Source organism: Hydra viridissima, unplaced genomic scaffold, assembly GCF_058129835.1.
Source record: "Hydra viridissima isolate aposymbiotic clone 2 unplaced genomic scaffold, HvirCarnegie_v1 scaffold_2, whole genome shotgun sequence".
In the NCBI taxonomy this organism is placed as follows: Eukaryota; Metazoa; Cnidaria; class Hydrozoa; order Anthoathecata; family Hydridae; genus Hydra; species Hydra viridissima.
The window spans coordinates 12,717,649-12,789,737 of record NW_028324301.1 but is presented as its reverse complement, the minus strand read 5'-3'; the positions used below and the strand labels follow the sequence as shown (position 1 = coordinate 12,789,737).

General features: G+C 28.9%; 4 protein-coding genes, 1 long non-coding RNA gene and 2 pseudogenes across 20 annotated transcripts in view; 5 read left to right on the top strand and 2 right to left on the bottom strand.

Annotated features, from left to right (window-relative positions):
* The window catches only part of LOC149891997 (uncharacterized), a 22,349-nt gene extending 12,638 nt beyond the window's left edge, over nucleotides 1-9,711 (top strand). The window contains exon 3 of the long non-coding RNA XR_016449539.1: nucleotides 9,641-9,711. This is a non-coding gene — a long non-coding RNA (uncharacterized LOC149891997). The remainder of the gene's footprint in view (nucleotides 1-9,640) is intronic.
* The window catches only part of LOC145197426 (adhesion G protein-coupled receptor D1-like), a 44,377-nt gene extending 9,259 nt beyond the window's left edge, over nucleotides 1-35,118 (bottom strand). For 5 of the 15 annotated variants that reach the window (XR_016449529.1, XR_016449530.1, XR_016449528.1 and 2 more), the window contains exons 1-10: nucleotides 34,980-35,118; nucleotides 29,043-29,093; nucleotides 28,672-28,905; nucleotides 17,239-17,421; nucleotides 10,762-10,835; nucleotides 10,486-10,627; nucleotides 4,038-4,114; nucleotides 1,396-1,493; nucleotides 943-1,051; nucleotides 468-514 (exon numbers count right to left, since the gene is read on the bottom strand). Coding sequence is in view for 5 of the 15 variants with exons in the window: in XM_090077481.1 (XP_089933607.1) it covers nucleotides 468-514; nucleotides 943-1,051; nucleotides 1,396-1,493; nucleotides 4,038-4,114; nucleotides 10,486-10,627; nucleotides 10,762-10,835; nucleotides 17,239-17,421; nucleotides 28,672-28,905; nucleotides 29,043-29,085 (1,007 nt within the window). In the remaining 10 variants the exon portion in view is untranslated. Of the gene's footprint in view, nucleotides 1-467; nucleotides 515-942; nucleotides 1,052-1,395; nucleotides 1,494-4,037; nucleotides 4,115-4,414; nucleotides 4,561-10,485; nucleotides 10,628-10,761; nucleotides 10,836-10,951; nucleotides 12,016-17,238; nucleotides 17,422-28,671; nucleotides 28,906-29,042; nucleotides 29,094-34,979 lie in introns of those variants that run through there. The other 10 variants (XR_016449532.1, XR_016449533.1, XR_016449531.1 and 7 more) reach the window with 5 other exon arrangements.
* LOC149891996 (uncharacterized) lies at nucleotides 14,175-15,564 on the top strand (annotated as a pseudogene).
* An 8,177-nt stretch (nucleotides 35,119-43,295) lies between the features above and the next one.
* On the bottom strand, nucleotides 43,296-48,892 carry LOC149891995 (zinc finger SWIM domain-containing protein 3-like; annotated as a pseudogene). Its single transcript, XR_016449677.1, has 12 exons — nucleotides 48,884-48,892; nucleotides 48,295-48,549; nucleotides 47,989-48,097; nucleotides 47,537-47,768; nucleotides 47,225-47,401; nucleotides 47,051-47,108; nucleotides 46,709-46,855; nucleotides 45,936-46,554; nucleotides 43,913-43,973; nucleotides 43,743-43,777; nucleotides 43,465-43,545; nucleotides 43,296-43,386 (listed from the first exon to the last, which is right to left on the bottom strand). The product of XR_016449677.1 is annotated as a zinc finger SWIM domain-containing protein 3-like (transcript).
* A 293-nt stretch (nucleotides 48,893-49,185) lies between these two features.
* LOC149891994 (uncharacterized) lies at nucleotides 49,186-51,387 on the top strand. The gene is made up of 3 exons (XM_090078048.1): nucleotides 49,186-49,240; nucleotides 49,406-49,435; nucleotides 50,645-51,387. The coding sequence occupies exons 1-3, from the start codon at nucleotides 49,186-49,188 to the stop codon at nucleotides 51,385-51,387; spliced, it is 828 nt and encodes a 275-aa protein (XP_089934174.1).
* A 6,908-nt stretch (nucleotides 51,388-58,295) lies between these two features.
* On the top strand, nucleotides 58,296-65,298 carry LOC145183685 (uncharacterized). Its single transcript, XM_090078908.1, has 2 exons — nucleotides 58,296-60,843; nucleotides 62,397-65,298. The coding sequence occupies exons 1-2, from the start codon at nucleotides 58,959-58,961 to the stop codon at nucleotides 63,932-63,934; spliced, it is 3,423 nt and encodes a 1,140-aa protein (XP_089935034.1). The 5' UTR covers nucleotides 58,296-58,958; the 3' UTR covers nucleotides 63,935-65,298.
* A 7-nt stretch (nucleotides 65,299-65,305) lies between these two features.
* LOC149891993 (uncharacterized) lies at nucleotides 65,306-71,884 on the top strand. Its single transcript, XM_090078909.1, is given in 9 exon segments — nucleotides 65,306-65,441; nucleotides 68,292-69,573; nucleotides 69,653-69,754; nucleotides 69,850-70,400; nucleotides 70,502-70,553; nucleotides 70,718-70,805; nucleotides 70,926-71,164; nucleotides 71,310-71,469; nucleotides 71,644-71,884. Coding segments are annotated over 6 exon segments (906 nt in total). The 5' UTR covers nucleotides 65,306-65,441; nucleotides 68,292-69,573; nucleotides 69,653-69,754; nucleotides 69,850-70,170; the 3' UTR covers nucleotides 71,781-71,884.
* The last annotated feature ends 205 nt before the right edge of the window (nucleotides 71,885-72,089 follow it).

The following is a 72,089-nucleotide window of genomic DNA, read 5'->3' as shown; positions in this document are numbered from 1 at the left end:
TTCGAATGTTACAAAAAACTAATTACATTTAAATGTTGTTGGCATTTAAATTTCAGATTTATTGTTTTGTTTTTTTTCTACAAATGTCAAATGTTGGGAATAACTTGAATGAATTTCATGTTCAAAATCATAACTTTAGTAAAATGCAAAGCTTTTAGCTGTGGTCATTATGTTCTTATCTTATTGAATAATTCTCTAAAGAAAATGTTAATAAACATAAAGTATTGAAAATGCATACTTTCCAGATTTTGAAAACCTTTTCAAAACAGTATTTTGTGTCATTTATTTGTGCATGGAAGGTTAATGATTCCCAGAGCAAAAACATCACAGTACTAAATAAGCTTGATATATTCAAGGTACTTACTGATTTTACATTGTTACAAGAAAATCAGTAAATCCCCCCTTACCCTATTACTGAAAGTATTTTATAAATGTAAGTAAACTAAAAATAACAAAAATTTTAAAACCTGCCACTTTGGTTCCAGAATGCACAAACAGAGTCAGTTGCAACAGACTGAAATGTATTTAAAAAAAATATTTTTAAATACAGGTACAACACTAATTTAACAGTTCTCTGGGGGTACAGGTAGATGAACCAGAAGAAGGTCATCAGGCAACCCGCTGATGTCAACTGGCTAAATCAAGAACCTAATTACAATACTAAAGAAAAGATTTCGAAGTAAATTATCTGTTGTATATAACTTCATTATTTACAACAGTTATTTACTATGAAACCTTTCATATAATTTTGTTACATACAACAGATTTTCTACAAATGCAGCTTTTGGAAGTATTTTAATCCAGATTTAAATTTGTAATGCATACTTTTGTCCACTTGTTTGCATTTATGTAACTTTATAATAAAACTTTAATACAGCTGTATAAAGCTGCCTTTTTAACCAAATAAGTTATAAATTTAACTTTTTTAGAATAAACATAGACCTTATTTAAATGTTGTAACTTTATAGTGACTTTATCAACAACAGATTGATTAGCAATTGCTGCAGAAAGGAGCACACTGTTAACAATATATCTTTCTTCTCTTGCCATGCTAAAAAATAATTGGATTGAATGACAAAATAAATATAGTTTTAAGGAGGATAACAATAAGAAATTTTAAACAATCATGTGCAAATAATACATGCAATAATTAGTTTATAAAATAGAGTACTGAATTAATAAATTGTTCGAAAGTATTTAAATAATAACTGCAATAATTAGTTTATAAATAGTTTATTAGTTTATTCCTAATTATATTGTTCAATTTTATTCACAACATTGCTCATGTAATAATTAGTTAACTGTTAAGAGGATTAATACTTCATTCAAAATTATTCAAAATATTTTACTTTTATGTTAATATCAGTTAAGTTTCTAGATATTTTATCAACTTACCCAGTGTCTTTAATTTCTATATCATCACTAAACATTCTATGAATATCTTTATATTTTGCGGCAAATACTGCCATAAATTCTTCACTTTCACCTGTAACCTAAAATTTAAAGTTTTATCAAATAAAATCTTTTACAGAACAAAGTTTTTTATTTTTTGTTTTTTAAGCCTTAACTCTTTCCCTACCACAAGCCACAGACAATGGCTTTAGTATTTTAATTATTTAGACCACAAGCCGTGGTAGCGGCTTTCTGATATGCCTCATTATTTACCATGTTTTGAACATTAGTACTGATTTATGACTCATTTAACTGATTTATTCAAACTTAATTCTCTGCACTATTAATAAAAATAACAACCATATTGTATAAATTAAAGCAAGTAATATATTACAAAGTTTTTGATTTTTAAACCGCTATCAAAATGAAGTCGTTGAAAGTTAGGGTATAGTGCCAATGAAGCTTCTAAAGCAATGCTTAAATGGTTAAATGAAGATCATAATGAGTCAGAAAGTGAGTTTGAAAGCAGTTCTAGCTCAGAAGATTTAGAATTTTCAATTGTGGAAGAAACTGCCTCATCTCCTTTGATTATTAAAGGTGACAAGATTTCTTCCACAGAAGTTGCTTCTATAAGTAAAAGAAAAAGAAAGTTTAAAGCTAGTATATCTTCTGATTATGACAATATTGGTTTATGGGTACTTCTTGGAGATGATTTCAATGATAGTCAATGCAAACCTCAATGAAAACTCAATTATTTTAGACTGTTTTAAAGAACATTTTAGTGACAAAATTCAAGATGAATTAGTAAGATTTATTTTTTTGCCTTTTACAAAATGCAGATAAATTGTCCATGTTTAAGTTTATCTATATTTTCTTCTTGGACCCCAATTAATAAATATGATCTTGTTAGTATCATTGGTGTCATGATTGCAATGGGATTAGATAAAAGACCCTAAGTTAAAGACTATTGGTCACTAACTGGTGTAAATTGCACTACTTGTTATAACAATTTTACAAGAAATAGATCCAAGGCAATATACCATATAATGCTTCATGTTGCTTCATCTTAAGAAAGCCATGGAAAAGAAAAAATTGAACCATTTATGAGAAATCTTATCACAAGTTATCAAAAAGTATTTTATCCATATGAAGATGTTTCTATTGATGAAATGGTCCTTAAATTTAAGTTTAGATGAAAAAATGAACAAAATAACCCTAGCAAACCAAGCAAATACCACATTAAAACATTTGGTTTATGCAACAGCGCTACTGGTTATGCCTTTAACAAGCTTACTTAAGAACTGATACATCCTATAACTCTGATACAAAAGGAATGGGACAAAACGAACCTCATTTGCATTGTAAAGATTAATTTTGATTTACCATTTCAGATAATTTTTTTTATCATTAAAAGTGTTTGAGAATTTTTGTATTTGTGTTTAAAGCACATTTTACAAACTACTTGATTTTTTTTCTTTTTGACTTTTCAAAATTCAGTTCTAAAAAAAAAAACAGTTTTAACTTTTTTCTGTACTCAAAAGAAAAGTTATTTTTTATTGCTTATGATAGGTTCCATTGCCTATATAAGTTGTTATAAATGTCTTTTAAAGTATTTTTTATATATAAAAGAATTTTGTATATATAAAATACTTTAAAAGACATTTATAACAACTTATAAATATATAAAAGAATTTTGTTTTTCATTTTCTTTTTTTTTCTTTCAATAAAATACAATGTTATTGAACTCTTTTCAGTTTTCAGTACGAAAAAATGCTGTGTATTAAACTTTTATATATTTAAAAAGTTCTTTTCTTTAGCTTTTTATATATATAGCTTGTTATGTTTTCAAAGAGATTTATTACTTGAATTTCTATTAGTTTTGAATAACATGTGATCTTAATTTTTTTTTTAAATTTAAAGTAGTCATAGTGAAAAGTTTTTTTAAAAAAATTGCGGTAGTGAAAGAGTTAAGCAACATAACTAAAAAAACACAAATATAGTTTGTAAGGCTGAAATTTATATGTAATCTTCCAATTAATAGTTTGCAAAGAACAAATACTTTGTCTTGGATTTTAGGTTTTTACTAACCTGAGTGCTTGCTAACTATAAAAGTCACAACTACTGTTATTCTATTTGTAAAATATAAATATCATAATTCTAAAACATTACAGTTATTAATGTGGCCTATCATAGAGACAACCATAAAATCAATAGTTCTAACTACAATGATTTCTATTGCAGTAAGCCATAGCAACAAAAGATGGCAGCCTTTTTGAATAGGATTACTAAGATTTTATGGATCGCCAGACAACTTATCTTCAATAAGTGTAGTTATGTAGATCAGTGTTTGGTCTAAACAGATTTTTAAGGATATCTAGAAATATTACAAGATTGAGCTAGTATATGGTTACTCATATTCTGATTTCCTATTTAAAAACCTTACACACACAAAATTTTATTACTGCCTTGTAAACTAGCATAAGATAACAAAGATAATTAGCTAATTAAAAAGCCATATTACTCGAATTGCAAATTCTAAGTACACCTAAGAATATTATTAAAAACTTGGTAAAGAGCCTTATTTTAATATCATAAACATATGTAATCCTAAAGTTTGGAGGTGCAAACTAAGTTAACTTAAATACCTCAATTTCATTTTTTGAACTTGATTGATTGACAACCCCAAACTTGAATGGAAGTTTTTGCTTTGAAGTTATTATATCTATAGATACAATGAATTTACAAAAAACCATTTAATTTTGTTAAAAAAAAAAAACGAAAAGATAATTAAAACATTAAAAATGTTAAAAAGTAAAATCAATTTAATCTAACATTTAAACTTAATAATTTAAACTGTTGATGGTAATAAATTAATTTTAATATATATATATATATATATATATATATATATATATATATATATATATATATATATATATATATATATATATATATATATATATATATATATATATATATATATATATATATATATATAGTATTGTAGAAATTATGTTAATACTTCCAGTAAGAGTGCTCAATACAGCGTAGAATAAGTAGAGCGAATATATTATTACTATAATACAAACTAAATAATTAGCTTGGTTTATATTACATTACTTAAAGTTTCACGCAATAGCGATCATCAGATGTTATAAACCGTAAAAAGACGTAACGACAAAAAATACGAAAAAAATACGAAAAAAGTGCTATGGAGTGTCTGCTATGATGGCATTAAAGTTTTTTATTAAAAATTTATTTTCATGGCGGCACTTTGATGTTAACTCGCTTCTTTTATTGAGCAAGCCTAGTTTCGACGTAATGATGTGGAACTTTTCAGTCAAGCACAAATTTTATGTGAAGCCTGGTGGCAATCACTGTAATTTGTGCTTGACTGAAAAGTTCCACATCATTACGTCGAAACTAGGCTTGCTCAATAAAAGAAGCGAGTTAACATCAAAGTGCCGCCATGAAAATAAATTTTTAATAAAAAACTTTAATGCCATCATAGCAGACACTCCATAGCACTTTTTTCGTATTTTTTTCGTATTTTTTGTCGTTACGTCTTTTTACGGTTTATAACATCTGATGATCGCTATTGCGTGAAACTTTAAGTAATGTAATATAAACCAAGCTAATTATTTAGTTTGTATTATAGTAATAATATATTCGCTCTACTTATTCTACGCTGTATTGAGCACTCTTACTGGAAGTATTAACATAATTTCTACAATACTATATTATCGCTCCTTCAAGTTGAGCACTCTCTAATATATTCGGTTACATTAAATAATTATAAATTATGAAGAAACATTATTTCAACTATTCGATGAAGAACGTACCAGTACCATCCAAAAAGCAATACTTAAAATATTTAACGGAGAAAGTCGAATTACTTATAAAACGTATGAGATGGAAAGCTTTGATGTGCGAAAATGATCCTAACCAGAAGCCTGTTTACCATTATGATCTCAAATCAAGAAAATCCCCACCACAGCACCCTGATCTCGTAAGTTTTGAAAATGATTTGCTAAAGCTAATAAAGAATATCTCATTTACTAATATTCAAAATGATTTTCAAAGACAATTGCATCACGACATTGCAAAAGTAAAATCTTCAAATAACTTGTTCGTCTTTGCAGATAAAACTAGAAACATATATGAGCTAGATAAACCTTCGTATCAGAAGCTTTATACTGAAAACATTACTAAAACATACAAAAAGTCTGATATAACACAGTATAACAGTATTAATATTGAGGCTAAAAAAATTGCGAAAAATTTGGACATAGACGATAGAATAGAATGTCTAGCCATGAACACAGCATTTATTACCCTAAAAGACCACAAGGAAAATTTTGTCAATAATCCTCAGTGCCGTTTAATAAACCCCGCTAAACCAGAACTCGGGAAAATTAGCAAAGTGTTATTAGATGATATTAATAGCAGAGTGAGAAAAGCCACCCTCGTGCACCAATGGCATAACACAAGAGAAGTAATAGAGTGGTTCAAGTCCATACCAGACAAAAAGCTATGTACTTTTATTCAATACGACATTAATGAGTTTTACCCTTCTATTTCAAAACAATTACTTCAAGATTCTTTAACACACGCTAAGAAGTTCACCATAATTCCTGATGAATCAATCAATATCATCTACCATACTAGGAAAACTTTACTTTTCACAGGAAATAATATGTGGAGTAAAAAATCAGGCGACCCTGATTTTGACGTTACAATGGGAAGTTTTGACGGAGCCGAACTGTGCGAGTTAGTAGGCCTATTCATATTATATACTATTGCCAGAGAATACGGGCTCAACACCACAGGACTATATAGAGATGATGGTCTCTGCTGCTTCTATAATATCAGCGGCCCTCAGTCAGAAAAAATAAAGAAAAATTTTGTTAACATTTTTAAAGATAAATTCAACCTTACTATCACTATTAGATCTAATTTAAAAATTGTAAACTTCCTCGATACCACACTCAATCTCCTTGACAGCACTTTTCAACCTTACAGAAAACCAGGAGATAACCCTATATATATTAACGTCAACTCCAATCACCCACCTAATATCATCAAATCAATACCGAAAATGATTTCTAACCGCATCAGCAATATATCTTCAAACAAAGAGGTTTTTAATGGAGCCGCACCGTTTTATAACAACGCTCTCAATTCCTGCGGATTTAAAGAAAAAATTTTTTTCAATCAAAACATGCCAAAACGTGGTGCAAGATCTCGAAAACGAAACGTTATTTGGTTTAACCCTCCGTTCTCACTGAACGTTAGAACAAACGTAGCAAAGACATTTTTGGGTTTAATTGATAAATGCTTTCCGAAAGAACATAAATTCCACAAACTTTTTAACCGGAACACCGTAAAAGTTAGTTACAGCTGCCTCCCAAATGTTAAGAAAATTATTACTGCTCATAACAAAAGAATACTATCTTATACTATTGACAATAATAGCCAATCATGCAATTGCCGAGAAACCGCTACATGCCCACTAAATGGAAAATGCCTTAAGAAAAACCTTATTTATATTTGCAATGTAAAAACCCAGCAGCAAGAAAAGGGGCATTATTACATTGGTCTAACTGAAAAAACTTTTAAAGACAGATGGTATAAGCATAGGAATTCTTTTCGTTATGAAAGTAAAGCAAACTCCACGGAACTTTCTAAATTTGTATGGGAGTGTAAAAGTAAAGGTTTAGAACCCATCCTTACGTGGAACATTCTCGATCAGGCAGAACCATTTAAACCTGGTGGCAATCACTGTAATTTGTGCTTGACTGAAAAGTTCCACATCATTACGTCGAAACTAGGCTTGCTCAATAAAAGAAGCGAGTTAACATCAAAGTGCCGCCATGAAAATAAATTTTTAATAAAAAACTTTAATGCCATCATAGCAGACACTCCATAGCACTTTTTTCGTATTTTTTTCGTATTTTTTGTCGTTACGTCTTTTTACGGTTTATAACATCTGATGATCGCTATTGCGTGAAACTTTAAGTAATGTAATATAAACCAAGCTAATTATTTAGTTTGTATTATAGTAATAATATATATATATATATATATATATATATATATATATATATATATATATATATATATATATATATATATATATATCTTGATGTATAAATCAAGTATTTAAAAAATTAAAAACAATTTTTAAAAAATAACTTGGACTAAAAAAGAAAGTAGACTTAAACAGTAACCAATATACTTTCTGTTATACTTGCATAGTTTATTATGAGATGACAAAAATAATTTTTTTAAATTTATACATACATACAAAATGTAAAATAAGTCATAATATTTGTTGTATTGTTTAAGAATTTGTTTAAAAAAAAAATTTAAACTGAATATGTTTAACTGAATAAAATTTTAAAGCAAAGAAGATTCCAAAATATATCATAATAGACTTCCAGGATAAAATCCATGTTTGAACATCATGATCTCAAAGACAAGCTGCTCAGAAATTTGATTGTGATCAGTGTTTTGTGTTAAAAATATCGGTTTTGCAATTAATCAAAATACAATGAAAACAAATGCTTAGCTAAAAGACTAGTCTTTTATCAAAACACATTCTAATAGTCAATATATATATTTTGACCTGCCTATAACCAATACTCTAAATCCAATAAAAACTTTTCAGATGAAAAAAAATATCAATTTTGTGGAGAAAAAAACCCCCTCTAATTGTTCCAGAAATGCAGACCAATATTAGTCTTTTAGAGCACTTTGAAAGAAGAAGTTTATAAAACCAGTTGACTGAAATACTTAAATCAACTAGAATCTAGAATAAAGTTATGCCTTAAAAAAGTGAACTTTGAAGTTGTTTAGGGTGTGGATTACTCTTAAATTGATTGTTTCTGTAGATATGGTTTGATTAAAAATAAGTTTCTTAAAAGAAGATAAAATTCTGTCTCATTTTTTTTTATTAAAACTTTTTATATTAATAGGTTTAAGTGACTCTTTTTAAAGTCTATTTTTTGTTATCAACCATAAATAAAAATGTTATACTTTATATTATTTTATTTATTTTTGAGTTAATACTTACTTTTTATTCTAACAATTCTATTACATCTATGTTTAAACTATTATACCTACAAGGGTTTTAAAAAAATCAGTGCAATATGATTATTTGTTGATTCTTTTTATTTAAATCAACATAAAATACTCATATTTAATGATTTTTTTTTTCTTCATAAAAACAAAAGTATTTATCTACAGCTAATGTCACTAACAAGTTCACTAGCTCATTACTTTTTTATAAATTCAAATTTATCAAGTGCATAAAAGAAAAAAACTTACCAGTAAAAATTAAAAAACAGACACACAAAGTTTTAAACTGATTTCTGTTCTATTTTCTTCTACTGTCCTATTTTCTCAAACCAAGCATTATTCATAACTATTTAACTATTGTTAATTACAAAAAGTTGCATAATAATACTAATGATAACCAGTTTAGTCACATTTACAATTTTATTTGAGGCTTTGAGAAGATTTGAAAGTTAAAATACATAGAAATGGGTTGAAAAGTAGCAGATAATTGATATAAAGATCAGATCAGAGAAAAGCTCTAAGATCAGCAACAGAGAAATAACAACTATATTATTGATTTCAGAGAATTGCATCAGAAATACTCTAAAAATTTTAAAACAACAAGTGTCACCCAACATTATGAAGTATCCTAAAAGTCATAAAAAACTAAGGAGTGCTATAAAAGTTTTTTATTTTTTCAAGTAAAAGCCAATTCAAGATTTAGTTATAGTTGTAAATAAATAGCAATTAGTAGAATTTCTCTACTGGATTCCTTTTTGATGACTAAAGTAGTTACTTTTAAAAGTGCTACTATTGTGACAAGTCATTTATTTTTAAGGGTTAAATGTGATGATAAGAATGATTGTTAAATTGCTTTTGGGTTTTGCAAATTGCTCTGATCAATACTTTTGTTTTTTTATTGACAACCTGAATAGGTGAACTAGATGGTATTTTGAACACTGATTTCAAGCATGTATTTATTTTTTCTCATCACTGAGATAAGGCTGATTACATGTTTATGGGCTTAATTTTGTTGATTGCTTTAATGCATATACTAATTCTAATGCAACTTATTTTTTTTCATTTCAAATATTTTTCAAAGTGGGACTTTGTTTTATATGTAATACATTAATTCTAATGTAATAGAACTAATATTTTATGTTTTAGATTTTATTTTGTTCCTATTCAGGATAAGACTTAGGCACTTAACACCTGCACTTCATGCTACATGATTGGTTGGATAGAAGGAGAGCAAAAATGCTTTTGATTGTTACAGTTCGATGGAAAGAACCATTGATTGAACATTGAATGATCATCTATCCTAACATGTAATCAGCTCTTAGGGTAGTAGTATATGACAATAAATTTCTAGTCCTTTTTCTTCCACAAAATGGAGTTAACTTTATACAAGATGAAATGGAGCCTTTTGACACATTTAGATACTTCCGACAATTCAGACAACAACCCAAAAACATTAAGCCAATGAGGATATGTGATATAGTAAAAAACTTGAATTTGTAAAAGAATTATATCAAGGTTCTTGCTTCTTTGTTGAAGGATAAATACTTACTACGGAGGTGTCCTAGTTTGTAGGTGATGTAAGTAAAATCTGGATCTATTCACATTCCTTTTACTTTCACTTATATACGTCAAGAAAAACAGTTCAAAATGAAGAATGTCAGAAAAGATTCCATGGATTGAGAATAGATGCATGAAAGTTTATCTGTGAGAACTTCCTGGGAACCACAAGTCTTTTTACTTTTATGTTAAAAAACAGGAGGTAACTCTAAAATGTCAACTCATAAATCACTGCTGCATTTTAATAAACCAAGAATTCAAATAAATGATCAACCAAAATAGTCACACTAAAAGTTATATCAAAGATTATGCACAAGTTGGGTTTTGAATGGACAAAAAGTAGGTAAATGGAAAGTAACTATTTTAAATATATATACAACAGTAGTGGGGTATAAATGGTAGCAGTAAGTGTACTGAAAAAAGTTAAATCTTTAAAACAGTCAGATCAAATCCTACCTGCAATTGAAGAGGTTGCTTCAACATAGCTACCAATTGATAGGTTACTAGCAGCACTTAATCCTTGCATTTCAATGTTTAGAATATTATCCATTATTACTTTATCATTATCTCTTGATTTTCTGTGATCAAACTTAATTAGCTTAAATAAAAACATATAACAATAAAAAATAAAATAAATAAACAGATTTAATTCTAAAGAAATAAATGATAAAGTGAAATACATGTAAACATCAATGTTAAAAAAAAAGAAGAAAAAGCAAGATAAATTAATACCTGTTCCAAAGAAGAAATTATTTTTGGGGGAATTGAAGTTGTCTTTGGTGCTGTAGTTGAAGTGGTAATAAACACTGAAAGTCAATAAATTAAAACAAAAGGAAAAGTTACTTGTTTGGAGTTTAACTGAAATCAATAATTGGATATAAACCCACAAGAAGAAATATTAACTCAACTGCTTGTCATTTACCTCGTACATTCAGCTCTATACTCTTTTTTTTGATTAGTTATTTCAAACATTCTTCTAGCGGTTCAGACACTTTGCAGTAAGCTCTGGTATTTTTAAACTCTTGCATGAATATTGATATATCAGTCAAGTTATAAGTGAATTTAATTTAAGAATCTTATTGAAAATGACCAATTACAATCATATAAAAACTTTTAAAGAGATATTAACATTTATTCAAATCTATTAAATGTGACCATGCAGAATTACTGGTTAAAAAGTGGTTTTGCTAGCATATGGAGCAAGGATAAGTTACCTAAATGAAGCAATAGGTTAGTAACAAGATGTTTTACTGGTTACATAAAAGTGGAAAGAGATCTGAATGGCAATAGCTATAATTTTCTTCAAGCAATCAAAATTTTGACTATTGCATTGAGGATATATAAGACTATTGCATTGAGGATATATAAGTATTAAGGAGACTAAACTGATTTCAAGAGGACATTTCAGAACAAAGAGCAGCATTTCTATGGCTAAACTTTCTTATTTTTGAATTTGGATCTTTAATATTTACCTAAAAACAGTTTATAAGTTCTTATAATGAATAGAAAAATTAATTACAATTTATTGTAAGATCTTATCAACACTAATTGATGCGGAAATTGTAGTATAACAACCAAGTCATAAAAAATAAGTTTTAAACTCATATTTATTTTTCTTTCTCTTATAATATTTGTTTCTTTTTAAAATTTCTCATGGTGTTTTAAAAAAAAAGAAAATTAGTAGAAGTTATTGAATTTCTTGGATAGAATTTAGAGTAATTTGAGTTTGTCAAAAAGTTCTCGTATGTTTTCATAATTTTGGACAACGATCTTTCGGAGTCTATAATAAAAATTGGGGTGTAAATATCAAATAACGCCGAAATATTTTACTACTTGTATACCATATTGATGCTGCGAAACTTGCCATTATTTACCTATTTCAATAACATTAAAATAGTATTCCTGAAGTGTGAATATTTTTAGTTTTTCTGCTCTTGGGTTGGAGAAAAAGAAAAATATTTAATTGTGAAATGCCACCATAGTCACAAGAATATATAGTCTGGAAACAAACAAAAGCGCTTTGTTTATGTTATTGTTCAAGAAATTACTAGTTCTCATTCTTCCGAAAGTGCACAAGTAACGCAAGTAAACAAAAAACTGCATAGCTGAAGTCCTTAAATTTTCAATTTTCCCCTATATTTTGTAATGTTTTTAGATTTTCAATTTTCCCCAAATAATGCAGATGAGTTGTGGCATAAGCTAAAGAGTCTTTTTGAAAAGTTTAAGGGTGACCCTTTGAAATATTACTCAGCATTTTTTGGACTCGTGTTGGATAATCTGCCTAATTATTTTGAAGAACTCACTTTTTCTAATACTCTAATGCAGGACGTAGTAAATGATATTTTAAACCACCTTACCGATAAAAACAAACTCAATGGTGAGAAATGCGAAAAATCGGCCATGACTATAAAGGATGCAGAAATGAAGTTAGCAATATTAAGCTGCTTATATCATTCACTAACTGTTCAATAAGTTACACTATTCAAAAAACTTATTCTTTTTATAGCATTCAATGATATTCTTTAATTCTAGCATGTAAAGTAGAATTTGACACTATGCAATACTCATGATAGAGATGGTTTATGGAGAGTGAATTCTAAAGTTATTGATATACTTGTATAATGTGAGCTATTATTTAGAAAAAAAAACTTCAACATTTATCAGTGTTTTCTGTAAATGATTTTGCAAAAGAAATTCTTACAAATATAACAGTTATATCTAATTTTAACAATCTTTCTATATCAACTAATACTTCTGTTACAAACAAAATCAAAACAAAAGTGCTTGAGCAGATTATCAGTTTGTTTGTAGGAGTTCAAACATTTTCATTTGAAAAAATAATTGTGAAAATCACAAATTTGCAAGTTAAGACTTCAAAAAAAGATCACTGCAAACTGAAATGAAGAAATTTAGCTGCAGCAATAAACTTGTGTAAACTAAAATGTTTTAAAACTGCTATTAATCTAAAAAAAAGTATTTTTTGTTTGTTAAAAAAACTACTTATAATAAATTTCTAAGAGCATTAAATTTGAAAAAGATGTAAATTTGCTAATAAGTCTAAGATAAAGAATAAAAAAGTTACATTTGTTTTATAATAGTAAAATATCTTTTATGTTATCACTATATATTATCTGCAAAACAAGTTAACATCAGGAAGGGCATATGATTGTAATAAATGGCTCCAACTTCCATGTCATATTCTCTTATTTAAATATGACATTAAGCTTCAATAATGTCATATTTAAACTAGAAAATAACATTATGGAAAACTGTCCATAACACATATAGCGCATATAATATTTAAAATTTAGATATATATTATATAATATATATACATATGTATATATACACAAGTATATATGCCAAGCAAAAAAAAAATATTGAATAAGCTTTTTTTTTAAAAATAAGAAAAGGTAAGAAAAGATAATTAGTAATATTTGATAACTACTGATAACTGCTGATAAATACTTGATAAATAAAATACTTTAAGTAAAAGTAAATGATATTTAATAACTTATCAGTATATATCTTTAAAAAATAAAACTTTTATAAATATTATTTTGCATGGCATACCTTTTTCTTTTATATTGTTTAATACTAAATAACTAGTTATACATACATACATACATACATACATACATACATACATACATACATACATACATACATACATACATACATACATACATACATACATACATATTCATGTATGTATGTATGTATGTATGTATGTATGTATGTATGTATGTATGTATGTATGTATGTATGTATGTATGTATATATATATATATATATATTAACACACACACATACATATTGATATTATATAATATACTTCAGGTAGAATAATGTATTTGATAGAAAGTAATGTATTTCAGGTAAATAGGAGTACTATTAGGCGAACCTCTGATATGTATCCAGACAAATAATTAGCCAGGGTCAAATACTTTAAATGTAGCTGAAAAAATCTGTGGACTCTGCTATTTAAATCTTAGTATAGATTATTTATATTTATGATTTTATAATTTAAAAATAAGGTTAAAATAAGATCAGTTTAAACATTTTTTCTATTTATGCTAATTTATAGTTTGATTCAATATTTTTTTTATTGTTTTTACTTATTTCAAAAACTGTTATAAAATTTTTACTATTAATTTTAGAGGAGTTTTTCATGATTGTTGCAAAAGTAAAGCTATAACCAATATAGTAGATATTAGTGAATCACTTGGAGATAAACATGCAGAACAAGTAGCATCTGGATTGTTAAAGCATAAAATGGAGAGTGAAAGAATTGTAAGTGCAGAGCTGTTCAAGATGTCTACAGGTGGAAATCTTTTCTCTGTTACAGTTGGAGTAAATGAAATTAAGTCAAAAAGAAAGAAAGTAAATCATATCTTGTTCCAAAATATTATGGAGCTATCAAATACATTAGAACTCTCTAAAAATAAAACCAAAAAATCATGTTCTACTTTACACAGGAATCTAACAAGTGCTGTAGAATCGATTATTAATGTTAAAATGACTAAATTGCAGGAAACTCTGAATATCTTTAAATGGTGGTCAAAACTTCTTAAAAGTTATTATTGTTTTCGATCCAAAAAATCATTATTCTTCCTTTGAAATATATGAAGATTCTGGTGTCAAGCAATGCTATATTCTTGCCATTGTGGAGATGGTCTAAGAGGATAATGGCAATCTCCAAAAATTATTGGCACTTCTTCAACTTGAAGAAATTAACTTCAGTATGGCATTTAACCTAAAGTGTGCAAATAGTGTTTTTAGAACTTTCAAGTCACTCTGGTAAATATGCCTGTCTGTATTGTGAAGGAGAATGCTCCCTTGAAGCAGGGAAACTAAGAACGTTGGGCTCTATAGACTTATGTTATGATCAATATGTATATGGTGGAAAAAAAAGATTGAAAATGCAGGAATACAAAAATGTAATAAACCTTCATTTCATTTACTTAAAAGAAGATCAAGAAACTTTTCTTGAACACATTGTTCCTCCACCTGAGCTTCACATTGTGATGGGAGTTGTGGATAAACTTTGTACTTTGCTTTAATACATTTGGCCAGCTTTTCAAAGCTGGTTGAAAAGACATTACATATTAATGAGAGGGTATCATGGTGTAGGCTTAGATGGAAACAATGATAATTGATTTATGCCCCTGTTAGATATTTTGGAGAAGGATGTGATCTTAACTGCAGCAATCAATATTTTACCAATAATGAATTGCTTGTGTAAGTTTTCATTAGTGAAATCAGCTGTGTTTGGTGTGGAAATGGGTACAGATATTTCTGTTAAAATTCAAGATTTCAAAAGTTCATTTTCTAGTCTTCAACTATATACAAAAGATGTATTTAGGTATGACTTGACAGTTTCATGGAAAATACATATTTTAGTGTGTCACATTCTCACCTTTGTAGATTGCAATAATATTAGCTTAGGTAGCTATGAAAAGACTTGGATGAACTGTAAAAGAAACATAGGACAAAAAGTTATGGAGAGCTAAAATCTGCTGTGGTAAATTTTAATTTAAACAAGCATTAACTTAAATATCATTTGTGATACAAATGTATTTATATTATGGTTTTTTTGTAAATGAAATAAATAAATATTATTGGGTTATTTTGACTACAATAACGGCTGACTTTATTAAAACTTTGGAAGAAAAAAAGCCAAAAATTATGCGTTTTAATTTTGGAAGTAACATATTTAGCACTTAGTTCAGATTTTTTTTGACAACATATATTGTGTTTACTAATGCATATGATTGATTAAATGTAAAAAAATCAGGAGTGGGGAGAGTTTCAACCTTGGGGAGAACAGTGTTTCTTCACTTTTTCTTTACAGAATTTTTGTGAAGTTAGACATCCAGATAATATATACAATTGGGAAGGATTAACTTGTAAAACCGGTAAAGATAGGCAAAACGACATCTTGACTCGACTTGAAGATTTATTATATATTTGAACTAAAATTTGGCATTTTAAAAAAATAATAAATTGGAATATTGTAAAAAATATCGTTATTATACCGATAAATGTCGGTATTCTCGTTATTTTTATGTATTCCGATAAACCGATAAAAAAAAGCCGATAATATCGTTTCAAACGATAAATTATCGTTTGTTTATCGTTCCAAACGATAACTAAACCGGTATTATCGTTTCATAGACAAACTCATATCGTTATCGTGTCATATCGTTATCGGTTAAAAATAATAACGATACGCAGACCCTTAACTATGATGCCAAAAAATATTAATGTTATAATTCCTCAGGGTTACCCGGTCATTAGCTTATCTTTACTTCAGAATTTCGAACGTGCCGATCTTATTACGCAAACGAACGAGATTAAAATTTTGTAAGGCGCAAGCTTCACGAGCAGAGCTTAAACGGACACAAAAGAAAATTAAAAAAAAAAACCAACAGTTTCAAGAACCAAATGCTTGTACACAAATACAAAAAGTATGGGAACTAAGTGCATTATCAAAAAAATTTTTCGCTTGTAGCTGTACATATTATCCAGACTATATTTTTTTCATCAAAAATAATTTTGATGAAAAAAATATTTTTAGCAATTTCTTATACTGTGTCTAGACAACATTATAATGTTCAATTAAAATGTTTTTTGTTTTTTAAAGAATATTTTGACTTGTAGGCATATGGCAACTCATTTAATGCGGGAAATTTACGTATGCACGAAATTGGCAACAAGAGGCTGGAAAAACTATTACTGAATACTAGATTAATAACCGTTTTTTTTTTTAAGTATCAATTTGATTTAATAGTTTGATTAAACAAGACATGCAATTCCTGTGGAGTTTGTTATAAAAAAAAAAAAGGAAACGAGGAAGGTCCGTTTTTATATATAGATGCTTTCTGGTGTAGATAATATACCAAGACATGCCTCACCATACAAATCAAAGGAAATAACAAATTAAGTTAAAAAAATACTTTTTCAGACGTACTCACTCAGTTTCATTTTTTTTTTTTTTTTTTTAATCACTAACTGACTTTTTCGTTTAGTATTTTCATTTTTTGAAATGCAATAATCTGTGTTCCGTCACATTCACTGATTTAGGCTAACTGTTTCTGTTGATGCGCGTTGTAAATTTTGCTAAGAATCATTATCGTGCTATTCTAAATGTCAATTTACTTCTCGAAAATAAAAGAATTATAAAATTAAAAACCTTAAAAATCAAACCTCCGGGAAAAATTTCCTCGCATCCACCAATTACTTCTGCGTAAAATAATGAATCCAAGTCGCTAAGAATTAATTTGTTTCCACTTAACATGACTTTATTTATTCCATCTGTTGCACTACTAATCCATGTCTTCATCTTAAATGTTTCGTTTCCTAACTTTTGTAATTCAAATGTACGACGCCCTAAAAATTTATATTTCTTTTTTTACGTTTGAGTTAACTAAAGAAAAAAATCATAATTGAACAAAGTAACGACCATATTCAAAATTGAGGGGGTTCAAATGAAACTTTCTCATTTAAGGGAATTATTATTCCTGTTGTTATAGAAAAAAATTCTTTCTGAAATAGAAATGAGTCGTTATCATACTATTTCAATAATTTACCGAAGTTTCAAATTGTTAAAATTATTGATCACTTGAGACGAAATGTATTTCTTTTAACTATGACAAATTTCAACTGCTTATTTTTTTTTTGGATATCCAATGAACAACGAATACCATCTAAATGTCGCTCGGTGCAGGAAAAGTAATTATAGACTAAGAAGGTGAACTCTAATCGTGGTGAATGGTAAAAAGATCTAACAATCTTTAAATCCCATTCTCTTCCCACTTTCTTACTTTAAAAAAACATTTTTTCACTATAATTGAGTGGAAAACTTTTCTGAACCAGCACTCCTATGATTAGATAATTACAACTTGAAGCCAACTTAAGTTCTTCCTGCTTTACATCTCTTGTACCTAGTCAGCTGCACATCTGAAACTCCACCGATGCTAGTACCAATTTCAAAACTTTAGCATTTGTGCTAGATTCTCTTCAAGCCAAAAAAGTGAAAAGATTTTTCCTTAATTGGCAAGGAGGTGGGGGACGATTTGATTAAAAAGGGTGACAACTTAAAAACCTATTATTTAAGTTTATCTAATAAGCTATTCCATTTTTTAATAGTTTATTAAAAAAAACTTAATATAATTATAGTTTGGAGCAAATTAATGAGAAGTTGAATTTATAAATTATTTTTCTTACATTTAGAAATCAGGACACTTTGGGAAATATTTTTGTTTATGGTTTAAAGAAATTTCTATAGGAGTTGGAGATAAAACGAACTCATGTCAGTATTAACAGTTTGTGCAGTAAATATGTAGAAAACATTAAGAAAATAAATCATGAAAGATTTTATAAACTGTATCAATAATCGAATTTTGTATCTTTATTTGGATCCAGGTACATTAATTGAGCAACTGATTCCTCCAGCAGAACCTCATTTGTTAAGTAATTTTTTTTTTTGCTGCTAGGAACCATTTTGTTGGATACCTGATCAGGGTTTGATGATTGGCTAAAGTAGAAAAGTAATCTTCAGTGGGGCTACCATGGAAGAAGTTGGAAGGGGAACAATTGAAAAAAGATATTAGAAAATTTGGACTCTTTTGAAACAATAATTTTAAAATGAATGACAAGTTTTATTATGCAAGTTTTATTTTGCAAGTGTTTGCAAGATTTTCGAGATGTTATTTTAAATATTGATAAAAATATATTTTTATTTTAAATATGAAAAATTTACATTGTGCTGTGTCATGTACAACACAGCACGTGGAACGGAGGATTGGCTAACTTTCCTAAACAACGTTGAGGAAATTTGCAAAGTTTAAAGCAAATTAACGATGTTTGAGAGACAAGAGGAACCCCAGATCATGTAGCCTTGATACTACAATTGTTGATTTATAAATGTTATTAATGTCATGAAGTCACTTTGTCATAATTACCACAAATCCGTGAATGATGACATTTCTATTCAGAAACTTCGTTCAATTTTTCGAAACAATCCTCAGGTGGATTAACCACATTGTTGCTTAGCGGGTGAATTTATGAAATCGGTGCGATTGGTTATTTAGTTAATTCTGTGCGATTGGTTAGTTAATTGATCTTAGTTAAGCATTATTGTTTCTACTTGTAATACTCTAACTCACGTCATTACTCAAAATAAAACGTTATATGGTATTTTAAAAGTTCAATTTTGTATGAACCTTTAAGAAATTCTATTAGACTACTTAGACTCCAAGTCTCTAAGATTTCTAAAGAACTTTTTGTCCTGGGTTTTTTAAACTACTTTTTGAAATACAGCGGATGCAGCTGGTAATTCTTCTGAGCATGCGCAAATATTTAGAGTCATAGAACAGCTGTGACAACACTAATTCAATGCATTTAGTTAATGTAAACAATTCGCGTCTGAGGCTTTATTTTTAAATTATTTCAAAATAAGGATTGTTATAATCGTCACTTATTGTTAATGTTTTCAGCTTTTAATGAAACTCGTTTAAAAAGTGAATAGTTTTTTTTATCAAATCATAAAGTTATTTTATAATTTCTGTGTAACTTTTATCAAGTAATATCACCGAATACTATTACATGATTATATTAACGAATAAGATTGCATGATTATGTTACCAAATATGATTACATGATTATATTACCGAATATGATTGCATGATTTTATTATCGAATACCATTGCATGATTATATGCAAATTCAATATTTAAACTAAAAAAAAAGTTCTGCAAATGTTTACGAACAAATTATATATATTCTGTTTTATAGAATCACTCCTTCAATTTCCCAAAGGCTCTTTTTATATTTTATATGGGTATGAACCCCTAAAATTTGAAGTTTGATGCAATAGTTAGATATGATCTTCAAGAAATAGGGAATGCTGGAAAGACTAAAGCTGCTTTAAGTGTATTTAAAGTAAAATTAGAAGTTTTTGTCAAACACTTCAGATTAAGTAGACAAAAAAAGGAGACGTCTATAGAAATAGAAGACAACTAAACTGCTGTTTTCATCAGTTTAGACATCTAAAGAAATAGAAGAAAACTAAACTTCTTCCAACGACTGTAAAAAGAACACTGTCACCTTTTGTTGTATGTCATGATTCAACTTCATCCAAAGGCAAATCTTCAGATTTAGACTCTCAGTGATTAGTCGGTGAAAGTGAAAAACTCATTAGTCACTAGTTAATGTGTAAATTATTAGTACTTCATATTTGATAATTATCAAATTCAAATTATGAAGTTCTTAGTGAGCAACATCAGAATTTCTACAGTTTTATATTTTATGAATAAATGCTGTCATGATTGTAATTCAATTTTTTCTCTTCTAAATAGTTTATATCTATTATAAAGTTCACACCTTTTATGAAGTTTTAATAAAAAAAACCTAGAAGGCCTCTACGCGATATCGCTATCACTGTGTTTGGCAGTTCAAAAGTTGTTTCCTCATCTACTGTGAGTTTAAAGTACATTATTAGAAAAAAGTAGAAATGCATTAGAAATGAATTTTTGCAGCCAAAAATATTTAAGGGTTTATTTAAAATTATTTATCTGAAAGTTAAATCATTTATGTACTAATTTTGATCAAATTTTTGAAGCACACTTTTTTTATCTTATTCTATGCGTGTTGACACTTATATCTTAAAACATGCTTTTGTGTGCTTCAAAAATTTGATCAAAATGAGTACATAATGTAATTTGCATTAGCAAATCTCAAAATTCGATTATTAATACAGTTTATAAAATCTTTCATGATTTATTTTCTTAATGTTTTCTAATTATTATTTTTTTTTTGTATCAAAATGAGTACATCCCAGTGGGCATCGACGTCATTCTCACGTCGGTTCGATGTTAATTTTAGGTTAGCGACGTCGCCAACGTAAAGTCAACATCGCACCAACGTGAGAATGACGTCGAAAATCAACATCGAGTTGCGATGTTAAATCAACGTCAAAACGACGTAAAACATCGCGATGACATCGCGATGACATCGCGATAACATCGAATATTAACGTCGATCCAACTTTCCATTTCCAACGTTAATGTGATGTCGCACTCGACGTCGCCTAAACGTTAAACTAACATCGCCGTGCCCACTGGGATTACATTATCCCACTGGGATTACATTATCCCAGTGGGCACGGCGATGTTGGTTTAACGTTTAGGCGACGTCGAGTGCGACATCGCATTAACGTTGGAAATGGAAAGTTGGATCGACGTTAATATTCGATGTTATCGCGATGTCATCGCGATGTCATCGCGATGTAATAACGATGTAATCGCGATGTTTTACGTCGTTTTGACGTTGATTTAACATCGCAATTCGATGTTAATTTTCGACGTCATTCTCACGTTGGTGCGATGTTGAATTTACGTTGGCGACGTCGCTAACCTAAAATTAACATCGAACCGACGTAAGATTGACGTCGATGCCCACTGGGATTTGCATTAGCAAATTACATTATGTACTCATTTTGAAAAAAAAAAAAAATTGTAATATTTGTACAAAATGAATTTGTGACATTTTATTAAATGCTTTTAGGAATCTAAATTGAAAAAAAAAAGGAATATCAAATTAACATTAGATAATTATTAATATAAACATTACTATCAACTAAAATTAAAGTTTAATATATTTTTACAATCTTAGTAACTATTTCTTAGGTTCTTAAACTGATAAGAAAAGAATAATCATGATTATCTGAGTTTTAATCCATTTTATTGTCAACATTTGAATGTAGCTCGATTTCACACTCAAGCATTTTATGAACAACTCTCTTTTTCTTTTTCAATCTTTTGTCTTTCCTTTTCTTTTTAGCTTTTTAATTTAATAATTTTTTCTCTGTTGCCAATTGTTTCTTCTTTAATTTTTCTTCCTCAATTTTTGACTTTTCTGCTCTTTTGCCTTTCGAATTTGTTGCTACATTTCAAAAGTCATAATCGAAGGTAAACGTTATATTTTTTGCTCTTAAATTGCCCATATTAAAACGTTTTTAATTGGATTTTCGATTTTATTTTTAAACTGAAACGAGCCATTTCTGTTTCTGTTAATACTGCAGTATTATAATCAATCATTTCCACATCGGCTATAATTTGCACATTTTCTATATTACAGCTTGGTGATAGATTTTCACCAAATTTGTTGTACGTCATCAGATGAAATTATGGCTTTACTTGTCCTTAATTCTTTTTAATTCTAATGCTTAATCTCTTTTCCAGAAATGATGTAGTGCTCTAAAATATTTTAATCGATGCAGAATTAAATAAAGATTGTCTGAGAAGAAACTGATAGATTTCGCTTTTTCAAATGCCCCATTCAGAAGGGGCAGCATTTATAGTAGTATATTGAAGAAAAATTTATTTAACAACTTTTTAGCTTGGTTTAAATATTCACCACATTTCTGAGATGACTGTTTATGACGCCATAGAAACCGGCATAAAACCAACCTTTTCCAGGACGATTGTTAGTTAATTGCGTTTTCTTTTCCCGGAAGATTGTTAGTAAATTGTGTTTCATATTGTTGAAATTCAAATTTTTTTTGTACAGTATAACGGCTGACCCCAGGCATGGCAAATATTTTGTACAGTATAACGGCTAACCCCAGACATGGCAAACTCTATTATGGTAGACTTCAGTAACCTTTCAACTAAATTTTTTTTCAATGTCTTTACCAAGTAAAGATTCACACCGGCAGTGTTGTATCTTTATGGAAGATATTTTATCGCAAAGCGTCTGTTAAAGTATTCCGAACATCATTTTTTAGCCTCTTTTAAAAAAAAAATTAATTGTAAAAGGATTTAAAAAAAGTATTTTTAAGTGCGGACGTAGGGTAAACTGACCACATCGTTTAAAAATCTGGCCACATCGTACTTTTTTAAAAATGAAATTTTATGTAGTGTTACATGAATAAATAAATTAGCATATAAAAAGGATATTTAGGGATAGATATAATTCAGATTTAACCATCAGTTTTTAAGACGCCAGCTAAAAGCCCTATTTCTGGCCGCTGAGACTTAATTCTGGCCATCGGCTAGATTAAGGCTAGATTTTTCTTTTATAAATTACATGCTTTTAGCAACAGTAGAAATTTCAATTGAAAGAAGAAACATTACTTGAGCAAGAAACTATTATATCTAAATTAAAATAAAAACAAAAGAATAAATTGTTATCAGAATCTAGATCTCCTGGAAAAGATTTATTTTTAAATGGAAAATTTTGATAGACACTTGAACCTGTTATTTCTATTTCGTTCATGGCACAATTTTGAGTATTAATATTATCTGTAACTATATTTTTTACTTGGGATGGATTAGGAATAGCATATGTATGGTCAAAATCATATTAAAGAATGCTTTGTTGCTAAAGATGTTGAAATAGAAAAATCAACATCTGCTTCAATAGATTGATTCTATTGATAAATATTGCATTCTGCTGTTTCGCAATGGTCATTAGATTTTTTTCCACGTTTACTTTACTTTGTTTCATTATTGTACAATAAAATTAGAACATTATTATGCAAAAAAGCATTTAATTATGGCCATTGTCATAAGGGAATCCCGTACTTTTCAAATTTCATTAACAAGGTCGGCCTTAAGGGTTTTTTTTTCCTTTAGGGTGGGCAAATATAAGTATACATCAGTTCTCGCATAATTTTCAATAATTTTCTGTACATTTTTATCTTGAAGTTTTATAAGGGTGAATTGGTTCAAGATGCGTTATGTCCGCCTCTATCCAAATAAACTTTCAGCAAGAGTTTCTGAAATTATTGGCTGGTATTGTGTATAGACATATTTCTGAAATAAAAGATAACTCATTTGCTATTTCTTCACGAAATTTTTATTAAACTAGGACTTATAGATATTGGTTTGAAGTTGTAATTTTCTTTCCATTTCAGTCACCTAGCAAAGCAACTTTTCTAGGAGTCCAGAAAGCCTTGTCTTTGAGGTTGTCTTATAATCAAGCTCTTCTATTAAATGTTGAAGACGAAGTTCATTTTTGTTAAGTAAACATCTAAGCCATCCCAACTTTTTTTCTAGTTCAACCTCTAAATAATGAATAACATCTCATTATGACTTGTATTTGTAGTTGTACTATCACAACCAATGAATTTAAATGTATCTTCAACACCGTACTAAGTAAACCAATGCAATATATTTTTTATAAAACATTTCATTAAAATTTTCATTGAATGAAATATTTCTTTTTGAAAAAATATTGATTCAGAAGACTAAGTCTCTTCCTTTTCACTGGAAATAAAATATTATCATTATATTATTTATCAATATTATTAATGATAAATTTTTTTTAAGAAATGGTTAATAATAATGATATTAAAAAAGTAATATAATATTATTAAAAGATTATTTATAATATTAAGTTAATGCTAAAATATATTTATTTCAAAAAATTTAATATTTTACCAATTAAATCAAACATAGGTGTGCTTTCTTTTTCTTGTTTTCATACCGTTTCATACTAATTGTCAAATATCTCTTTTGACAATATAGTATTTGTGGGTTAAAATAAATAGTAAAAAAAAAAAAAATAGAAATACGAAAAATATGTAAATATAAAGGTAAGTCAAAACCTTTTGTTAAAACAACTTTATTTAAGTACTCTTTCTAAAACTTTGTTTTGCGTTTGTTAAAAAAAAGTAATTATTTTATCAAGAAGTGTAATGGTTATTTTTGATTGTGTCCGCAAGACATTTATTTTTTTATTTTTGATTTATTTTTGCCAAATGTTAATTTCAAAAAAAATGAAACAATAAAGTCCATTTTTGCAAATGCAGACTTTGTATTGTCAGTTTGTTTGTTTGTTGATTTTTTTTATTAGATCCTACATTTATATACCTTCAGGAAAAAAAATAATTGGGGTTTGGTGTTTATGATAAAAAACGGCGATTTTTGGAAAAATATGGGATGCACTAATGGTTATGTATCAAGGCCTATATTTAAAACTATGTTTATAAAATGGTATTTGTAATGTAATCTTATAAAAATGTTTTTATTCTTCTTAAAATAAAATTTATGGTCATAAATAATACTATGTTTATAAAAATTACAAAGCTAAGGTTGCATTATTTTTAAAAACTGTATAGGCTATATACATAATACTATGCAGTGTATATACATTTATATATACATTTGTGTCTATACATGTACATATAGCATATAGTAATTGTATAACTATATACATGATCATACACATTACAATTTTCAAAATTACACACACAAACATAAAAAAATGTGTCATTTTGAAAATTATAAATAATTTTATATTTTAACAAATCGTAAACATTATCTATGGCTAGAATTAGGGATGATCTATGGCCAAATATAGGACGTTCGCTAAAAAATATATCACAATTTTATATATAGAAATTCATAAATAAATAGAATTAATGAACATTATTCAAAACAAACTTAAATACATATACAGTTTTGACAACATTATGTTCTTATATTACTTTCAATTCAAGCAATTTACAAACGCAACAACTTTTGAATGTTTGAATGTTTGAACGTTTGAATGTTTGAATATTTGAATGTAATTATTAAAACTTTGAAAATATCAAATATCGAGTTTACGGTGGCAAAAATTTAATCAAATGTTTCCAGTATGTTTTCAAAGCATCAGCGTATCTATATACTTTTTAAACTACACATTTAAAACTTACAAAGTTAAAATACCATATCTTATTTCATAACAGACCAAAAGACATATTACGTTAAAGGATTTAAGGATTTAAGGCTTCTGAAAATTAGCCAGAATTAGAACGCGGCCAGGTAGAGGTCAATTTACCCTAATGAATCCGCTGTATTCATAAAAGTAACGATGTATTGTGGTTTCTATGTAATTCTGAAGCAGTCTTTTATTAGACGTGTTTATCAAGTATCTTTTGTTAGACATGTTTATCAAATAATATGGAGAGTGTTTCTTTAAAAATTTTCTGAAAAACAGTGCAAAAAGGAATTGACGAGAATTAAACAGTTTATTAAGCAAGTATGAATATTCATATATATTTATATATATATATATATATATATATATATATATATATATATATATATATATATATATATATATATATATATATATATATATATATATATATATATATGCCTATATATGCCTATATATATATAAATATGCAGGTATAATGCAGATAATGCGGCGCTTGTCTGGTTTCGCACCCCCCTTTTTTTTTTGCAGATTCTGAAAGATCTTTGTCTGAAACGGAAAAAAAATGGTATTCATTGTTATTTTTGACAAAGAAAAAGTACTCTAATTCACATTTGAATATTCCATTTTTCCGTTAAAAAAGACGCTGCTTTTAACTCCATTTTGAAACTTTTTAATGATAGTTTTAAAACCGTTAATTCAAACCGCTGAAAATATTTACCTGGTTTTTACAAGCGTTAAGAAACACAAAGAACAAAAAAATGGATGGAGTGTTATCAACAAAACAAAATCAGTTTTTAAGTAGTTTTTACACTCCATCTTTGATGTTTGTCCATGTTTTGCTGATTATGCATCGATGGATAAGGCCAGGGACGGAAATTTGGAGTGATATGTGCTTATAACACTCTTGGAGCACAAGGCTTTCAGCATGGTACGGTGAACCACTTGCTTCACTTTGTAGATCCGGCAACAAACGTGACAACTAATCTAGTTGAAGCAATGTGGTGTCGCAGCAAAGTTTAAAGCAATGTTTGGAACACATAGAGACATGATTCCTGACTATCTCAGCGAATTCATGTGGATGCAGAGGTTTAAAGAGCATGCGCTTTTTCACTTTTAGGATCAAATTGCTACTAACTACCCAGTAAATTAGGTGTTCGTAAAACTATTTGATGAACACAGCTCATTATTTGTTTGTTTATATTTCTTTATATATTGTAATGAATAAATTTAGTAGCATTTCAGTAAATGTTTTAATTTAAGTCATTTTTTTGTTCTTTGTGTTTCTTAACGCTTGTAAAAACCAGGTAAATATTTTCAGCGGTTTGAATTAACGGTTTTAAAACTATCATTAAAAAGTTTCAAAATGGAGTTAAAAGCAGCGTCTTTTTTAACGGAAAAATGGAATATTCAAATGTGAATTAGAGTACTTTTTCTTTGTCAAAAATAACAATGAATACCATTTTTTTTCCGTTTCAGACAAAGATCTTTCAGAATCTGCAAAAAAAAAAGGGGGGTGCGAAACCAGACAAGCGCCGATAATGCCTAACATATTATTTCAAATCACTCATCATTTATATAAATATTCATACTTGCTTAATAAACATCCCATGTGGGGATTGTTGGGTATTTTGCAGATTTAAAAGTTTATTAAACATTTAACTAGATTCAAGAAGTTCATGAATTAAACGTAATACTATAATTTCCTTATTGGCTTGCTTTTATTGAAGTCTATTTTTTTTTAGATGAAGAGATTACATTGCTTTGAAAAGGTTAATGAAGATATCCAAAGTAAAATACTTAAAATGTTTTAAGAGATAAACTCTAAAAGTTAACACGATATTTATCAGCTGGTTGTATTGAATTCTATTAAGAGAAGGCGTTCGAGGAAAGATGTGACCGCTAATAATGCTAAAGCTCTCATGCGTTCAGCATCTTACAAGTATAAGAATTGTACTATTTTATCTAATGCGAATTATAAGTTAAGGTCTTTTACATCAATGTGGATTACAATATTGGAGAATGTATATTGCTATTTATTTTAGATAAAATCCTCAGCTTGTGTTTTCAATAAGATTTGCATCAAAGCGTTTTTATCAACCCATGGTATATCTCATCCATGATTGAGACGCTTTCAAGGTAATATCTCCACGGGTTTAGTCATGTTCTTTCACGTCACTTAAGTTAAACATCTCATGTTCTCTCACATCACTTAGGCTTGTCAAAGTCACTACTATAATCTAAGATTTCTTTTCCTGAAGGGAAGAAATGTATAAAAGTTTTGTTACTTGCATAAAATCCAAATAAGTTACAAAAAATACTGAGTTTTCTGAAATCTGTCGTTTAGATCTCTTCTTAACTTCTTCATAATATTCAGTCAATACGAAACTTAAAGTTATAGATTTTCCTGAAGGAAAAAAAACTTAAATTGAAGATTGATTTGCAATTGACTAGAGCTTAACAGTTCACAGGAAACAGCACATCAACTGATATAACAGTCATATTGTTATATCAGTTGATGCGCAGGTTTCCAATTATTTTGTAATTTAAGGGAAAATGGCTTAGCAGATATCCCAGAACAGTGGGATAAAGTTGTATTAGAAGTTAGAAAAACACTCAGACCTTTCATTCTAGAAAATCCTAAACAAGAGGACTTTTATTACATATTTATGAAATATTTGTAAAACACTATTTATGAAAAATTCAACTATTATACAAAGTTCGAGTAGTATACTAAGAGTATAGGTTTCATTTCATTAAAATAAATAAAAATGATAACCGAGGTTTAAACAATTCAGATAAATAGTTGGCTTTGCCGTTTAAATTTTTTAAAACAAGGTTATTGATTAAAATCAAAGATAGCGTATCAGTAAACATTTCTTCGAAAGAAGAGTATATCTTTTTTTGAGAGAGAAATAATAATGTACTTACAAATGTTGTTCCTAGCCCCATCAATCAATTTTATTTCGTTTCCAGTGTTAACTGCCAAGAATTTATTAGTGCTTGTATCTTGGAAAGTAACACTTAAATTGATGAACAAGTTATACACCTTTGTTATCTTCCATTCCAGTTTTTTGTTTGAGATAACAGGGAAATTATCGCTATCGATTGATAAAAAAGCATCTTCTTTCAAGCGAATATACAGATGACATGCAGTACAAACTCCTGAAATATAAACTTTATAAAAGCTTTCTAAAGTTTTTTAATGCTTGTTAACAGAGTTTTTTCATCAACATTTTAAAATATATAGTTTTGCATTTGCTAAAATTTTTCCTCAAACGAAAACTTATTTGATAATATACCTGTCACAAACGCTGCTGCCGTTAACAAAAACAGATGATTCATCCTCAACCCTTTAAAAATATATATATATAACTTAGTTTCAAAAACTTCTTTTTTTTAAATCTAAAAGAAACGTTTCAAAGTTTGATTATTATAAAACATTTTTATTCTGATTACTTGTTAGCTGGGATTTGCTTTTTATTTTAATGAAACATTTGCGACTCAACTTTATAAATAAGTTATGGTTTAGGTTCCTTATTAAAGAATAGATTAAAGTCCGAAACATTTGATTAATATATAATTCACAAAAGTTATTTTTGACGCAGTTTCATCAAGACAAAGAATCAGTTTAAAGATTTAAATCGTTTGCTAAAAAAAAAAACTTTAAACAACGATTTCTTAAGAATTAAACTAAATTGGCCTGTTGATTCCAGAAGACTAAAATACGGCTTTTTTTTATGATTTTACTAGTATCAGAAAAATTTTTGAGAATTTTTGCTCCGACCAGGATTTTCCGATTACAATTAGTAAATCTATTGATTTGTTTTGATCATGCAAAAAATGGTTGAGTCTGTTTGAAAAAATTAAAAGAGATTTATTTTGAAGGATGAATTTATTTGAAGAACGTCCTGCAGGGGATATATATAGAAACACATGTTGACTAAATTCAATGTTGTACTTGTTGTTAAACGGGTTCTCATAAATTGGTCTAATAATGCATGTCTTTAGTTTTTAGCTTTATAAAATAATAAGTAAAAGTTTAAAAAAAACCTCTAAAAAGCTCTGACAAAGCTAAACTCGAGTATAAATGAATTTTAATTATCTTTTCTAACTACGAGAGCGTTAATGCGATTTATAATTGCTTTTGGTATTTATTAATTAGCCAGTTACACTTCTGCCGAATGAACCGCAAAAAGTTGATATTGAATTTGGACGAGGGGAAGTTTATCATAAATTTTTCTTCAAAAAATTTTATTAAAAAGGTTTTTATTTCTTTAATTAGCAAAAAAAAACCTACAACAATGTCTAAAAAAAATTACAAAAGTATAAAGTTTTTATAACTTTTTTGTATAATTAGCAGAAAAAAAAACATATTTTGATAAAAATCCATGGCAAATCTCAAACCTAAAAACTTCGTTTTTTTCTCTTCTGTAAAACATCAAATAAACATTATGATCTTACGATTGTTGAACGTTACGATTTTTTTTGTTGATTTTATAAAGAAGGTCAATGCAGAAGTTTCAATCTTCTTACATAAAGAAATTTAAAATATAATGGCGCTTGGTGAGAAAATGACTACCAACCCTAACTTCATTTCAAAATAAGTCTAAATATTTTTTTAAAAGAAGATTTAAATTAATAAACGCGATTAAAAGTGCTTTTAAGCTTTTTAACAACAGGTTTAAGAAGAACTGCAAACACCTGGCTGAACCTGGTTGAAAGCGGTTTAATTCGGCGTTTGTTTTCAATACTGAATTTCCTATAAAATTTTAGTCAGCAGGTTTAACGAATCGTATTGATTGGATCGTATTAAAACTTAAAATCAATTGGTTTTCAAGTTGGCTACTCTAATACTGTAAATCAGGCAACAGTTTGTCGCAGACAATTAAAAATTCTAGTAAAACAAAATTTTCCTAAAATTTTTCTGACTCAACATTTGATACTTAAAATACAGCCTTTTCTTTTTTAATGCAAGCCAATAAATTTAGGGAAGCCTTGTTTATTGTTAAATTGGAGTTTTGGTCAAGTTCTTCAGCTCATTTTTTATAAAGATTCTTTACTTTAATATTGTAGGCTCATGTTCATCTGTATATGCATCTTTTGGATCATAAAAAAGATGAGAATAAACATCTATTGCTATCATTGGAAGTTTATTTTTCTTCAAATAGTTTAAAACTGAATCTTTTTGAACTAGATCAAACTGATTTGGTGCCTCTAAATATCTTAAAAGATATGTGATTCAATATTTCTTCTTTTGTAAGTTTTTTTTCATCATTGACTCGAAAAAAAGAAACATCATATATTGTATCATGATCTCCCAATATTTAGCAGCTTTAACCTTATTATCAGTGGGTAGCATTTCCAATTCATTAAAATACTCTGATGTTTTCCTAACTGCTGGTTCAAGAAATCTTGAAATCATTTTAGACATTGAATTCCAATATTTTCCAAATTTTGTATCCAAAATTTAAGCTAACTCTTTCCTAAACTCGTTAAAACAACAGCATTTAAGATCATCATTTCTTAGAAGTGACAAAAACCTTGCAACCATTTAAATTTTTTTGGATAGTGGTTTTAATTCCATCAAGCTTACATAGCTAAACAGCTTCTGCGTCAAGTGGTCTCAAATGGTCTACGTCAAGTCCTCCCATTGAAATTTGATAGTTAGTTTAATTATCATCATCAGCAACTTCTTTAGTGTCCTCTTGTTTGTTGTCACTACAAAAATCTTTATCTTCTACTAGACTATTTCCTTTTTTGTAAAGTACATTAACTACTGTAATCCCATAAGTAAGATATTGTTAATAAGTTTTTTGAGACAATTATTCTGGTTTTTTTTATTACACTGTCTCCATCTGTAACTTTTTCAAAAATCTTACTATTAAGATTTCACTCAAAATCTTCAAGCTTCGTTTCAATCAGTTTAAGACCATCTTCAGCTTTCATTGAGCCAACATGCCTCATCATTCCAAGGTGTCTAAACTGAAATATCTGACAAGTGTAAATTTAAACACATATGATTTCTATTGGAAGTCTGTTCACCCAGTGTCAATGAAATCCTATCATCATTCTTCTTTTGTAAGTTTAAAGGTTTGAGACATTAGTCATTTTTGACAAATATCTTAAGCCTCTTTTTTAAGTTTTTCCTGATTTCTTCCAAAAAATATTGAAACTGTCACTTTGATCTTAGAATTTTAAAACCTTGAGCAGTAATCCTCTTTAAAAATCAATACTTTTTGAAAATTTATAAATGGGAATATGATCAACAGCAATCAATCGAGCCAAAACAAGTTCAGAAGAATCTTGAAAAGAAGAATCTTAGAAAAACTGGCAACAGTTCAAAGTCTAGGATTAGGTCTTAAATTCGAACCCATCATTTTTTTTATTTTTATATTTTCTCCTTTTTCTACATGATAAAGTAATGCTTGTTTGACCTTAAAAGTTGATGGACAATATTTGCACTTAACAATATTTTCATCCCTTGTTGAAAGTGATACATGTTTCCAAATTTCAGATTTTTCTAGAAGGCTCCACCCATTCACTTTCCTTTTTTAACATTTTTTTAAATATTACTAGAAATATATATAAAACAAAACTAGATAAATAAAAAAATGATATATAAGACAAAACTATCAGAAACAAAGCGAAAACAAAGAAACAAACAATATTTTTTTGAGACATTTGGCAATGTATTCAGCAAAATCTATTGAAGTAGGCAGATATGGTAAAACAACGCCGAGAAATCATCAAAACTTCACCAAAATCACCAAAAAGCGGTAACATTTATGTTTTGGGTAGCTGTATACAAAATTGAAAAACGGACTACTTTGGTACAAATTTTTCTAAATCAATATATGTTTACTTAAATACTTAAATTGTTTTAACAATTACTTTAGTATTTAAGTAACTTAAAAGAGGCGTAAGTAAAAATCGTACCAAATGTCGTAAAAGCTTTAAAAAAATCTATCTTGCCTTTTGAAAAAATTTTAGCTTTTTCAAAGTTTCATTTTTTAAAAAATTATATTTTTAAATAGTTAAAATATTTTTCTTTTCAAAACTCTTTTAGTTTTTTGTTTCAATTAACTTTTATTTGTTTATTACCTGCTAAAAATAAGAAAAGAAAAAACTTTTAAATGTTATTATCTGCTAAAATAAAAAAACAAAACAAAACAACAAAGTTTATAATCGTATATTATAAGCATGTTAAATAATATGCATCAACATTTAGTTTTTCGATTTTTTCGGTTTTTAACGATAAATTTCGTATAATGACCAACTTCTATATTAGCCTTTTAATATAAATTGATTTTTCTTTAGTTTATTGAAACAAGTGCTATTTATATTTAAAACTTATAAAAAATAAGTTTAACGCTTTTAATTGAGTAGCAATTTCGGGCAGTGTCTTTAAGATTGAAGTAAAATAACAGATATGTAAGGCTATCACAATTTTTTTTCCTAGGTATATAATGCATCAAAAGTTTTCTTTCTCAAGTCTATTTGTAATAGCAAAAATATGTTGTCTGTCAAACCAGCATCAAATTACTCATTTTTTGTGTAACAGCCTACAGCTCGACCCCAAGTTTAAAAAAATAGTATGAAAAAGTGTTAAAGTCTCTTTTTGTTAATCAAACGGAAACGCATATTTGACCAAACATCCGTTGAAGATTTTGAATTGGATTGAAGAGAAAATCTAAGCTACTTTGTCGTTCATCTGTCTTACCTTCTTAATAATATACTTTTATTACAATCAACAATTCATGCTTCATAGAGTGGAGCACAAACTTTGGGAGCCTGAAGACTTGTACGGCACAGTGCTACAAGTTTTTATTGTTAATAATAAAGCCTCACCATTTTTTCAAAAAAAGTAACTTTTTTTATTTTCAAAATTCAAATTAAAAAAAAATGCATTTTTTTGAAAGGTGATCTTTAGAAAAACGCAAAAGAAAAATTAAAGTTTTTGAACAAAGTCCGAGTTAACTGATTAAGTTTATTTATGTAAATTATAAAATAATTTTTAATATTTTTTTGCTTAAACTTTCATAATTTAAATGTAAAAAAAATCCTCCAAAATACTTCCAGATTGAAGTTCCAAAATTATGCTCGAAAATGAAGTTTCAGATTTATTGTGAAAATATATCACTGGATTAAGTTTGTAACTAAATTTAACAGATATATTTAAGTAACTAGAAATAATGCCGTATACAAAATCAAGTATTTGTAGTGCATTATTTTGGGAATTTACTTAAGCTAATCTAAGGGAGTAGTTTAGCATTCATTTGGGTAATTAGTATATATTTAATAATTAATCGTCCCTTTACAGATGGGCTGTCGCATCGTAATACGTATCTAGGTTTTAATTTGAATCTTATAAATACACACACACAAAGACACACACACACAGACACACACAAAAAAACACACACACATATATATATGTCCTGGGAGAAAGAAACAGTGTTAAATAAATCAACTTTTGTTTTAATTTTAATATCTTCTTTCTACCATTGTGTTTTTTTGATCGAATATTTTTATAGCACAGTTACTTATAGAATATCATACATTATATATTAAGTCTTTTTTATTTAGTTTTGCTACCAACCATGACTTTTGAATCAAAGCATTTTTTTATCCGACAAAAAGTTTATTGTGAGAGCTTGTTAGTTTAAAAAAAATCTATAATTTGTTTAACCCAAACTATGTTCAAAGCTATCTTTTAGAAAACCTCCAAATACGGTAAAATAGGATTTTTTTTGGCAACGACCACATTATTTAACGCAAACTTTTGCTGCGTTTGTTTTGTTCACCAATCTGCAGAATTAAACTTTATCTAAATCAAGGCGACATTCTTTATCGTTAAGAAAATAATTTTGTGAAATAAAAATAAAAAAGATAAGTAAAAACTTTTAAAAACAAAATTGAATTGTGTAATTTATAATTGTAATTTCCTGCAAGGATTTCACTTAAAGATTTTATCAATAAATGGTAAAATCTTTAAGTGAAATTCTTGCATGAAACCAAATTGTTCTTATTTGTATCTGAGAAAGGATAAAAAAGATGAAATTTATATTTTATTTTGATACTGTGCTTTGAAGCACAATTTTTAAAAAGCTATAGAATTTATGTAAAAGAAAGAGTTTTCAAACTGCACGTTTAAGTTTCCTTTAAGTGTCTCAAAAAAAAAAAAAAAAATTCAAATTTAAGCCACAAAAATGCGAGTTAACGAACAAAAAAATTACCTTTTTTGAAAATCTTTTATTTCAAGGATTCTATGAGATTCTTTAGAATTCCTTCATTTAAACCTCGCCGATCTATCATGATTCTCGTATTTACAAGCAGCGCTTTCTTTGTTGTTTAGAATTTATACTTCTTTTATTATATGGCAGATGTTAAATTTTGTACTTTCTGTTTTTAACTGTTAAATGCACCTTTAACTGTACTTAAATTAAATTACAATATCGAAAGCTTTCTCTCAAAAGATTGGAGGCTGGAAGCGAAATACAATAAATATATTTATAAACCTAGGTGTGAGTGTGTGTTGTATATATATATAAATATATATATATATATATATATATATATATATATATATATATATATATATATATATATATATATATATATATACAATCTCATATTAGCAAAGTTTTAAATAATCTTTTCAATTTAATAAAGGTATGGCAAATTTTATCAACATAAAGTACTTCCAGTTAATTTTATCAGTCATACCTCAAGTTTATGTCATTTTCAAACACCTATATTAATTTTAAACTATCTATCCCAGATATCACATGGACGTCGGCCCGATGTCTTGCCGACATGTTTTATATCAGCTTTAGATCGGCATGGTTTTACTTCATCGGCCCGATGTCGGTCTGACAAATAAAATAAGTTAACTTGTATTTCATCGGAAAACATAATCGGCTAGATATCTGCGAACAGACCATAAAACAATTATATATATTAACTAGATGTCTAACTTCACAAACACTCCGTAAGAAAAAGTGAAGAAAGATTTTAAAGCTTTTAATGCCGTTTTATTTAAACTGACAACACTTCATTTTTGTTTTGCTTTTATTTATAATTGTGTCATTTCAGGCTGGCAAAAACTTTAGCACGAGTTAGATATCTAGCTTATATATATTATTGCAATAAAATGACTTGTTCTGTGAATGTTTACAATGCGCAGGCGCAATGATACTAAGCGTGAGCAAATTAACGCATTACTTAAGAGCTATTGTCTGAGAAATGTAGGCAAAATAAGCAAATTTTGGAAGTGATGTCTTCAAATTGTACTCATTTTTAGATATTTTGCAAAAGACAATGAAAGTAGGCCACTGGTAATTTTTTTTCTAAAATTTTTATTGATTTCGGAGATATTGGGTCCCAAAATTTGGCCCGTTTTGAGAAAACTTTGCGCATTGAGTGCAATTGCTACTTTGAGGAGTAGTTTTAGCAACATGAATATGACAGAAACATTTCTTTTTAATTTTTTTACTAATCTGGGTAGGTTTCTACAGTAAAAGTAAAAATTCAACAAGATTACATTTTCAGTTGTCTAGAAATCGTGGTCCTAAACCACAACATTTGAAATTTTACCCTAACTTTGAGCTCTAATATCTCTTAAGGCCAATACTTGTACGTAGTTTTTTTAGATATTTTTGAAAGACACTAAGACATACATTGACTTTTTGGAACAAAAACCATGTGCACGCAAGGACCTGGGAAGAAGTAACCTGCCAAAAATCACTTTTTGCGTTCAACGCGCTTTGATAGATCACCCATAACAACCGTGGCCTTAGGTCCACCATGAACAGTATAAGTTATTTATTTTCCTTAAATATGCATCTTTAAATATCTGAAAAAAATCTATGTGCTCGAGTGATAAAAAGCCTATAGATGTCCTAGAAGTAGCCTTATTTTGCCAATTTTTTAACTAAAAAAATACCCTAGCAACGGTATAGATATACTTAGCAACGGATACTTTCCAGCCTTATTAATTAGTACTGCTATTAAAAATTTTAACATGATACTTTTTTATAAAGGAACTGTACAAGAGAACTTGAAATAAATACATATCGCACTTAAAAAAAAAAACAAATAAAAAATGTATATAAATACAATGTTCTATCTAATATAATATATTATATCAGGTAGAACATTGCTTGAGTTACATGACATAAATTTTTTTCAGTAGTTTTCAGTAGAAGAATTAAAATTTGTTAGTAAAAACTGCATTTTTTTAATATTAGTCAATAAATAATTAACAATAAACAAAACATGTCAGAGAGCAAGAATAAAGCCAGTCCTTATGAGAAATGTATATATTTTAATAAAGAGAAGACTTCTTGTGGTCCTTTTAAGTGTTGGAACAAAGATGGAATCTTTTAAGTTAATGAATTAACTGCTGACATAACTAATCATTTACAAGCTTTAAAGGTATGAATAATATTAGAGCATTATTTGCTTTTTTATTAAAAGAAACAGGATTTCTTACTTCATAGGTGGAAAATCTAACGTTACTGTTTTATAGCTACTACCGACAAACCAGTGAATGAAAAAACCTTGATTGATAGCCGGCTACAAGCTTATCTTTTACGCTATGACTCAATATGTGCGTACCATCGTTTTTCTTTTGGTATTGGCCGGAAGCAGACAAACAGTTGTCAACACCCAAGACATGAATTTCAAATCGGTAAAAAAGCACCAAAAATTAGATCCGTCCCTTTGAACACCCTTGCTGCTTATAGTGAAAAGAATTTATCACTTCCTGTTGGAGCCGTATTTTGCTTCAACCACCTAAAAAGTATTTCTACAGGTAACAATATTGACATGTTAGAACCAGCTCCAACACCAATAAAGCCTTGCTTTCCTGCTGATGACATATATGTTCCAGATAGAACAATCATTTCAGATGAAACTATCAAAGAATCAAAAAAAGCGGCTAGCTCTTTGTGTGAAGCATTTAGAGCAAGTCCACTGTTCTTTTAGATAAAGCAAGTTCACCAGCAGCTGAGTACAATTTTAAAGCCAAGTGAATATGTGACAACTCAACAAACTCGATCATTATTCTGTAGGCAAGTAAATGAACTTGTATATTTACAAATACCCAAAGTAATTATGCTAAAAAATGTGATTTTTTTCTTTTTTTGGGACTTGAGATAAACATTTAGCAATTTCCTTTATCCTTCAAGTGTAATTTTTTAGATGGAGTAAGCAAAAAAGAACAGGAAGGTTGGCAACCACTTTTTGTAAAGAGGTTAACTTAACTGATGATATGATTGATGAAACTGTTGATATGAAAGATGCACCTGAAAACGAAGATGATTTAAACAACAATATTCAGTTGATTGCAAAGGAGTTAGCAGCTGATTTTCAAATTGGTGATTGGATTATTGTTTCATACTTTATGCAATGGTATCCTGCAATAATTAAAAATGTAAGAAGTTTTAACACTATAATATTGTATTTTTGTGTATTGAAATCTATTACAAAGTTATTGGTTTATTAACCATATTAACTAATTTCAAGGAATATTTAGGAAGCAGCAATGGTTAGACGTTACTTTACCTTAACCATTAGGTCAATGATAATGGAATATATGTTTCTTGTATGGAAATGTCTGTTACACCTGGAAAGAACTGCTTCAAGTGGCCAACCAAAGAAAATATTCTCCAATGTTCGTCTCTTGACGTTGTTTGTAAGATTGCACCAACACCAACTAATGAAAGAGGTGATTATTCACTCTAAAAAGACGATATTGACAACGTGGAGATTCAGATCGGCCTTTAATAAATTTATTATATATTTTTCTTAATTCTTATAAAACTGCATTTCCCATCAGTTTTAAACGGAAAAAACGATCTTGAAGTTTAATGGTTCTTTCTTTCATTGATAAAATTAAAAAAAAATTCTTTTTTCAATTTCTCTTGTACAGTTCCTTTATAAAAAAGTATCATGTTAAAATTTTTAATAGCAGTACTAATTAATAAGGCTGGAAAGTATCCGTTGCTAAGTATATCTATACCGTTGCTAGGGTATTTTTTTAGTTAAAAAATTGGCAAAATAAGGCTACTTCTAGGACATCTATAGGCTTTTTATCACTCGAGCACATAGATTTTTTTCAGATATTTAAAGATGCATATTTAAGGAAAATAAATAACTTATACTGTTCATGGTGGACCTAAGGCCACGGTTGTTATGGGTGATCTATCAAAGCGCGTTGAACGCAAAAAGTGATTTTTGGCAGGTTACTTCTTCCCAGGTCCTTGCGTGCACATGGTTTTTGTTCCAAAAAGTCAATGTATGTCTTAGTGTCTTTCAAAAATATCTAAAAAAACTACGTACAAGTATTGGCCTTAAGAGATATTAGAGCTCAAAGTTAGGGTAAAATTTCAAATGTTGTGGTTTAGGACCACGATTTCTAGACAACTGAAAATGTAATCTTGTTGAATTTTTACTTTTACTGTAGAAACCTACCCAGATTAGTAAAAAAATTAAAAAGAAATGTTTCTGTCATATTCATGTTGCTAAAACTACTCCTCAAAGTAGCAATTGCACTCAATGCGCAAAGTTTTCTCAAAACGGGCCAAATTTTGGGACCCAATATCTCCGAAATCAATAAAAATTTTAGAAAAAAAATTACCAGTGGCCTACTTTCATTGTCTTTTGCAAAATATCTAAAAATGAGTACAATTTGAAGACATCACTTCCAAAATTTGCTTATTTTGCCTACATTTCTCAGACAATAGCTCTTAAGTAATGCGTCAATTTGCGAAAATTGTCTTAAAGACAATTATTGTCTAAAGATTTCAAAGCCAATATTTTGAAATTTTTAGCTGAAGTAAACTTTAGACTTTTGTAAACTTAGTATTTGAGAATTGAGTTCTCTATCAAAGTTTATCTTTATAATAAATTGAAAGGCAAGTTTTTTTTAACTACTAAATTTATTTTGCAGACTTGATTTTTAATGCAAAAATGAAATAAAACTATAGCTAGAAATTTACAAAACGTGTATTATATCGTCTATTGTCACGTAAAACTCATTAAGTGACACTGCAGCTAATTTGAGATAATCAAGTTTTAGTTTATTTTATTAAAATTCCATTTATCGAGATAATAATGTGATATCTCTAGATAAAATACTTCTATTTCGGATTGATTTACGCACTAAGTGACTTTTTCTTGCAATATGTTGTTAATATTTGGGCATCATAGTGTATAAGAGTCAATTTCCCATAAAACTGTACTTAATGAGTTTTAGTTGTCAACCGACGATATATATATATATATATATATATATATATATATATATATATATATATATATATATATATATATATATATATATATATATATATATATACCCAGCAAACATGCTTTCAGCGGACCGTGATGCGTAAAGCCGCCGCCAGTATGCCGCTGCTGGCCCACTGTGATGCTTTATGCGGATTTTTGCTGCTGGCTAACCGATGATGGACCGTTATCTCGATTTTATGTTGGCTCACCGCCGTTGGCTAAAAAACGGCAAAACGCTTCGTTGTGGATACGTTTTTAAATCGGCATGCCAGCTTCGGTAAACACATGGCGATACATAATAGTTTTGCCAATACAAATCCAGAGTTGGCTTTCGGATAGCGGTAAGCTGTCGTTATAACACCAAAAGCAGGCATTTCAATTGAAGTGCCTGCTTTTGGTGAGACTTAGATTGATCGATGTTTATATTGTGACTATTTTATAAAAAATTCACTGATTATAACTTATTAGTGTTAAAATATATGCTTAAAATTGTTATTACATTTATTTTTTAACAATAGTTTATTTAATATTTATAACTCTGATAAAATTATATACTAAGTAAAACAGTAAGTATTAAATAAATAAGATGTAAAAAAAAATCAAATTAGTTTTTATTCTTAAAATATAAATTATATATATATAAATTTATATTGAATCTATATCTATACTTTATATTATAAAATAAAGCTATAATTATTGCTTATTAAAAGTTATATGATTTTAACATTGTTATAATCTTATAGCTATACTTATAGCTATACTTTATAATATTGAGTTTAGATATTGATATAAAGTATAGATATAGATGCTATATATATTTGTAAGACTCAAAATTAAAAAGACTAATTTATATATATATATATATATATATATATATATATATATATATATATATATATATATATATATATATATATATATATATACAGTCAGTCACAAAAGTTTTCGTATACCTTACAATTTAGAGAAAACACTTAATAAAAACCATTTTAGATGCAAAAAAATAATTTTATATCAAAGTAACAAGAATATATCGTACAAGAAATAAAAAATAATTAACTAAATAAAAATATTTATTTGTAAAACTGAAAAAGTATAATTTTTGAATTTATAATATTTCACAAAAGTTTTTCTACACTAAACAAAACTTGTAAAAAAAACAAGAATATGAAAAATTAAAAAATTTTTAGTATTTTGTTGAGCATCCATTGGCATTTACACAAGCTTTTAATCTTCTGTTCATCGATGACACTAATTATTTGGTATAAGAAGATGGAATTTTATTCCATTCTTCTAGTAAGATATTTTTTAGCATATTAACATTTGTTATTCTATGTTTCCTGCTTGTCTGTCTAAATAATCCCACACATTCTCTATTTGGTTAAAGTCTGGTGATTGGGGAGGAGAATGCAGTTGTTTTAGAATATTGTAGAGCAACCATGATTTTACAACATAAGCAGTGTGTTTTGGATCTTGATCCTGTTGAAATATCCAATTATTTCCTAACTTTAATTTAGCAGCATCTGATTTCAAATTATCTTTTATAATGTCCAAATATACCCAGCGATTTATATTATATGTATTTTTTAATATATACCAGCTTTAGTAAATAAAACAATTTATATAAATTTATATAAGTTTCAATAATGAGCTTTTGGACAAAACGGCCAAGAAAAAACTGATGCCTACATCAAGTTTACCAATGCCATTAAATATAAAGGCACTTTTTAGTTCAGAAGATGAATAAAAATTTTAAATAAAATAAACATCTTTACTTACAAATATGTTATATTTATTTACAAATTTGTTATCTTTATTTTACAATATTTAATATATTTTTAAATATTTTATATTTTAAACTTACTGGAGTAAAGTATTTGTGCAATAAATATTACTGTTTCCATGTTTTTCATTTTCATTCCCTTTTAGTGTAACCTCTTGTATATGAGATTGTTAATGAGAATTTAAATTGATCGTGATATTAAATGTTACCAGTGAATAAAGTAAGATAGATTTTATTATTTTAATGTTATTTGTTTCAATGTTGTTTTTGAAAGAAATCCAAAATATAATTTCTGGAGTCTGTCTACTGTTTGAAAAAATTATATACTTATTTACTAAACCATTTTATTTCATTCAACTATTTGGCTTTCTTTATATTTTTTCAAGGTATTTTCATAGTATATTATATTGTGCTATGTTTTTGTTTGCATGGTGAAAACTATGTTCAATGTGCAAACTATATTTTAGTTCATCAAATTATATTTTTATTGATGTGTTCTGTCTTTGATTCATTCTTTTTCAGATCTGCACTTGTGTCTTAGGCCTATGGTTTGCAAAAGGTTCACCATTGGCGTTAAGTTGCTGTGGGTTTCACAGTTTGATTTCCAACCTGGCATGTAAGTATATCATTTTTAAATACTATTTTATTTGACGGAACGTTGTTCAAAAGTTGTCGATTAGCCGCCATCGGTCCGCTGCCGAACCGCCTGCAGCTTTCCGCTAACGGACCGATGTAAATACGATGTGCAAGCCTACGCGGCAACGCAGCGGGCGGCCGACGTCGGCACAGCATAAGTGCTGACAGTAGTTCGTTGTCGGTCCGCCTGCTTAATGTTTGCTGGGATATATATATACCCAGCAAACATTAAGCAGGCGGACCGACAACGAACTACTGTCAGCACTTATGCTGTAACTTTTGAACGGTCCGTCAGCGGCAAATCGATGATAAAGCGATAGCGGAATAGCATAGGACCTATAATAAGTTTTCACTAAAATTTGAATGCATTGATATACATATTATTTTTGTATTTTTGTTTGAATAGAACGCACTTATCGTTAGCAAAATTGTGTATATCTTTCAGCGCAATTTTTACATATAAAAGAATGGCAAATCCTGCCGATGCCTGGAAGGCACATCAAATACCTTTTGACTTTGTGCATATGTATATAGCCATTAAATACGAATTTATTATACTAAAATTCTCCTTGCACCAAAAAACACTACCCAACTGTAAATCATTAGGTCATACGTGGCAACGCTTAAGCTCGGTGAACAAAAAGAATAGTCAGAAGTTATAATAAAAATCATTTTAAGATTGCAATTTACAATTACAATATGAATATTAAAGTCACAATAATATTTTTAAAATTTAAAACAGAATATATAAAATATTTGTATCTATAGGTTATTGCTTAACTTGCGTTTAGCGAACGTTTAAAATATAAAACATAAAATAAATAGTTAATTTTAAACATATCTTTAAGTTTAATTTATTCTCATTTCAATCAAAAACTAAATATACTCAGAAAAACAATATGTGCAGTCTGCAGACTTCTGACATTTACCTGAAAGCAGACAATGACATAATGAAAATATTGAAACAGTTAAGTTTAGAGCTATTACAACAAAGATAATAAACTTACCTTCTCAGTCCTTAAAAACGTTTTTGTTTAAAATAGTCTGATCATCAGTTATTGACAAATAACTCCAGATACTAAGTTTATCTACATTGAATAAATATATATTTAATTTTATTATTTAAGCGTAATTTAAAACATAAAAACAACAAAAACATTGCTTAATTATATTGCTACATTATACTAAGGAAACATCTTTAAAAAAAACTATATAAAAATTAAGTCATATTGCGTGCCTTTTTTTAAAAATAAAACTTCATATACAGTAACCTTAAATACTCTACCTGGTATACTGATTCCTACCAATACGCTTGAGGGGCTAATGAACAATAAAAAAAAATTGTTGTTTCATTAAAAAAATTATCTTTAATTTTGATTTTAAGTTAACAAATAAAATAGTATTTAAAAATGATATATTTATATTCCAGGTTGGAAATCTAACTGTGAAACCCACAGCAACTTAACGCCAATGGTGAACCTTTTGCAAACCATAGGCCTAAGACACAAGTGCAGATCTGAAAAGAATGAATCAGAGACAGAAAACATTAATAAAAATATAATTTGATGAACTAAAATATAGTTTGCACATTGAACATAGTTTTCACGATACAAACAAAAACATAGCACAATATAATATACTATGAAAATACCTTGAAAAAATATAAAGAAAGCCAAATAGTTGATTGAAATAAAATGGCTTAGTAAACAAGTATATAATTTTTTTCAAACAGTAGACAGACTCCAGAACTTATATTTTAGATTTCTTTCAAAAACAACATTGAAACAAATAATATTAAAATAATAAAATCTATCTTACTTTATTCACTGGTAACATTTAATATCACAATCAATTTTAATTCTCATTAACAACCTCATATACAAGAGGTTACAGTAAAAGGGAATGAATATGAAAAACATGGAAACAGTAATATTTATTGCACAAATACTTTACTCCAATGAGTTTAAAAAATAAAATATTTAAAAATATATTAAATATTGTAAATTAAAGATAACAAATTTGTAAATAAAGATGTTTATTTTATTTAAAAATGCTATTCATCTTCTGAACTAAAAAAATGCCTTTTTATTTAATGGCATTGGAAAACTTTATTTAATGGCATTGGAAAACTTGATGTTTGTCCAAAAGCTCATTATTGAAACTGATATAATTTATATAAATTGTTTTATTTACTAAAGCTGGTATATATTAAACAATACATATAATATAAATTGCTGGGTATATTTGGACATTATAAAAAATAATTTGAAATCAGATGCTGCTGAAAGTTAGGAAATAATTGGATATTTCAACAGGATCAAGATCCAAAACACACTGCTTATGTTGTAAAATCATGGTTGCTCTACAATGTTCCAAAACAACTGCATTCTCCTCCCCAATCACCAGACTTTAACCAAATAGAGAATGTGTGGGATTATTTAGACAGACAAGCAGGAAACATAGAATAACAAATGTTAATATGCTAAAAAATATCTTACTAGAAGAATGGAATAAAATTCTGTCTTCTTATACTGAAAAATTAGCGTCATCGATGAACAGAAGATTAAAAGCTTGTGTAAATGCCAATGGATGCTCAACAAAATACTAAAGATTTTTTAATTTTTCATATTCTTGTTTTTTTTCACAAGTTTTGTTTAGTATAGGAAAACTTTTGAGACCTATTATTAATACAAAAATTAAACTTTTTCAGTTTTACAAATAAATATTTTTATTTAGTTAATTATTTTTTATTTCTTGTACGATATATTCTTGTTACTTTGATATAAAATTATTTTTTGCATTTAAAATAGTTTTTATTAAGTGTTTTCTATAAATTGTAAGGTGTACAAAAACTTTTGTGACTGACTGTATATATATATATATATATATATATATATATATATATATATATATATATATATATATATATATATATATATATATACACAGTCAGTCACAAAATGATTTAATTTTGAGTCTTATAAATATATATTGAATCTATATCTATACTTTATATCAATATCTAAACATAATATTATAAAGTATTGTTATAAGTATAGCTATAAGTATAGCTATAAGATTATAACAATGTTAAAATCATATAACTTTTAATATTAATAAGCAATAATTATAGTTATATTTTATAATATAAAGTATAAATATAGATTCAATATAAATTTATATATATATAATTTATATTTTAAGACTAAAAATTAATATGATTTTTTTTACATCTTATTTATTTAACACTTACTGTTTTACTTAGTATATAATTTTATCAGAGTTATAAATATCAAGTAAACTATTGTTAAAAAATAAATGTAATAACAATTTTAAGCATATATTTAAACCCTAATAAGTTATAATTAGTGAATTTTTTATAAAACAGTCACCATATAAAAATCGATCAATCTAAGTCTTACAAAAAGCAGGCATTTCATTTGAAATGCCTGCTTTTGGTGTTATAACGACAGCTTACCGCTATCCGAAAGCCAACTCTGGATTTGTGTTGGCAAAACTATAATGTATCTCCATATGTTTACCGAAGCAGACATGCCGATTTAAAATGTTCATGTTCTCCTGATAATAAAGTAACTTCTTTAAGCAAGCACATCTGCTTTAAAACATGTCGAGCAGCATACAATGTCAAAACTTTTTTATAAGCTGCCTCAGCAGAATTGGGATCAAATGCATCAACAGAAACTTTTTGCATTTGGAAAATTGTCTTATGATCCCTTTCATTACGCATAGATGTTAAAACAACATAGAATTTACCAAGAAAGTCTTCTAAGGAGCTGTTACAGTCAATAACTTCTTTTAACTTTCCATTGAAATTTTCCAGGCGGTTATTGGTGCTATTCATGAAGTTTCCACTAACAAATTTCAAAACAAAAACCCACTCATCACGAATATTATGCCAATTGTTGTTATAATAATCTATAACGGTGGAAGGAGCTGATGAAACAAATAGTCTATATAACTCGTCATAATTTTCCTCTGAGGTTGCAAAAGTTAATTTCTGAATAAACTCTAGAGATGAAATTCGTTCCCCACTAGTAATCCCAAGTTTGACAGTTGTAATTTCACGACTAAAAGTTCTGAAATACAAGATAATGTTAGCTTATTAGAAATATCAAAATATGTAAGATTCTGTAGATAATCGAACAAATTTAAAAAAAATCCTAACTGAAATCTGAACAAGAAAATATTCCTTAATCAATTAATTATTCACATATCAACAATGATTATTACCACAGGGTATGAAATAAACAGAGTAATAGAGAAACCCCTGGAAAGGCACCACATAATACATCTCTCTCTGTAAAGTCTTTATCTGTCATGAAGACATTTGTCTTTGGCCAAGAAGTATTATAACTCTTAAATCTTTCAATGAACCAACTAAAAATTATGTACAAAAGATTTCATAACTTTTAAACAATCTTTTTTCTATGTATATATATTTTTTTTGAAAGAATTTTGTGTGGGTGTGTATGACTCAAGGACACCTAATACTGTCAGATTGTTTTATTTAATATTAGTTTTATCTGCTATAAAGTAAATACATCAAAGTCAGATATAGTTAACAAATCAAACCTCAGAGATGCAGCATCTTCACGTGTAAGCAAACCTACAGCAGCTATTTCACTTTCACCTATGAAAAATATTTCTAGTAACAAGCAAATTTCAAAACTCTAACAAAAAAAGCACAGCAGTAACCAAATTCAAAATTAATAACTAAAGTTATGTAAAGAAGCAATCCAAACTTACCAGCTCCATCTTTGCATAGCAGAATATATACTGGCAGACGAATTTCTAATAATTTATAAGTTGCATCCATGCATAAAAATTCAGGAAATGCATTGTAAGCACTATGCATTGAAATATCTTGGAAGAAAAGCCCTTGTAAATTATCTTCTGCATCTGTTAAAACATCTACATTAGCATCTAAAATGCATATATATATATATATATATATGAAAAAAGAGGATGCATTATATGTAACAACATGAAAATCAAAAAATGAAAACAATGATAACTATAACTCTTTACAAAAAAACTTTTGTTTTATGACTTTCTTACTGTATTTTTCCTTTAAAGTCTTAACAAAACTTGTTAAATTGTTTCGTGTATCACTTTTGTGCGCAGAAGCAGCAATGTTTGATAAGTCACGAAGAGTTATCATTTTTCCAGTCTCCTTTGACAATTCACGTTGAAGTAGCATTTTGTTAGCTTTTAAGCGTAACAAGTTTTCTGCTTTTGCAATAGCATAATTAGGAAGTCTTCTTTGCTTTGGTAAGTACTTATACAAAATCTATTTTTAAAAGCAATTATTTTATTCGTTTAATCAATTACAAAATATAATCTAATATGGTTTTGTTATAATGCCTACAACATATAATCTAATATGGTTTCTAACCACAATACCTTTCCAGAAAATGTCAGTCACAAAATTTTTAAAATTAAATTGCAGGATATTTCAAGAATTTAATTCATATATTTTAGAACATTTTATCATAAATGTTATAACTTACTTCAGATACTTCATGATTATGTTCATTGTTTAAATCTTGCAAAATTAATGTTTGCCCATCTTCTGATGCTTTAAAACTTTAGAAGAATGGACACTCTTTCTTATAAGTTCTATAATAAACATGTTCAAAACCGGTTACTTTTTCATAAAAAGAATATGCTATCCTTTGATGAAATAAGGCATTTAAATTAGAACATTGTTTATTTCCTATGCATAAATAAGTTATCAATTTATTTCTTTAAACCTTTTATTTGTAATAAATTCTTCATTAATAATAACAAAGTTATGAAATAAAAAAAGTACTAACAAAGTTTGACGTTTTCCATTGCCTTTATTTGTAAATTTCCTTCCACCATGTATACAACAATACTTTATATAGTAATACTGTATCTGTGGAGCTATTGTAGCAGCTTTTCTTGGAATGGTTTTTCTAGCAGCTTCAATTGTTTTGGCGTCACGAATCCACAACTGCACAAAATGAGAATCTTCATATTTCTTAATAACTGATTTTAAATCTTCAAATGATAAAAAATGTATCTTTGCATGCAAAACTAGTTGATATCTTTTAAGTATGAATGAAATGAAATTTTTCAAATATATAGTTCAAATATTTTCCCAATGATCGGAATTTAAAATATCGATAGCTCCGCGCAAAATCGGACTATCTGCAATCTCCGCCAAAAACAAAATTGGCATATCTGCAATCTCCGCGTAAAACAAAATTGGACTATCTGCATTTTTGCCAGATACATTTTTGGACTATCTGCGTTTTTCGGGTGCATAAATTTTTGGTGGTGTTTCTTTAAATATTTGAAGTTTTTTATAAAATTCTACAATTTTTTAAATAATAGCGATTATTTAAACATTTATTAATAGCGATTATTTAAACACAAAACCTTGATCATAACTTGATTAAGTTTGTGAGTAATCAAGTAGTTTTAGTTAAGATAAATATGTTAAAAATAACTTATGTTATTGTTAATAATAATATAGCATATGTAACAAAACATTGCTATGTTACATACTAATTGCTAAATTCGTCATACATACTTTGTCAATTTTATTTAGCCTTGTTGTTGTGACTAATAAGTTTAGATCAAATTAAGTTCTTGTTATGTTATGTTGCAATGTTGCTAAGTGGTCTTTATACACAAGATCTGCATATAAATATATACAGGATGTCAGCCAAATCAGGAAAATGCCAGGGAATTCGGATATCTTCAAAAAAATCAGGGGATTATCAGAGAAATTAGGTTAAATTTTAGAAAAATCAGGAAAGATGAGTCTTTAATCAAACTTATATAACTTAAATAAGTTGTATATAGTTCACGTAATCTAAAAGTTTATTTGGCAGTTAGTTTTATGAACCTCTCTTGATATATTTAATGTGGGTTGTATTATTGTTTATATTTTTGCAGTTGAAGAGCATTTTTCTAAACGAGAAATAGGTAAATATCAGGGAAACGCTAGGAAAATCCAACTTAAAATATTGGCAGACACCCTGTATATATATATATATATATATATATATATATATATATATATATATATATATATATATATATATATATATATATATATATATAAATTAGCAAAAATACTTATCTAATTTTTTCTTTGACAGCTTGTTTTACCATCAGTAGGTTCATCAGGAAGTCTGATGAACCTAGTGATGGTGAAAGATAAGTTTATAAATATATAAGGTTAATATATAACATGTTAACTAATGATTAATTTGTTAACCTTCCTGATTACTTATTGATGGTGAAACAAGTTGTGGAAGATAAAATTAGATAAGTGTTTTTACTAATTTATTACTGCTCTGCTCTTTAAGACCATTGAGCACTCTATTTTTAGAATACACTAACATAGTTTATATATATATATATATATATATATATATATATATATATATATATATATATATATATATATATATATATATATATATATATATATATATATATATATTAGGGCCCTGCGAATCGCTTCGATTCGATTCGATTCGATTTGCGAATCAAATGCCGCTTCGATTCGAGATTCGATTCGAAAAAAATGATTCGAGTTTTTCGAATCATTTTTTTATTTAAATTACTTTATGTTTTCATACAAACGGCGTTAAAAAGTTTTCAAAATATCAATATTTATGTTATCAGAAAATTCAGCGGTAGAGTAATTTTGGAACGTAAACATACTTTTCATTACAATTAATTGTCGATTAGGGATTTAAACAGAGCGGAACGCAAATTTGTAACGCAAAAGTTAGGTTTTATTTTTTGCGTCGTTAATGTTTGACTTCGCTTTCACTAAAGTAATTTTAAATTCGATACTTTTTGTTTGTGCTACATCAAGCTATTTTTGCATCAAGCTATAAAATGACTTCTAAAAAATTGGCAGTTAAAGAATTCTTTGAAAAAAAAGGAGTATTCTGGCAATGCAAACAAGAAAAATGCAACAAAAAGTATTCTGTTTAGAAAACTGGAACTTTATCTCATCTATGGAACCATTTAAAACGTGACCATAAAAAACTACTCGTAGAAGCAACAAAAAAGCGCACATCTGCTACTAAAAGAAAAAAGAATTCCAATAACACAATCGAGCAATCATCAAGTTCCTCGTTAAATTCGAATTTTATTCGACTATATTTATTTCAATAGATACAGTTATTAAAAAAAACTACGACCGTACAGTGCTTAGACTTGTAATTGAAGATGGAAGATCATTTGAGACAACTTCTGGATCTAGCTTTATTTATCTGTGCTCGGTGCTTACTCAAGGGCAATATCATCCACCACACCCGACCACTTTATCTCGAAATTTAGGTGACATGGTCGATGATTTATATATTAACTTCCAACAAAGTATAAAAAGCCAATTAATCTCCAAACCTAGCATCACTTTTGATCACTTTAAAGCCGACAATGGCGATAACTTTCTTGTTTCTACTTGCCACTTTATTTCATCCTGTTGGGTTTTAGAACCATGCTGTTTATCAGTTGTAAATCTGGAAGTAATAAATGCTTGTCACAAAGCTACTTCCACTGAAGAAGTTTTAAGAAACGTGCTGTCAAAATTTGACTTGACTTCAGATAATATTTTCCGAGCTACAACCGATACTACTCCTAGTATGCCATGCACACTTAAACTTCTTGGGATTGATTGGCTAGGCTGTTGTGCTCATAAACTCCAACTTTGTGTGAAATCAGCTATACACAACCAACCAATTCTTGTTACATTAATTAGCAAGGCTCATAAAATAGTAGGATTTTTTCACTCATCATCAGTTGGACAGGCAGCTCTCAAAAAGTATCAGATTTCTCAAGGAAAACCTGAGTCAAAGCCTCCAATGGATGTGGAAACGCGCTTTAACAGCACTTCTAACTTATTGGAATGGATTTAAAAAAAAAATGATTCTATAGAGATTGCTCTAGCTGAGTGTTCACAAAAAAAAAACTGAATGAAAGTGCCACCGACTTGTCTAACTGAAACACAAGTGCAATTGTTAACAACAGTCGCTCCTATTTTTAATGCAGTATCTGAAGCCACTACTATACTAAGTGCGGAAAAAAGCGTAAGCATTAGTTTAGTTTATCCGTGCATTACAACTTTGAAAAATTATCTTCGCTTGATGGATAAAAGAGGGATGGGTAAATTTGTCGACAATCATATTACGCAGTTGGAAATGAGGTTTGATTTAAGTGAAGACGTTTTTCTTACCGCTACTTTCTTAGACCCTCGATTTAAATCAGAAATGTTTACTTTGGCAGAGAAACAAATCGTATAATCTTATCTAATGACATCTGGAAAAACACGATTTAAATATTACTATGATTCCCGCTGAAATTCAACTCGAAGTAGCAAATTTTTCATCTGAAGCAAATGGAATTTTCGATAAAATGTTTGAACATATCACTAAAAATCGTACTCTACCAGAGAAAGGAACTTTAGATCAGCAATTACATTTTGAAACTACTTCATACATCGAAGAGAAAACGTTGGGACGTCCAGATTGTTCTATTCTGTACTGGAAAAACAAACGTAACATTTTCCCTTTATTATCAAAAGTTGCAACTGATTTTCTTGCTGTTCAAACTACAAATTGTTCGTCTGAAAGAGTTAACTCTGTGGGAGGAGGAGTGATTGACAGTAAACGCAGTAGTCTTTCCGAGCAAAATGCGGAATGGTTAATTTGGGCTAGAAGTAACAAAAAGAGTTTGTTCAAATAACATTCAAATTTTGTAATATTTTGTATAGCATACATGAAAATAAAGATAAAAAACTTAAGTTTCTTTCAACTAGTGATTCGATTCGTGATTCGATTCGATTCGCGAATCAAGACCTGCTTCGATTCGAAACCAAAAATGCCGATTCGCAGGGCCCTAATATATATATATATATATATATATATATATATATATATATATATATATATATATATATATATATATATATATATATATATATATATATATATATATATATATATATATATATATATATATATATAGTATTGTAGAAATTATGTTAATATTTCCAGTAAGAGTGCTCAATACAGCGTAGAATAAGTAGAGCGAATATACTATTATTGTTATTATATAAACTAAATAATTAGCTTGGTTTATATTACATTACTTAAAGTTTCACGCAATAGCGATCATCAGATGTTATAAAACCGTTAAAAAACGTAACGACAAAAAATACGAAAAATACGAAAAAAGTGCTATGGAGTGTCTGCTATGATGGCATTAAAGTTTTTTATTAAAAATTTATTTTCATAGCGGCACTTTGATGTTAGTTCGCTTCGTTTATTGAGCAAGTCTAGTTTCGAGGTAATAATGTGGTACTTTTCGGTCAAGCACAAATTACAGTAATTGCCACCAGGTTTAAATGGTTCTGCCTGATCGAGAATATTCCACGTAAGGATGGGTTCTAAACTTTTACTTTTGCACTCCCATACAAATTTAGAAAGTTCAGTGGAGTTTGCTTTATTTTCATAACGAAAAGAATTCTTATGCTTATACCATCTGTCTTTAAAGGTTTTTTCAGTGAGCCCAATATAATAATGCCCCTTTTCTTGCTGCTGAGTTTTTACGCCGCAAATATAAATAAGGTTTTTCTTAAGGCATTTTCCGTTTAGTGGGCATGCGGCGGTTTGTCGGCAATTGCTTGACTGGCTATTATTGTCAGTAGTATTAGATAGAATTCTTTTGTTATGAGCAGTAATAATTTTCTTAATATTTGAGAGGCAGCTGTAACTAACTTTGACATTGTTCCGGTTAAAAAGTTTGTGGAATTTATGGTCTTTAGGAAAGCATTTATCAACTAAACCCAAAAATATCTTTGCTACGTTTTTTCTAACGTTCAGTGAAAACGGAGGGTTAAACCAAATAACGTTTCGTTTTCGAGATCCTGCATCACGTTTTGGCGTGTTTTGATTGAAAAAAATTTTTCCTTTAAATCCACAAGAAATGAGAGCGTTGTTATAAAACGGTGCGGCTCTATCAAAAACCTCTTTATTTGAAGATATATTACTGATGCGGTAAGAAATCATATTCGGTATCAATTTGATGATATTAGGTGGGTGATTGGAGTTGACGTTGATATACATAGGGTTATCTCCTTGTTTTCTGTAAGGTTGAAAAGTACTGTCAAGGAGATTAAGTGTAGTGTCGAGGAAGTTTACAATTTTTAAATTAGATTTAATAGTAATAGTAAGGTTGAATTTATGTTTAAAAATCTTGACAAAATTTTTCTTTATTTTTTCTGACTGAGGGCCGCTGATATTATAGAAGCAGCAGAGACCATCATCTCTATATAGGCCTGTGGTGTTGAGCCCGTATTCACTGGCAATAGTATATAATATGTATAGGCCTCCTAACTCGCACAGTTCGGCTCCGTCAAAACTTCCCATAGTAACGTCAAAATCAGGGTCGCCTGATTTTTTGCTCCACATATTATTTCCTGCGAAAAGTAAAGTTTTCCTGGTATGGTAGATGATGTTGATTGATTCATCAGGAATTATGGTGAACTTCTTAGCGTGTATTAAAGAATCATGAAGTAATTGTTTTGAAATACTTAGGTCGTTAGAAAAGTTCGTAGAACTCCCCTCTAAAAAAAAAAAAAGAAGAGCTTTTTTTAATTTTGTTTTATCAAATGTTCAAAATAATGTCCATCGTTATCTATACAAAGTTGCATCCTTTCAAGCCATTTGTCAAACGTTTTTTTATACTCTTCTTTGGGTATACTTTGAAGTAGCTTCGTTATGCGAGTTTTTTGACTTTCGACGTCAGTATCGTCATCAAGATTTTTTTTTATCAAGTCGAATAGCCAATAATTGGATGGAGCTAAGTCTGGTGAGTATGGTGGGTGGCGAATTATTGTAATTCCAGCTTGGTTTAGACAATTTGTGACGGTTTCAGTCACATGGGGTCGAGCGTTATCATGGAGAAATTTAAAATTTTGAGTGCCTGTTTTAGGTCTTTGCTTATTTATTTCGCATATAAGAGGTTTCAAACAATTTTTTACATAATATTCGCTAGTAATGGTGTCTCCCTTTTCAACATAACCCAAATGAACAACACCTGTTGTTTTGAAGAAGATGTAGAACATGTTTTTCGGCTGAAACCTGTCGCATCTTACTATAGTTCTTGGACTTTCACCTTCACCGACCCAACTAGCGTTAGCCGACTTGTGTCCAACTTGTCTCAAATAAAACCACGACTCATCCCCTGTAATAATATCACATAGTCTCCATGGACCGTTTCTGAAAAGAGCTAAATTTTCCTTACATGCCTCAACTCTATTCTTGCGATTTTGATCGGTTAACTCGTGGGGTATCCAACGTGATGTTAATTTTCTTTTTTTAAGTGCGTTGTGAATGATTTCGTTGATTGTAAAGCGATTAATCGATGTCAGGGCTTCAATTATATCATGTGTTGCATGAGGATTTTCTTCAATAATGGCTCGCACACGTTCAATATTCTCAGCTGTATACGTGGTTTGAGGGTGCCCTGAGCGAGGATCATCTTCGAGACTCTCTCTACCATCTTTAAATAAAGTAGCCCACTTGGCAACTGTACTATATTTTGGAGCTTGGTCACCATGAGAGCACGGGTTTTAATATATGCTCGATATTCAAATTTATCCATTTTCAAATTTTTTCTTGAAAACGTATATAGTAAAATTTAAATAACTTTTTTAATAAACATTCAAAATACTTCAACAAGTACTTAAAATGTTCATAATTAAACGCAGTTTAAAAAGATATATAAATATTTAATTATTTCCTGTCTCATTGTATCTTTATAGATGAAGTTCTACGAACTTTCCTAACGACCTAAGTAGAAGGATAGAACTCGTTAATGTCGTATTGAATAAAAGTACATAATTTTTTGTCTGGTATGGACTTGAACCACTCTATTACTTCTTTTGTATTATGCCATTGGTGTACGAGGGTGGCCTTTCTCACTCTGCTATTAATATCATCTAATAAAACTTTACTAATTTTCCCGAGCTCTGGTTTAGCGGGGTTTATTAAACGGCACTGAGGATTGTTGGCAAAATTATCCTTGTGGTCTTTTAGGGTATGATCCTAATTATTGATCCTAATTATTGATAAATAAAGTTTATGAAAAGTTGGAAACCATAATGTTTAATACTCATGCATGAGTTTTTAACTAGTTTGTGTTCAGTTAAGTAGCATCTCCAAAAAAGAATGGTTTTAAGTAGACAACAAAGAAAACTCCACATAGTTTGATTGCTTAATGAACAAAAATAGGTTTATAACAATAATTTTGTTAGTTACGATCTAGGTTACTATATATATATATATTTATATATATATATATATATTTTTATATATGTGTGTGTATATATACGTGTATATATAAATATATGTATATATATATATGTATATTTATATATATATATATACATATATATATATACATACATATATTTATATATACACGAAATTATTGTGATATATGTGTGTATATATATATATATATATATATATATATATATATATATATATATATATATATATATATATATATATACATATATCACAATAATTTCGTTAGTTAGGATCTAAGTTACTAAATATACATATATATATACATATATATATATATATATATATATGTATATACATATATATATATATATATATATATGTATATATATATGTATATTTAGTAACTGTATATATATACATATATATATATATATATATATATATATATATATGTATATATATACATATATATATATATATATATATATGTATATATATACATATATATATATATATATATATATATACACACACAGGGTGTCAGCCAATATTATAAGTTGGATTTTCCTAGCGTTTCCCTGATATTTACCTATTTCTCGTTTAGAAATATGCTCTTCAACTGCAAAAATATAAACAATAATACAACCCACATTAAATATATCAAGAGAGGTTCATAAAACTAACTGCCAAATAAACTTTTAGATTACGTGAACTATATACAACTTATTTAAGTTATATAAGTTTGATAAAGACTCATCTTTCCTGATTTTTCTAAAATTTAACCTAATTTCTCTGATAATCCCCTGATTTTTTTGAAGATATCCGAATTCCCTGGCATTTCCCTGATTTCGCAGACATCCTGTATATATTTATATGCAGATCTTGTGTATAAAGACCACTTAGCAACATTGCAACATAACATAACAAGAACTTAATTTGATCTAAACTTATTAGTCACAACAACAAGGCTAAATAAAATTGACAAAGTATGTATGACGAATTTAGCAATTAGTATGTAACATAGCAATGTTTTGTTACATATGCTATATTATTATTAACAATAACATAAGTTATTTTTAACATATTTATCTTAACTAAAACTACTTGATTACTCACAAACTTAATCAAGTTATGATCAAAGTTTTGTGTTTAAATAATCGCTATTAATAAATGTTTAAATAATCGCTATTATTTAAAAAATTGTAGAATTTTATAAAAAACTTCAAATATTTAAAGAAACACCACCAAAAATTTATGCACCCGAAAAACGCAGATAGTCCAAAAATGTATCTGGCAAAAATGCAGATAGTCCAATTTTGTTTTACGCGGAGATTGCAGATATGCCAATTTTGTTTTTGGCGGAGATTGCAGATATGCCAAATTTGTTTTCCGCGGAGATTGCAGATAGTCCGATTTTGCGCGGAGCCATCGATATATGAAATCGAAACTTGTTTTGACACGTGACTTTTTCAACCAATAAACGGGCTTCCGGCACTATAAGCAAATTTCGTTAGAGTGCCGACTTTCGGCACTCTATCCACGCACTATGCATCGCTTAGCGGAAATAGGATTTTGTACATAATTTTTAGTGATTTTTCATATTTAAACTTTTTAAGTTTTTTTTTTTGCATTCAGTTTTTAATTCTCTAAAAAAAAAAATTATTTTTAGTTTTTTTAAACTTTTGACATCTTAAGGGTTTTTTTGAGGTTTTAAAAAACTCGCATTTTTGTTAAAATCCTTTCAAAGTATATGATAAGAGTTAAATTTCTATATTATTTTTATGCGAAATTAAAATAATAATGTATTTAATAGAATGTAAAACAAGAAATGGAAAGAAAAGGTTTTTCAATAGCATTTTTTTGCTGATTTTTTGATTTCTTAAACATTGATTGATTTAAGCATGTAGTCACAGAGGTCGCCTCGTTTTTTTTGAATAAAATATAGCTACTGCGAATCGACTTTACTGCCATGGAAAAAAATTGAGGCGACCTCTGTGACCTCATGCCTAAAAATCATTTTTACTACTGTGAGTTTTCTTCAAATACCGACTAAAATCTGTGAGGTAAATGAAAATTCCGTAGTTCAATAACATACGGTAAGTTTTTATTTGATTCAGTTTTACCTTGTGAAGGTTTATTCAAATTATCAAAATGGCAACATTCACTCTTCGTCAACTTTTAACACATACATTTTCAGAGCAGGTGAAATATTCAGAAACTGAAGTAAAATGTAGTTTATTCAATATGATCAAACATTCAGTTTCTAGAGAGTTTGAGTATCTTTTGGAGGATGAAGATAATTCTATTAAAGTTTTAGCACAGGAGGAACGTGATAACATATATATTATTTGCAAAGTCGGTGGTGATGTTCAGAGTGACCAATCTGAGTTTCAGAATGCAGAAACTATGAAGAGAGGTGTGGATGAATACACTGTGAATATTTTGTTTCACTGTGAAGAAATTTACGTTAACGCTATTTTTGTAACTTATTATGGGACATTCCGATCTTAATCATGCGTGGTTGTGGTATTTGGGTGCTTTACCATAAGTGCTATATATAGCCCATTTATGAAGATTGATAAAAATAATTTAGCTATTTTTAACCGATCAAAACTGTATAAATAGAGTAAAAATTTATTAAGAACATGTTGATTAAAAAGTAACAAAAGCGGTGTTGATCTTCAAAAAATAATATAATACGCAATCGGTATTAATCTTGATCACCTTCGGATCAAAGTTGGTAGCAGAGGGTAGTTTCTTCACAACGGAAGAATGGTAAAAAGAAGAAATCAGAAATTAACAAATCAAATGGAAGATCAACTAACCGTCCAAAATGAAGTGTCAGCATTAAACAGGAAGAAAACGATTTTAAACTCTTCGTTTACGCAAATTAAACATCAAATTATTCAGCTTCTTGGAGAAGACGATCCCACATGTAAAAACGAGTTACGCGATTTAACTCATCAATTAACAAAGACACAAAACGAAGTTCTCGAGGTGATGGTTGATTTATCAAACAAATACGAGTTTCTGGAGTCAAAAGAAAATTTAGAAAAACTCAATCAAGAAATTGAAAGAATAAATGGCGAATTCACGGAAGCGATGGAACATGTAAATAGATGGATATTGTGCAACGGAAGTGAAAGATCTAATTTTGGATTGATCGAAAACCTATGCTGACAATGGAAAAGCAGCAACGTGATCAATGGTCGAGTATTCGAAAATTAAAGGACGAAGAAAAAGATAATAGCGAATATGAATCAATCAAAACGACTCATAGCCTGCGTACAACAAATAATTTAGATGAAAAGACTGCAAAAATTGGACAGGATTTATGGAAACAACTAAAACGCGTTTCTATACCAATATTTAATGGCGATAAAAAGAGCTACGAAAATTGGAAAGCTTCATTCAACGCATGTATCGATCAAGCTCCAGCGACAGCTGAATATAAATTACTTCAGTTACGTCAATATTTATGTGGCGACGCATTAAAAGCAATTGAAGGACTTGGGCATTCATCGTTTGCCTATGAAGCTGCGAAAGAAAGACTTGAAAGAAAATATGGCGGAACGAGGAGAAAGGTCCTCATGTATTTGTATGAATTGAACAACTTCAAACCTATGAGGGAAAACCAACCAAGAGATTTGGAAAAATTCGCCGACTTGTTGGATGTGGCAGTAATAAACTTAAAAGAAGCTAATAGAACTGAAGAACTTGGTGACGGAACATTATACCACCAACTGCAAAAAAAGGTTCCAGAGATGATGTTAATAAGATATAAACGTTGGGTGCATGAATACAGATTAAACGAAAATGTTGAAACTCTAAAAAAGTTTATTGTTGAAGAAGCGGATTTTCAAATGGCAGCAACAGAGACTCTTCATGGCTTAAAAAAAGGCACTGGTAGCAAACCGTCTGAAGGAAATTCATACTTTACAAACAATGAACGAAAAAAGAAAACAAATTGGATAAAAAAATGTGCTGCTTGCAAAAACGATCATAAAACATGGGAGTGTCCAACATTTAAAAATCAAGTTGTTGAAGAAAGATGGGAAACAGCCAAGAAATGTAAACTCTGCTTCAGATGCTTAAACTCTAATCATTTGTCAAAGGAATGCAGGAATACAAGAATTTGTGGGATTGACGGCTTTACAGATACTCACAATCGCTTGCTTCACAAAAAGAAACGTCAAAATGAGAGAATTTCTGAAGAACCCAAGAACATGGTAATTGAAAACTCTCATATATCAAACATCCAACTACATTCAAAACACGTCATGAACTGTATATCGCTTCGAACGGTGCCGGTTATTCTTCGTAATGGAAATAAAAGAGTTGTAGTTAACGCATTGCTTGACGATGGAAGTACAAAAACGTATCTGAATTCTGATGTGGCGGCTGAGTTGTCACTGCAGGGTAAAACAGAAAAAGTAACTGTAAACATGATAAATGGAAAAGTTGATTCATTCGAAACGATGCCGGTGGAATTCCAGCTGGAATTATTGAATGGAAAAACAGTTATAACAGTGGAAGTCTTTACAGTAAATAATGTAACTGGAAACTTAAAAGCCGTTAATTGGAGAAAAATGTCAAATAATTGGAGACATCTGAGAGACATCGAGTTCCCAAATATTGGACCCAAACCAAAAATTGACATTCTAATTGGTGTGGACTATGCTGAGTTGCATCGTGCAATTAAGGAAGTAAGAGGAGAATTTAATGAACCAGCGGCCCGGCTAACACCGCTTGGATGGACATGCATTGGCGGCACTGGAGAATCCCTTCAAACACACTTTACGAAAATGATACCAAAAGCAAAGGAAATAGAAGATGCGAATGACACCATTAAAAAGTTATGGGCAATTGAAGGTGAGGAAGAGATGCAATTTAAAAAAATAATAACAAGCCCAGAAGGAACTACCGCCCTTAATATAGTAACAAGTTCGCTGAAAATAGAAAACGGAAGATATGAGCTAAAATTACCATGGAAAGAAAATAGACAGCTGGATGATAATTATATAATGGCGTTAAACAGACTACAAAACACGGTAAAACGTCTAATGAAAAACCAAAGTCTCGGAGATGAGTATAAAAAAATTATTAAACAGTATCTAGAAAAGGGATACTTGGAGAAAATTGATAAAAAGAATCTAGGAGATGGTTGGTACTTACCACATTTCCCCATTCTCCGTCCCGAGAAATCAACCACAAAAGTCAGAATAGTGTTCGATGGATCTGCAAAATACAATGGCAAATCCATTAACGACTTTATCTATCAAGGACCAAAACTTCAACAAGATCTTGTAACAGTTTTACTTCGATTTCGAAAATATCCAGTCGCTTTAGCTTGCGATATAGCAGAAATGTATTTACGAATCGGAATACATAAAGATGATCGAAGGTACCAACGAATTCTATGGAGATATTTGGATCCAACTGCTGAGCCTGATGTGTTTCAGTTTAATCGACTGGTTTTTGGGATCAACTCAGCGCTCAATTTGTAACACAAGAACACGCAAAAAAGTATGCACAAACATTTCCTTTAGCTTCTGAAGCTGTTCTTGAAGCAACTTACATGGACGATACAATAATTTCTGTAGTAGATGAAAAAGAAGGAATTCAATTGTACAAAGAACTCACGCTACTATGGAGTTCAGCCGGAATGTTTGCACGAAAATGGCTTTCAAACTCGGTCGAAGTTCTTAAAATAACACCCGAAAATGATCGGGCAGAACATATAAGCTTAGATTCTGGAGAATTACCTGCCATGAAAACGCTTGGAGTTGTCTGGGAAGCAAAACCTGATTTATTTACTTTTCATTCCGTCGCTACCGAAGAAAATGCGGTATATACAAAAAGATTTTTGTTAAAAAAAATGGCAACTTTGTTCGATCCATTGGGTTTTTTATCACCATACATCATTCGAATAAAAATAATTATGCAAGAGTTGTGGATTGACGGAATTGAGTGGGATGATCGAATTCCGGATAGGATTTTGAAAAATGTTGAACAATGGTTTCAAGAACTAAAAGATCTTTCTATGATAAACATTCCTAGATGTTTACAAAGAACTTCGACAGTTGTAAACCGATCCATACACGTTTTTACGGATGCGTCTTGTAAAGCATACGGTGCTGTTGCTTATCAACAATGTTTGTATGACACAGGAGAAGTGACCTGTGTAGTCATAATGTCAAAGGCCCGAGTAAGTCCATTGCAGTCTATCAGTATACCAAGACTGGAGTTACTTGGAGCTGTTCTCGGTTTACGACTTGCAGAGAAGATTGTTAAGGCCTTGAAGCTTGAAATTAAAGACGTAACTATATGGTGTGATAGTCTTAACGTTTTATGGTGGATAAGGAATCACAGTCGAAAGTTGAAACCATTTGTTGCTAATCGTGTCGGACTCATTCAATCAAAGACTGAACTAAAACAATGGAGGTACATACCTACAAAAACTAATATAGCCGACTTATTATCTCGAGGAACATCGGTGAATGAGTTAAAAAACAATAATGTATGGTGGCATGGACCAAGTTTTCTGAATTCTTTAGAGGAAAAATGGCCTCAGAATCACGTTGAAATCACACAAGAAGCTTCAATTGAAGTAAAGAAAAACGCTGTGTTAATGAATTTCGCATTATCTTCCGAAGTAGTAAATCAATTGCTTGATATAAACCAATTCTCATGTTGGAAAAGACTTGTCAGAGTTAACGGATGGATGTATCAATTTATAAAGAACTGTCGATGTAAAATTGATTTGCGTATGATAGGTGATATAACAGCTGATGAATATCATGAAAGCGAAAAGGAAATTATTGTTAAAGCTCAACAGGAAAGCTTCAAAGAAGAATATAACAACCTTAAAAAAGGAAAAACAATATCAGTATCAAGCAAAATTATATCTTTAAATCCACAAATTGATGAAGATGGCTTATTACGCTCTTGTAGTCGATTACAAAATGCTTACTACTTGCCTTACGATGTTAAGCATCCAATCATTTTGCCGAGAGGTCATGCGGTTACAAAATTGATTGTTAAACATTACCATGAAGAAGGAAATCATGTAATGGGAACAAATCAGTTACTCACAAAATTATCAGAACGATATTGGATTATACGAGGACGAGAAGAAATCCGCGATGCAGAAGCAAAATGCAACAAATGTAGAAGAAGAAAATGTAAACCTGCTCATCAGCTTATGGCTCCTCTGCCAGCAATTCGCTTTAAGGAACCACTACGTGCGTTTGCCCGAATTGGCATTGATTTTGCTGGGCCATTTCTAACGATGCAAGGTAGAGGGAGGACACGACAAAAAAGATACTTATGCTTGTTTACCTGCTTACTATCACGAGCAGTACACCTCGAGATAGCTTATAATTTAGATACAAATTCATTCCTCAATGCCTTTTTTCGAATGGTGAATAGAAGAGGATTACCACTGGAAGTTTTGACGGACAATGGAACAAATTTTGTTGGTGGATCTCGTGAACTAAAAGAACTTGTCAATAGCTTAGATAAGAATAAAATTACCAACTCTACAGCTGATAAAGGAATCAAGTGGTACTTTAACGCTCCACTAGGACCTCATCTTGGTGGTGTGTTCGAAATAATGATCAAGGCTGCAAAACGTGCAGTATCTGGAATACTTGAAAAGGCCGATATTACTGATGAAGAACTCCATACGGCCTTTACAGGTGCTGAGAGTTTATTGAACTCCCGCCCATTAACGTATCAGAGTGCTGATATAAAAGATGATGTTCCATTGACTCCTAATCATTTTTTAACTGGACAAGTGGGAGGGCAATTCGCTCCCGACTCAAGTCAATCAAAAAATTATCATCCTAAAACACGTTGGCGTCGAGTACAAGAATTATTACGTCACTTTTGGAAAAGATGGTTGCGAGAATGGCTTCCCTCTTTATCAAAGCGGTATAAATGGAATCAAGAAAGCCGAAGAATGAAAATAGATGATATTGTATTAGTCATTTCTCCGGATACAGCCAGAGGACATTGGCCGCTCGGTAGATTTACAGAAGTATTTGAAGGAAAAGATGGACGTGTAAGAGTTGTAAAAGTTAAAATTGGCGAAAAAGATTTTATACGACCAATTACAAGATTGTGTCTTCTTGAGTTCGATAATTGAAAAGGTTTGATAGACTGGAGTCTATCAAAGAGGGGAAGAATGATCGGAAGAAATTTACGTTAACGCTATTTTTGTAACTTAGCTTATTATGGGACATTCCGATCTTAATCATGCGTGGTTGTGGTATTTGGGTGCTTTACCATAAGTGCTATATATAGCCCATTTATGAAGATTGATAAAAATAATTTAGCTATTTTTAACCGATCAAAACTGTATAAAAAGAGTAAAAATTTATTAAGAACATGTTGATTAAAAAGTTACAAAAATGGTGTTGATCTTCAAAAAATAATATAATACGCAATCGGTATTAATCTTGATCACCTTCGGATCAGTACTGCTGGAGAGTCGAAGTTGAAAAAAGATGCTAAGGAAAAATTGTAATTTAAATAGTCTAGATGCAACCCATCATCTTATGTTTTGTTTTTCCAAAAAGACTGGTAGTTTTATTCATGAGAAGTTTGAACATTTACAAAATAAAATTTTGTCTTTAGAGAATATTAAGTTTACACTTCATGACAATACTTTTGTTATAAATTCAAGTTTGTCAACTATTTATACCACAATGAATGATGGTAAAACACTTAATGCTGTGGTATCAAAAATGCTTTAAAAAATATTGCATCTCAGTGCTGTCATGTATGTCAAGCAAGTCCTAAGGAGTTTAATTTGGAAACCATTTGGAATAAAGATAAAAATGCAGACAAAAATATATTGAAACTTGGAATATATTGAAATCTTCAATTGTGGATATTCAGCATGGAGTTAGTTTTTTTTAAATACTGCTTGCAAACTTCCAGCAGTGAAACAAGGAAGAAAAATAGCAGCAAAAAATGGCCAAGAATTTATTGAAAACAAAAAAAAAACTCCAGCACTTATTCAAAATACAATTAAAAATAAGGGTATCTTTTGTCAGGAAGGGAAGTGTTACATCAACACTGGAAATGTTGCATAAAATTTCTTTAATAATCCATCTGTGACTGGAAGAATTTTAAATTTGAATACCACTATGATCAAACTATTTAGGGACTTGCTCATTGATATGAATAGTACAACCGCAAGAGTGAAAATTTTCAAGCAGAAATCTAAATGTCTGTTTGATCTCATTTCTGATGATCAGCTTTTAAAAACCATTCCAATGTCACAGTCTTTGCATAGAATGGTAGTTCATGGTGTTTCTTTTATTAAATATTTTAAGTGTTCAATAGGTTCTTTGTCTGAGAGTGCCATTGAAGCCAGGAACAAGGCCAACAAAACTGCACAAGTAGGTCATGCATGTTTAACTTCTTTTGCTGAAAATACTAGGGATACAGCTAATTATTTATTTATGACATCTGACATGTACCTATACTGTAAGAAGAACAAAATGCAAGAGGTATAAAGCTATACTGCAAGAAGATTAAGCTGATAACGGTTCTTAAGGTAAATATTGGAGAAAGCTATGTGTATCTTTAAATTTAAATATTTAATGTTATTGTTTAATTTTATTAATGATACATTTTAGGTGCTGGTGTTAGCTAATCTAATATTTCTGAAATCTTTCACATAATCAACACAGTATGTTTTTTTATGCTCGAAAAAAAACAAAAAACAATTAATTGTTAGAAAAGTTGAATCATAAGAATCCCAAACTTTTATATTTGAGGAAAAATTGCATCAATTGGCCTCAAATTGACTCAATTTTGCCATATTTTTGTTTTCCTCTTTTGTGTTTAAAGTCCTTCCCCTTTTGTGTTTAAAGTCCTATTTCTACTTAGTGATGCATAGTGCAATTCTTAAAGGCTTGTTGTAAATATTAAATGTTGCTCCACATAAGGATTGCTGAGACATGTTTAGAATGAAAATTTTAATTATATTTCAATTATATACATTTATTACAGTGAATACAGTTTTTTCTTGGATGTATAATTATTAGGATTAGAATTTGATAAATAATTTCTATAATAAATAGTGTTTATCTTAAACTATACTATTTATTACAATAACAAAACTTTTTAAAATTTTAATGTTTGTTGTTAAATAATTTTAGGAAGTCAAAGAGTAATGGTTTGCATTAAGAAAAGAAATCAAGGAAGCATCATTAAACCATGCAGCTATAATTGATAAGCAACTTTTAAAAAATGGCTATTCTCATAGCCACATTTTTAAAAACCTATTTTAGCATCAGAACCTTTATTCTGCATTTGAGGGGAATGGAACCTCTGGAGTATTTATTTTACTTTTATTTATAATAAAATACTTATGTTAATTCCTTTTTTAGTTAATATGAAAATATAAGTTGGAGACTAAAAATGCCTGTAAACCCCTAAAAAAGATAAAATGATATATCAGACTTAGAGTTTCAAATATCAAAAACTATCGGTTTTATATCTTTTTAATCAAAAATCGAATTAGTCCGGATAAACCAACTAAAAAACCGGAATGAAACCGGTTTTAAAAAAGACCGGACTTTTTTTTATAAATATATGTATAAACAAACAATATCTCATAATTGATGCTTTGTTAAAAAAAATACTTCAAAATGTTAAACAGTTCTCTAGTTATAAAGCTATTTCCTTTTTTTCTATCAGCGCTACGCATAGTGCCACGGCCCAGAAAATATTCAAAATAATTAAGGTTATGGCGATTCGCCGGAATTCTGGCCCAGTGTCGTAGGCTGTCTGGGTTAGCTATGTTTTTATATTAAACAGTTTGAATAACATTCCCAGACAGCCTACGACACTGGGCCAGAATTCCGGCGAACCATCGCACGCCGTGACGACTAGATTAGTAACGGGCCAGTACTGGCCCGAGTCTGGCATGCTTCTGGCGAGTTGTCGTACGCCATTGCGATGGCATTTGTTATTGGGCCAACACTGGCCCGATTGTGGCGGCTACAGAGTTTTGGCCGAATGTCGTTTTGCCATAACCGCCATTATTTTGAATATTTTCTGCGTCATCCATTATGATTTTATAGACGCGAAGACAAATGCTTACAAGATATATTTCGCAAATTTCTTGCTTTTGCTGTTGTTTTTTTATTATGTTATTATTACAAAACGTATTGTAATAATAATAGCAAATGTACGTTTGCTATTAAAAAAAATGTTGCTTTTTTTTTAAAACGTATAATTATGTTGTAATTAGAATTGCAATTGCTACATCCTAACTCTTGCAGTAGTAAATACTACTGTAAAAAGTTTAGATGTCGTATGATGTAAATAATGTAAATTTCACTTATGTTAGCACACATCATTACAGTTATTTTGTATAAAGGTTAGCTATGTTTTTATATTAAACAGTTTGAATAATATTCATGCAAGATATTGATTTAACAATAAAACAGAAATAGTTAAAGAAAAGGCTATTTAAAGGTTAGAAGATAAAGTTTTAATCACAATAACTGTAAGATAATGAAGTTTTTTAATTAACACCTTTTTATATTATTTATATATATGTTTGTGTGTGAATATATATATATATATATATATATATATATATATATATATATATATATATATATTTTAAATGACGACATCTTGTATGAGAGTTGAATAAATTTAATATATGAACTTCAATAAATACGAATTCTCTTAATACTAATTTTTTATTTTATCTAATAAATTTTCGCTAGATTATTGATACTAGCAAAAATTTATTAGATAAAATAAAAAATTATACTAGATATTAATGGTAATGTCACTTTGTGACATTAATGTTTGTTTGTAATTTAATTTAATAAATAATTTGTAATTAAAGCTGAAGATGCTAGTATCAATAATCTAGCGAAAATTTCTTAGATAAAATAAAAAATTAGTATTGAGAGAATTCATATTTATTGAAGTTCATATATTAATATATATATATATATATATATATATATATATATATATATATATATATATATATATATATATATATATATATATATATATATATATATATACATACATACATACATAAAGATGATAACAAAATAATGGCATAACAACAACAAAGAAAAGATAATAACAATATATATATATTGTTATTATGTTTATTTTTGTTGTTGTTTTTGCTGTTATTAATTTATCTTTGTTTTTATTATTATATGCTCCTTTATTATTACTTGTCATTAAAATAATCTTATTTAATTTAAGTTAGTTTTAAACTCATTTTAAGTGACCTTGGTTGTAATCTATTGTCATTTACATTATAATCATGAAAGGACTTTGTCAATTGTTACTTTTCTCATTTTAGCAATTCAATATAAGAGTGAACCATCCAAATTAAATCTTTATATATTTTTCCATCTTAACTTCGGGATAATGTATTGTTCTGTTACATATATAGTTAGAGTTATTTTAAAAAGCTTGAAACAAATATTTAATGAAGATATCAGTTGTGAAATATTTAATCTAAAAAACTCATTTGGTGAGATAACTGTTACCCCCTCATACATATCTAGAAAAGACAATTTTCCTGCTATAAGTGAAAAAGTTGTAGATAATAATGATTCAGTTTTTGGAACTGTTGTTAATATATTTTCAGATAACAATGTTAATGTTGAAACTGAACTTGGTCATATTTAAATTTTAGTTATAATAATGATGATGAAATATTCTCATCAGATTTGACTACCCTATTAGCTGATTGGGCTGTTCAGTTTAGTGTTAATCTGACTGCTTTGTCATCTTTAATGTGTATTCTCTGTCTGTTTCATCCTGATTTGCCTATTTAAAAAACTCAACACAATTTTATAGTTGCATATCAAGCAGGTGGTGATTATTTTTGGTGGTGGTGTTTAGAAGTAGCAAAATATCATTTTGGCCAGTTTTGTGTCTTTTGCAAGGTTTTAATTTTAAAAAACCTGTGTGATTCAAGTCTGTTAATCACATTTAGTATCACACTTAGATAAAGTTAAACACATTGCAATTTTAGATGACAGAATTCTCAAGTGTGTATTCAACAAGTTGATGATAGTTTTGTTGTTTCACCCTTACTTCACTTGTTATAATTTAATTTGTTGAAATCTGTACTAAGTCTATTTTCTTACATTATTACTGACAAAATCAATATGCTTATTTCATACATAGTTTTATATGAGGTAGTAATTGAAATATTTAACTTATTTAGGTTAATTTTACTTGTGTCTTAAGTAATTTTCTTTCTTATGATAACAGTTTTATAACAACATTGTCTATATTTATGCATTCAATAGCTGCTGAATGGAGAAATTACATTTGGTAAATGTAATTGGCATAGAAATGATTCCCATAAGTGTTTAATGAATTGTTTTTGATTTCATATTTTATTTGCATTAGATTTTTGAGATACTTTGGTATTTTTAGTATATATATGTACACTACAATGTAGTCATGAATTTAAGTTAAAGGTTGTAATTTATAACTTTTAAGGTTGTAATTTATTGATACTTGTATTATATTCATTAAATTTTTTTGTCAATGGTCACTCTCCTCATTTTTGGAATGCACTATAACTATATGTGTATATATATGTATGTATATGCAATAAAATGCACATTAACCTATTGTTAAAATAAGCAGTTTCATTAATTTTTTCTTCTTAATTTTAGTTTTCAGGGTCTTCAATGACATTCAATCGATGTTCATCTGTCAGACGGATTCTTGCCAAAGTGAGTGAAGGAACACTTCATTGCACTGGTTAGTAGTAATATGCTTAGAATTTATACTTTCAGTTATTTTAAGTTATTTTTGTAAATGTTTATTTTTATTTTACTAGAATTTTAAGAATGAATTTTCTAAGAGATCCTGATTTTTACAGCTGTTAAAAAAGAGCTGGTTATTTCAGTGGAAAACTTGAAGAAGAAAAAGATTTTATTGGGTAAGAAGAAATCTTTATTTTTATTTAATATATATTTATTTGTATGTGTTCAATTGTTATATTTATAATTTTGTCAAGTTAAAGTTTGTATTTAGGTGCTGTAAAACTAAATCATTTAAACTCGGGAGCATCAAGCCAAGAGTATTTTCAGCTTTCAGGAAATCGAAATGGTGGACGAAAGGCTTGAGAAGAACGAAAAAACCCGTTTGATAAATAGCACTATTTCAAACTATCAATAATATCTGTACTATTTAAAATTATTTTTGTCAATTTGAACTGGAATAAATATCAAAAAATATTTACTTTTGTATTTGCTTTTTGTGCGATATCACATTAGAAATGGCTAATAATAGTGTGTTAGTGAATGTATATTGGTTAAAAGTAACGGGTCAGTGCTGGCATACGATCACGGACGAATGCTGGAAAATGATCCCGGGCCAGTGCTGGCTAGCGATGCTAGGCCATTGGCCGTTTTGACATTGGGCCGTGATCAGTTGCCGGCATCGCGCAGCTGTGGCAAGCGGAACTGGGCCAGCATTGGGCCTCTAACGGGAGGCTGTCTGGGTAGTTTCGATTTTATTTCAAACAAAGAGGATGAAGAACTGGTAAACAGAAACAGAATTCGGAAGAGTCTTCGTCCTTACAGGTAATGATGATGATGATGATGATGATGATGATGATGATGATGATGATGATGATGATGATGATGATGATGATGATGATGATTTATATAATTTATATAAATAGGATACAAATATCCATCAAGAATTATCAAGTGAAATTGGTGGAACTGCTTCAGGTGAAACCAATCATTTGTCTTCATCCAACTCTGTGGTAATATCTACCTTTACATATGTATTGGTATATATATACATATACATATGAATATATATGAATATATATGCATATTAATCTATTGTTAAAATAAACAGTTTCATTTTTTTTTCCTCTTCATAATTTTAGTTTTCAGAGTCTTTAATGACATCCAAAGGATGTTCCTCTGTCAGACGAATTCTTGCCAAAGTGAGTGAAGGAACACTTCAATGCACTGGTTAGTAGTATGCTTAGAATTTACAATTTCAGTTATTTTAGGTAATTTTTGTAATTAATGTTTATTTTTAATTTACTAGAAATTAAAAAATAAAATTTCTAAGAGATCTTATTTTTACAGCTGTTGAAAAAGAGTTGCTTATTTCAGTGGAAAATTTAAATAAAAAGATAGATCATAATAATGCTCTGATTACTCAACTTATCAGCATGTTAAAACAGAACAGTGAATCAGTTCTGCTTGATCAACCTTTTAAGATTCTAGTTAACGATGAGGGCAGCTTACATAAGTTAAATGAAGATGTTGGTTCAGATAAAAATGTTTGATTGCACTGGTAATGTGAACCATATATAAAGGCTGTTGTTTTCTTATTTCTTTCTACAAAGCATTTTAATAGAACTTTACTATCAATACAGTTAACTTTACTATCAATAAAGTTATCTACAACTTTTATATGAAATTTTGAAATAAATAAATGGTTATATATAATGTGTACATAAATTTTAGAGCAGAAAATTGGCATCGCATGGTGGCTCTACAGTTAAGGGGATTGTTTGGAATATGATTCCAATGGTGATAGGTTGCAGTATAGAGAAGACCATTAATTGGTCTGGAGCAAACAAAAAGCTTGCTTTGAAAGAAATGCCATTAAAAAAAGTTTTATTGGGTAAGAAAAAATATTTATCTCTATTTATAACATCTATATAGCATAGATTGTATATATATATATATATATATATATATATATATATATATATATATATATATATATATATATATATACACACACACACACACACATTTCCTTACATACATACATTAAAATCAATTTTGCATCTAAATGCTGTAAAAATAAATCCTTTAACCTCAGGAGCATCAAGCGAAGAGGTTGAGCGATGGCTGAAAATATATTTTCAGCTTTCAGGAGATCGATATGGTGGACGAAAAGCTCGGCAAGAACAAAAAAAACTCCCTTAATAAATAGCACTGTTTAAAACTATCATTATCTGTACTATTTTAAATATTTTTTGTCAATTTGAATTGGAATAAATTTCAAAAAATTTTACTTTTGTATTTGCTTTTTGTGCGATATCACATTAGAAATGGCTAATAATAGTGCGTTAGTGAATGTATATTGGTTAAAAGTAACGGGTCAGTGCTGGCATACGATCACGGACGAATGCTGGAAAATGATCCCGGGCCAGTGCTGGCTAGCGATGCTAGGCCATTGGCCGTTTTGACATTGGGCCGTGATCAGTTGCCGGCATCGCGCAGCTGTGGCAAGCG

Coding starts and splice junctions, on each gene's coding strand:
- LOC149891994 (XM_090078048.1), top strand. CDS start 49,186: ATGCCAGGGAATTCGGATATCTTCAAAAAAATCAGGGGATTATCAGAG. Junction 49,241..49,405: donor GGGATTATCAGAGAAATTAG/GTTAAATTTTAG, acceptor ATATTTTTGCAG/TTGAAGAGCATTTTTCTAAA. Junction 49,436..50,644: donor TTTTTCTAAACGAGAAATAG/GTAAATATCAGG, acceptor TTATTTCAATAG/ATACAGTTATTAAAAAAAAC.
- LOC145183685 (XM_090078908.1), top strand. CDS start 58,959: ATGCTGACAATGGAAAAGCAGCAACGTGATCAATGGTCGAGTATTCGA. Junction 60,844..62,396: donor ACTACAAAACACGGTAAAAC/GTCTAATGAAAA, acceptor CTTCAATTGAAG/TAAAGAAAAACGCTGTGTTA.